The sequence below is a fragment of the Sciurus carolinensis genome, chromosome 11 (assembly GCF_902686445.1).
Source record: "Sciurus carolinensis chromosome 11, mSciCar1.2, whole genome shotgun sequence".
Classification (NCBI taxonomy): domain Eukaryota; kingdom Metazoa; phylum Chordata; class Mammalia; order Rodentia; family Sciuridae; genus Sciurus; species Sciurus carolinensis.
This window is the reverse complement of record NC_062223.1, coordinates 25,853,551-25,925,639: the sequence shown is the minus strand read 5'-3', so window position 1 is coordinate 25,925,639 and position 72,089 is coordinate 25,853,551. Positions and strand designations below refer to the sequence as shown.

General features: G+C 36.5%; 1 protein-coding gene and 4 pseudogenes across 1 annotated transcript; 4 read left to right on the top strand and 1 right to left on the bottom strand.

Annotated features, from left to right (window-relative positions):
• The first annotated feature begins 5,896 nt into the window (after positions 1–5,896).
• LOC124960710 (olfactory receptor 4A47-like) lies at positions 5,897–6,796 on the top strand (annotated as a pseudogene).
• Positions 6,797–22,359: 15,563 nt separating this feature from the next.
• On the top strand, positions 22,360–29,917 carry LOC124959279 (olfactory receptor 4A47-like; annotated as a pseudogene).
• A 1,539-nt stretch (positions 29,918–31,456) lies between these two features.
• Positions 31,457–32,337, bottom strand: LOC124958124 (leucine-rich repeat-containing protein 59-like; annotated as a pseudogene).
• Positions 32,338–38,997: 6,660 nt separating this feature from the next.
• On the top strand, positions 38,998–39,918 carry LOC124959278 (olfactory receptor 4A47-like). The gene has a single exon (XM_047517832.1). It carries the CDS (start codon positions 38,998–39,000, stop codon positions 39,916–39,918), a length of 921 nt encoding a protein of 306 aa, XP_047373788.1.
• A 17,940-nt stretch (positions 39,919–57,858) lies between these two features.
• On the top strand, positions 57,859–58,802 carry LOC124959277 (olfactory receptor 4A5-like; annotated as a pseudogene).
• The last annotated feature ends 13,287 nt before the right edge of the window (positions 58,803–72,089 follow it).

Sequence of the window (72,089 nt, the reverse complement as noted above, 5' to 3'; positions counted from 1 at the left end):
GAAAGTCATATGGTTGTAAACACACAAATTTTCATACTGGCTTGTTTATTTGGTATTAAATTTTGAGTTCCCTCTATATGTTTCCATGGCTTATCATTTCAATTTTTTTTAGTAAAAAAAATATTTTATTGTGTAATTGTCCATCATTTATTGTTCATCCACTATAGTGGTTAATTTAAATTGTCAACTGGATTAGATTAAGAGATGTCAATGATTAAGAGGTTTCTGGGTGTGTGAATGAAGGCCTGTCTAGGAATGACTGGAATGTGGCATAGTGAACTGAAGTGGAGACCCTTCCTAAGCATGGGCAGCATCACCCAATAGAATGATGGGTTGGAGGAATAAACATTGGAAGAACAGAGAAGCATATGCAGATGCAAGCTCAACTCTTCTTGAAAGGGTTCTTGATTGCTGCTTAGATCATCTGACCATATTGGACACTTGCTTCTTCACTCTTCCAAAGTGGACTCTGCCACTGTTTCTCCAGGTAGTTTCCAGAATCCTTGATGTTGGACTAGGGTAGCAGCTGTTGATCCCTCTTGTTCTGGGACTTCTGCCTCTTGGACTGCATAGCTACTGGTTCTTCAAGCTCTCCAGCCTACAGACAACCTTGGTGGACTATCTGGCTTCTGGTTGTGTAAGCCAATCTAATAAATCCCCATTTTATAATCATACATCCTGTTGGTTCTGTTCCTCTAGAGAACCTGACTAATACAGAGCATCATTGCTGACTGTGTGTTAAGAGCATGTTAGTACATGAGAAACATTTAAATTGGGCAATGATATTTTTCTCTTCGGAGATCTCCTCCTGCACTCTTTCAGCAATACCACAAGTCTGGATTACATAGCTTTGTGTCAAGTCTTCATGTTGGGTAGTGTTCATTGTCCAATTTTGTTCTTCAAAATTTGCCCTCCTGGGCATTGTGCTATCCCTCCTGTGTCTTTGCCTCAGAATGTAAACTTGGTAATTAGTTGTTAACATCTATCAAATCAGGTCATAAATATTTGGATTGTATAAAATATAGACCTGGGAAGACCTGATCTTGATAATGTTGAGTCTTCCTGTGCATTAGCAGGGGTAAGTTTTCATTTACTTCCTTTTTCATCAGAGCATTGTAGTTTCTTTCATGGAGGTCTTGTACATATTTTGTTAAAGCAATACTCAAGTATTTCATTTTGGGACATACTAGAGTAAGTGCTGCTATTTTTCTAACTTAAACTTTGGCTTGTGTATTGCTGGCATATAGGAAAGTCATTGATATTTGCACATTACTTTTTTGTATTTCAACTTCACACTGATAATTTATTGGTTCCAGAGTATTGTAGAAGTATTTGTGATTTTCTGCATAGATGATGACAACTGCAAAGAAGGATGGCTTTATATCATCTATTTCTTCTAAACTTTCTATTTCTTGTCTTACTATTGAGTACAATGTTGAAAAGTGTTGAGAGAGAACATCCTTCCCTTCTTCCTGATTGTTATGGTTTAGATATGAGGTGTCCTGCACAATCTCCTGTGTGAGATAGTGCAAGAATCTTTGGAGGTGAAATGATAAGCTCATGAGAGTCTTCATCTAATGAGTGAACAAATCCACTGATACTGATTAACTGGGCAAAAACTGTAGGTAGGTAGTTTGTGACAGGAAGAAATAGGTTTGGATACAGTAACACAAAAGCTGACTAAAAGTGATCTTATCAGTAAAGCTTCTAGACTCTCACTATGAAAGATGATGTCAGTTTTTGATTGCTTTGAAAATATTCTTTTTTTTAAACTTAGGAAATTTATTCATAGTTTACACAATGTCCTTATAATGAAGGGGTGTCAAATTTTATTAAATACTTTTTTCTGCAAATGTCGATATAATCCTGTGATTTTTCTTCCTTATCCTATGGTGTCATGAAATACATTAATTGATTTTTGAATGATGAATCAGGTTTCTACATCTGAGATAATCTCACTTGGCCATGGTGTATAAATCTTGATCCACTTTGGTGGATTTGTTTTGCTAATTGCTGAGTATTTTTACTTAACTAACAGCAAGTCCTGTTTACTCTCATTTCAAAAGAGTTGTAAATGTAGTTCAGATTCCTTAGTAAGATCTGTGATACCCTTGCATGGCTTGGTTCTTACTCATGTCTTCACCTTCCATTTTTCCATCATCTCCGTGTCTTATCCCCCTTCAGGTTCAATGACCCCCATCTTGAAATTGCCCAGCTGTGTCCCACAGTGGATCTTAACATATGTGACAGGAACAAATGACTTCTCATCCTTGGACTTCAGCTTAAATCTCACCTTTAAAAAGGCCTTATTTAATTGCCTTAATCAAAAAGATTCTTACTTTTATATTTTTCTGTCACAATAACCTGTTGTTGTCCAGAGATTACAGCTCTGTTCCTGAGGCTGGCTTTGAAGTTATGATCTTCCTACCTCAGCCTCTGGAGCCATTGAGGTTACAGGCTTACACTACTGCAGCTGGCACTACTATTTAGTTTTTTAGAAAAACATGGAATAAAGAGAATAAGTACATAAATAACTAGTTGCTACAGCTGCATAAACCTTTAAAAATATATTTGATCTTAAACTCATAAGGATAAAATTGAAGATTAAATAAACAGAAAATGAAATTGCTCTTACCTATTAAAGAAATAAGAGATAAACTCATCTTCATTGGAACAAATTAATAGTGCTGATATTTTATTCTTGATTATTTGTTTCATAACATTTATGAAAGAATTTTTCCTTGTTATATCTTGTGACTCTACTTATGAGTTTGATGGATTGGGTCTTGACACATAGATAATCCTTGAAATGTATATGGAGAGTCCCAGGGAGTGTAATTAAATATGAATTGGCTGGACACATTCCAGTTGCAGGGCTCCATGATTAACGTGTGTTCATGGTATAAAATCTTTAGTGATTTTTTTCCCTGTCAGGGAAAAGTTCTCCTCTGTTAGTAACAGTTACGATGTTTTTAAAAGGTGGTGTATTATTCTTAAAGAAGTATTTGAAAAGGCACAGGAGTATCTATCTATATTCCAAACACAAGTGTTTACCTTACCAGGACAAGAGGAGACAGGTTAAAAAGCTGAATGGCATCCATTAAAGTTACCAAAATAGACCTCAAAATTTCCTTTTTAAAAAATGCTAGGTGTGCTATTCCTTGTTGAAGTTATTTATTTGTATTTTTAGTTCATTGTTTTAACATGGGAAATTATAATTTTTCTCTTTTTACCATGAAATTTCTTTGAATACCACTACCATCACTAATTATTTTTTTCAGGATTCAGTAGACTCCAGAGAAAATGGACAAATATGGTTGTGTGATTTTAAATTTATTTTCCAAGAACAGCACAGCTTTTTTCTTCTGTGTGCACACTGGATGGTAGAGAGATTACTCACTATTTTTGAGTGAGATCAAAGTTCCTCCTTCAACTGCAGACAAGCTTCAAAGGTAGGATTTTATAGTCAGTAGCCAAGATCAATTTTGAAATTTTGTAACTGTTTTATAACACAGGATATTATGTCACTTGAGTATGTAAGAAAATATTGATAAATTTCCACAGGCAGAAAGTGACTGTTCAGATTGTATAAGAGAGTCATCACAAATATATTCCACAAATTAAAAATTTAAGTCAGGGACCATCTACATCCTCAACACTGTTGCTTCCATCTGGAGAAGTAGATGGTCAAGGTGAAAAATTGATTCCTCAATTAGCATGGAGAGTTCTCTTTTCTGATGACTTCAGCCTAGGTTAGACCCTGAGCCATACTGTGCTAGTGGACACACTGATGCCTGGAAGTTCACCTCCTGTGAACTGTGTAGCACAATATAGTGCTCTATGAACACTTTTGGTTTACTAAATGGAAGGATTGAACTACCACACACTTTGTACAATAGTCACCAATACTTGCACATCTGTGTTGTCTGTCTGGTCTCTGAAATTAGCATCTGCCAAAGAGTCAATACTAGATGTGGCAGGGGGGTCCTGCTGTCCACAGGGGTGTAAGGGGATGAAATGAGAATGATCACATTTGCAAGATGTTATAAATAGAGAGCCAAGAGGACAGAATAAGCATATACATAAGCAACATAAGAGAAATAAAGGAAGGTAGAACGCTGGTAGAATTTGACCTGAATGATAAGACAGGAGGAAGTACCCTTTATTTAGACAAAACCTGGGAAGGAAAAGATTTATTGTGAAAAATAAAATATTTACTTTTGTAAATACTAAAAGGATATCTACATGAAGATATCAGTGAAATAGTTGTAGATGCCAGGGTGAAAAGTAGGGGTGAGATGATGTTGAAGATATGTAATTCAGAGTGCTTGAGTTATTTATAGGTTAGGATAGCATGGAATGTTCAGACAAAGTCTCTAGAAAGAGGTTTCAGGTTTTTGGTAAACTGAGACTGTGGTATCTACTAGTTTGTCAAGTTATCACCTGAAACTATTATGGTTTGATTGTGCCCAACCCATATAATTTATTTTTTAAATCTTTTTTATTTTACAGAATGTATTTTGATTCATTGAACACAACTGGTGTACAACTTTTCATTTCTATGGCTGTACACAATGTAGATTCACAATATTCATGTAATCATACATATACATTGGGTAATACTGTCTGATTCATTCTACTATCTTTCTGTCCTCCACACCATGTAATTTATATGTTGAATTCCAACATGCAGTACCACAAGAAACAGTTTTGTTTGGAAATAGGGAGTTTGTGAAGGTCATCCAGGTACAAACTGTATTAGGATGGGTCCCAAACCCATATAACTTCTATCCTATTGAAATAGAAAATTTGAATGCAGGGAAAATGATACAAGAAGAGAAACTGGTCATTAGCAAGTCCAGGATGGAGCAGGTCCTTCCCTCACAGTTTTCTGAAGGATCCACCACCACCAAAACCTTAATTTTTGTTCTCTAGCAGCAGGGCCCTGAGACAACACATTTGTGTCAAAAAGGACTTTAGCTCTAGCAGACGAAGACAGTTTTGGTACCAGGAAGTGAGGTGCTGCTGCTGCAATAAATGTCTAACATAAGAAGCCAGCATTGTGATTGATTAATGGATATATGTTGGGAGAGTTTGATAATCATTAGAAAGATCCCAGATGACTTTGAAGAGATGGTGGGTAGAAACGTGAACATTGAGGGGTGATACTGGTGCAAGAAAAGAGGACAGCAGTGGAGATGGTCTCTGTCTTGGAGAATGGAGACATCACTGTGAGCACAATGTCCCTGGAAACAAGAATGCTAAGATGCTTGGAGGTGATATTTCCAGTGGACCTGAGGCCCAAAGAAAGTGGAGGAAGGGCATCATTTTCTAAAGACTCAGCACCACTATTGATACAGTGACTTGTGGTCTGTAGTCTTCCATTACTAATGGATTTATCCACTCTTCATATGAAAATTACCTTAAGTGAGTTTTATACGTTGAGAGTTTTACTTTAAGTTCAGTTTTATACTGTGTAACTTTATACATAGTACAACTTTACATGGATTTCCCTTTCATTCTCTCTTTTTATTTCATAACTTTAAACACATCTAAAGAGTAACTTTCTGAGAAACTTTCCAAATCTCAAGAGGTTTACAATGGGTTTAGGATACCGTGAATCAATAATATGGCTTCAAGAAATATATTTATCAACATGTGTATCAAGTTGGTCATTAAATTTTGGACAACATAGTTATGTATCAAATCACTTAAGGCAGTAAAACTTGCCTTATTTTACTTGGATCTAGAAATCTACTGAAGCTGTGTGCCAGCAGTAGAGGCTTCAAACATATATGGCAGATGAATAAAAGAGGTTGTAATGTTTCTAAGGAGTTTTCATTGTTTTACAAGTAAACTGCTTTACTCTCTGAAATTGGCATCAATAAGTGAATAGATGGAACATAGGGACAATGAAACTTACTTTGTCCTCTTGGGCCTCACACAAAATCCAAAGGAGCAGAAAGTACTTTTTGTCATGTTCTTGCTCTTCTACATTTTGACCATCCTGGGGAACCTGATAATTGTCACAACTGTAACCTTCAGTGAGACCCTGGGGTCTCCAATGTACTTCTTTCTTGCTAATTTATCATTTATAGACATTATTTATTCATCTGTCATTTCCCCCCATTTGATTTCAAACTTGTTCTTAGGAAAAGTTGTCATATCCTTCAAGTTTTGTATGTTTCAGCTCTTTGCAGAACACCTTTTAGCTGGAGCAGAGATTACTCTTCTGTTGGTGATGGCCTTTGACCGCTATGTGGTCATCTGCAAGCCCTTGCATTATTTGGTGATCATGAGGTCATGGGTCTGTGTTGTGCTGCTGGTAGTTTCCTGGGCTGGAGGTTTTGTGCACTCTGCATTTCAAATTGGCACTATTTATGGGCTCCCATTCTGTGGCCCCAATGTCATTGACCACTTTACTTGTGACATGTACCCCTTATTGCATCTTGTCTGTGGTGACACCTATATCATTGGCCTCTTAGTGATTGTCAATGGGGGGCTGATGTGAGTTATTTTGTTTCTTCTCTTACTCATGTCTTATGTGGTCATCTTTCTCTCTCTGAAAAACCTGAATCAGGAAGGGAGGTGGAAAGCTCTCTCCATCTGTGGCTCCCACATCACTGTGGTTGTTCTCTTCTTTGTTCCCTGTATTTTCATATATGCAAGACCAGCTAAGACTTTCCCCATTGACAAGTCATTGAGTGTGTTTTATATGGTCATAACCCCCATGCTGAACCCCTTCATCTACACTCTGAGAAACTCAGAGATGACAAATGCTATAAAGAATCTCTAGAAAATAAGTCTCATCAGGTAGGAAATCACTGAGTCTCCCACTATGAAGAGAACCATTTCACAGTGAAGCTGTCTCCTTAGGATGCACTGTTTATTTCAGACTTAAAACTGACACTAATTTGCTAAGGCATTTTTGTTAAGCACAATTAAAGAATAGATTACAGGTTTTGATATTAACATATTTCCCCAGTGTTTTGCTCATTCTGTATTGTCTTGTTTATCAAGGGATCTAGGAATTTTTATTGCATATATACTAGGAATTGAATAAAATTGTGCAATCTATTTAATAAAATTTTATATTGTTACAAAGATGTGCATTCAAATTTTTTACATTCATCTGCATTAACTATGTTGTCACTCCTCATTTTAATTTATACTTTTTTGTTTATTTTCAATTATAGTAAAGTGTTATATATGTCTTTTTTATTTGATTTTACTAGCAATACATGTGTAATTTTAGGACAGTAGTTTATTTTTAAATTAAATTTGGAAAGCATAACAAGTATGAATATTGCAATGGAACACTTGCAATAGGGTAAATCTGAAAAAAGATATATGATGAGTTTCTCACCAGCATCTCCCAGTACTAATCCTGGGTGCAGGTACTGTTTCCAAGGTTCTTCAAGTTAAGAAAGCTTATCACTTGTGTGACCTGGGTGGACTCAGAGGATATCATGCTAAATGATATAAGGCAGTCACAGAAGGCAAATACTGCATGATGTGATTCATATGTGAACACTAAAGTCTTCACAATCACAGAAGCAGAAAGAAGAAGGAAGGTTGCCATGTCTGGACAGTGGTTATACTGGAGAAGTTGGTCCAGGAGTACAAAGTTTCTTATAGAAGCGAACTAATTCTGGATTTGAAAGCATGGTAGCTATTGTTACATTTGCTGTATTGTATACTTGACTCCTAATAAGAGGGTAGATGTGAAGTGCCCCACCACAAGAATATTAAAGCAAACTCTAATCATGTGACCTGCTGGATATGCCAATTATAGTTGTCATTTCACAATGTACACATATATCAAAATATCATTGTCCACCCAAAACCTGTATGATTTTTATTTGTCAATCTGATATCAGTAACCAAAAAATTAAAGAAACTCAAGATGATACTTCTATTACTACTAAAATATGATTGCTTTTCTATGTGTTTTTCTAGATTTCACAGTTCTTTTTCCCTATGAGTTCTATATTAGTAGAGATTCACAGTTGAATTATCATGTTTCAACTTTATTACATTGTCCATTAATCTTTGTTTTTCTGTTCCCAACTTTATGATGATTATACTCATTTCGTGTTTCCCTTTCAAATTTAAGTGTAACTTCTTTATTCTTTCTTGGTTTTCCTGCTATATTCTCTGGTCATTTTCATAATTGTAAGCATTTCTTTCTTTTCAAATTCTAACACTTCTAATGGATTTCTCTTGGTGAACTGGATTGATGGCTACATCCAGGATAATGTGAAGTAATGGTGATGACAAATGATATGTGGCAAATTTTATTGAAATTATAAAATTAAAATGGTATGCTTTTTCTAAACTTATCATTTGTAATTATTTATGTGATTAAAATGTTTACCCTTATACATGCTAATATTATACATTACTACATAGGATTTTATTGTACTACTCTATTTTGGCATTTTTGGACTAAAGTTTGATAGGGTTACATTATGCTGTTTCCTTATATCAAAGGATTCTTGTGGTTCTTTTCAGAGTTTTCTGCATTGATTTTTATAATATGAGAGTATAGATAACCATATATGCATCATTATTTTGAAATGTTACAGAGAAACATTTTGATCATATTTCAAACATCCACCCCAATATTTCTCATCCCTGTCATCCTTAATGTTCCACTACAGCATTTAAGGCTAGCTCTGTTGACTCACTGCTCTATATATTTTTCTTAAAAAATTTTGGTATTTGTTTTTCTCTAGACTATGAGCTACTACTCAATCCTCAGCACCTTTAATAGTAATAACCACAGTAAATCATTGTTGAATTTGTGCTTTATAGAAATATTTTTACTATTAAGAATAATTTATTTTCTGAAACAACTTGAGTAGCACTGGGCTGATATTCTCTTTGAAGGTTTGTGAGTAACAATCACTCCCAGCATTTATAAAATGCTTATCCTTTTCAGGACTTGTTCTATACGTATTATGTGGGTTTCCGCTTGTTACATTCCAATGATTAAGTCCTCCAAGAACATCATGAGGTAGTCACTCTTACTGGAACCATTTTACAGTTGCACAAACAAGGGTTCATGGAGGTTAAAAACCTGTGAAAGGTTATGACCTGGAGAGTGTCCAGACCCAATCCAAGAAGTTCTGCCTGTACACAGGTATGGCAGGTTTGGTTACCTGGTAATGACAAGGCCTTCAGACCTATTTGCATATAATGAGTTAGAATATATCAATTCTGTCATTTTTAGTGATGTTTTAGTTCTATATTTATCATGTATAGTTGCTTGTTTAAAAATATCTTAAGTGTTAAATATTTTCAAACTCATATATGTTGAAAGATATTCTGGAGACACTTTCTCCAGACTTCCCATGTATTAAAATTATTCCACATTTGCTTGTTACTTTCTTGTCTCTTTTTTTTATCAGTACATATGAATGCATATATATATATATATATATAAATATATACCATTATATATGCATATATCACTACATGCATGTCAATATCATTTTTATTTTTCATTTCTCTTAGTCATTTATTTGTATAGATTTTTTGATAGTTTTTCTTAGAGACTGAGGAGTCAGTTGTAGACATGATTCCCCTTTAGTCTTAAAACCCTAAGCCTTTCCAAAACTTGAGACATTTATTGCATAAGCACAACAGAATGCAAAATCAAGGGGTTGATATTGAGACAATGTTATCACACAATCCACACAGCTTATTGCCACTTCACAAACTGTCCCAATAATATCCTCTATGTGGCAAAAGACAATAGAAGGTCACACAAATTCATTTTCCTGTCATGTGTAAAGCATGAATTCCTTTCATGTGAAACATTCCTGAGCCTTAATTTTTTTAGGATCCAAGTGTTACATTGTTTTTCAGTAACTGTCTCCAGAATTCATTAAAAGTCATCTTGAAACCAGCATTTCAAGAATGGACTTAGGCAATAGATGACCACATGTCCATATTATAAACTTTTATTGTGTGTGTGTGTGTGATAAGCTCATAATCCTCTACGTGGATCATGATAAAACCCCCACCTTGAAAAGTATTCTACTTATGAAGAGTCTGGATGACCATCCAGCCTGCACAAAAGTGCCCTAAAACTTCCCTTCTCACACTTCAGACACTTGCAGAGTACATGACAGTTTTCTGGTAGAAAGTCCTGTGTGCTCCTGTTTAGGATCATGTGCTGTTTCTTTAGGTTATGGTTCAGGTCATGCCTTTGTCAGGAGATTTACTATGTGCCTTGAATTCCTCTTAGATGTCATACCTATGGTCATAACTCTTGCCTGAATGGTTACTTGCATTTCACGAGGCTAGTGTGTCTTCTTTGTGCATGCCTATTCTTGAAAAACCAATTTGAGCCAACTTTGAGTTGACTCTGGAAGCGCTTCCTTAAAAAACTTATAGATAATTTGTTTTCCAGGAAATATCCTGGAACATTGGTGCACACCTGTAGTCCCAACTTTGCCTAAGACTGAGACAGGGGAATCACAAGTTCATAGCCTCCCTCAGCAACTTAGTGACATCCTATACAACTTAGCTAGACTAGGTTTAATCCCTGGTTAAAAAAATAAAAAGAAAAGAAAAGAAAAGAAAAATGGAATTTGCCACAGTATTTTATATCCCTGTCAAAGATAAGTTTCAAAAAGTTTCAATTATACATTTAGGTTTAGCACTGTTGACCAGTTTTTATATATTTTACTTAAAAGTTTTATTTACTATTTGTTTCTTTTTTTCTACAATATAAACTGCTTTTTATTTTCTGACACACCATAAGTAGCATTCCAGTAATATTTTCTTGGGAAGGTTTGTGAGTAACAATCACACTCAGCATTTATAAAATGCTTATCCTTTTCTGGACTTGTTCTATGCATGCTATGTGGGATTCCATGTGTTATATCAGAGTATTGATTCCTCCAATAACAACATGAAGTAGTACTCTTATTGGACCCATTTTACAGCAGTGCAAACAAGAGATTATTGAGGTTGAAAACCCTATGCAATGACCTTGAGAGAACATCCAGATCAAATCCACAAAGTCATGACTGTGCTCAGGTATGGTAGGATTTTTACCTAGGGATAATGACAAGGTCTTCAGCCCTGTTTGCATACACTGAGCAAAAAGTACCTGAGTATATTGTTTCTTGAGTCATTTACACTATATTTTTCATGTGTAGGTTATTGTTTAAAAACATTTTGATTGTGACATATTTCAAACTCAGCTCAAAGTTGCAAGGTATCCTGGAGAACCTTGCCCCAGTTTCCCCATGTATTCATATTTTTGTATGCTTGCTTTATACTCTCTTGTCTTTCTTTTTTGTGTGTATACACACAAATATATATACATCATTAAAGACATATGTAAATACCCTTATTTTTCATTCTGCAGTCCTCTGTCATTTATATGTATACATTAAATAGTTTTAATTTAAAGGCTTATGAGTAGATGGAGACATGGTGACTCTTTGGTGTTTAGACTTCTAAGCCTTTCTAAAACACAATAAACTCATTAAATAACCACAGCAAAGTGATCAAAGTCGAGAGGTTGACATTGATACAATATTATTACACCATTCACACAGCTTACTATCACTTCACCAACTGTCCCAATAACATTCTCTTTGTAGCAAAACAAAATAGGCACATATTGCATTTTCCCCTTCATACCTGAAGCATGGATTCCTTTCATGTGAAACCATTCCCGAGTCTTTCTATTTTTCTAGATCAAAATGACTTAAGTTGTTTTTCAGGGTGTGCCTCCAGAGTCTACTCATGGCTTCTTGATATCACCATTTGAAGAATAGACTTAGGCAACAGAAGACAGCTTGTCTATATTATGAACATTTTTTTGTCTGTGTGTGTGTGATAAGCTCAAAATCTCCCCAGGGTTCATCATAATACCCCCACATTGAAAAGTATGGAACCTATGAAGAGCCATGATGATCCTTTAGGCATGCACAAAAGAAACTAAGAGACTTGTGGAGTACATGACAGTTATTTGATGGAATGTCCTGTGTGCTCCTGTTTAGGTTTGCTTGCTGTTTTTTAGGTTGATGTTCAGGTTGTGCGTTTGGCAGGACTTTTTGCATGTAATCCTGAATTCCTCTTAGATACCACATCTGTGGTCATCAGTGTTGTCTGAACAGTGTAGGGGGACCATGCAGATTCAAATGATAGTAATATATCATTGTATAACTTGGTAATTCGATCACATATTAATAAAAAGAGAAATTGAATAAATCACTGTCTATTCTAATCATGATTTATGTATGATGTGTCAAAATGCATTCTACTCTCCTGTATAACTAAATAGAACAAATAAAAAAAGAAGAAAAAGAAAGAAATCAATTTCTTAAAAGAAGTTTCACATAAAGATGAGGAACATTCTGTTTTAAAATGACTTGGAGGAAGAATCATTGATTTTAGCATTTTGCTATTAAGGGTGGTACTGACTTTGTGTTTAAGATTTATTCCCTTCCTCAATGTTAAAAATTAATCACACATTTTCATAACCTATTTTTCAGAAAGTGCTGTAGCATCCACTAATTATGTTTAAGAACCTATTAAAATGAATTCATGATTTTTAGTTTTGACCTAATAATTTTTCCAATATTTATTTATACTGGTTCTTTTAATGTTAATTTTGACCATGATGGGAGAACAGAGAGATTTACACTCATGTCTATAACAAGCATACAAGCCAGCAACAAAGAAACAATGGTTTTGAACACATTTGACAATAGGAAACACTGAGAAAGGGGAGAGAAACAAGTTGATCTGTAGAAGAGTCCCTGCTTGTTTCCTTTGGAAATCTTCAGTGTTGTGCCCAAAATGGAAGATCCTGGGACATGCCTTGATTTGAGGAGAGGAAAAAGTGAGTTGAAGAGATCAAGGCCACTGAGGTTGAAGACTGAAGGGCAGAAGAAGGCAGAGGTAGAGCCTGAAAGTACATGTGTGTTTGTGAGAAAGAGAGGAAGCAAGAGCTGGAGCAAGATAAGGAGGGTTGTGGAGAATTACCTGGTTTTTCCTGATTTATTCAGCACAGAACATGCATTTGAAGAAACTACCTGCAGCAGCAAATGACCTAGCCAGAGAGAAGAGTGCCTGGCACTTCCTGGGCTGAGAACAGTGTCTACTTCACCAGCTTGACTGGAATCCTGACTGCACAGGAGGCAGGTCATGGGTTGAGTACGTAGATCTTTGTTCAGTAGTGGGATGTTATTAGATTTACAGTGGGCATTTCTCTAGCTTGGGAAAATGTAATCAGAAGAATATTTGAAAAATGATAAAGAGAGAAACATACAAAAATCTCAATACTTCCAAACAACTTAATTGTAATGCAGAACATTTCTCAAGAGTATTTATAAATGTAATATCTAATACAAAACATGGTAAATCAATAAATTCTGAGATCCAATGCAAAAATATAAGTCATGTGAAGAAGCACTAAATCGTGCCCTTTTGGAGAATAAATACATCAGTGGAATGCTACTCAGAACTGACACATGTTTTAGCAGTAGCATAAATGATATTCAAAGAAATTATAATTATATTCTGTATGCTCAAGGATTAGACATATAGAGGATGAAAGATAATCAAACCTGAGTTTGCTAAAGAGGCAAAAGTTACACTATTAGCAGTAAAAATAAACAGGGTATGGGATTAATAGCACTTTAGACATTGTAATAGATTACAAAAGATACACTAAAACTAATTGAAATAAAATATATCAAAATATAAAATAGGAACTCTCAGCAGTGAGTTGCTGAAAACTACAAGTGACTTAATATTATCATAATTTGAAATGTTGAAGGAAAACAGTGTCAGAGGATAGAAAAATACTTAAAGAAATAATGCAAGAAATATTTTTAATTTGATAGACTTCATAAATACTGACTCACAAAGCTTCATGAAGGCACGTATTAAGCATAAAAAAAATTATATGAAAGCAAATCCTAAACAAGTTACTCAGTCCATAACATAGAGAAAATCTTAAAAGTAGAGTAAGATAAATGTGCTATCAGTGGTTTTAATTACAAGATGTTCAAGAAAGTCAGACTTATGAAAAGTGATCCTAGATGAGAATGTCAGTTTGTACTACCAGATAAAGATCACCAAAGTGGTAACTGCATGAGAAAATATTTAAGATTTTTCATATTACTTAAATTTCTTTAAAATATGCCTGATTAAGACCCAGGAATAGCATCATGATATGGGGGTTTAAACACATGTAGTTTGACAATAATTCCATAATGGCTCAATGGGGACATAATGTTTACTATGTGAAGATTTTATAAAATATATCAAGTTTTCAAATATCACCTGATGTCAGATTGTAACTACCTGAAATCATAATTTATAAGCACTCCACATTAGAATTGTGTCAATAAGAGAACAAAGAAGATAAAAAAAAAATCCTATATAAAACATCAGAATGGAAAAAAGAATATGTAACATATGAAGCACATAGAAAAATAGCAAGAAGGTATGTTTAAAATGAACTTTACCAACAATTACATAAAATGTAAATGGTCTAAATACCATGATAAAATGCAAAGATTGCAGACCCCATAAGAATAACAAGACTCATTTATATTCTGCCTATGAAAAATACATCTTAAAATTAAAATAATGAATATATTTGAAATTTTGGTAGTTCATAATTTCCGGTGAAATTACTGATTTAATCTGGATTAAAATTTATTTTACTTGATTCTGGTTCAGTTATTTATTGTTTTTTTACAATTGATAAAAACTACTCACATTTTTGAAACTTTCTTTGGTCTCTTTGTATAAGTTCTAAATTTGAGATTTTTGCTTCTTTCACTACTGAGATTAGGATAGAGAGTGATTTATTCAATATCTCACTTTCATTAATTTGTGACCAAATTACAAAGTATAGATTGGTATCATTTGTATCTGGAATGTCCCCCAAGGGCCCACAGAAGTTGGTTCCATAGCTACTGGAAGATGGTTAACATGTGTGGAGGTGAGGCCTAGTGAGAGGTTTTAGGTCTTTGAAGGGGATGCTCTTGAAAAAGATTGTGGGACTCTGATCCCTTTCTCCCTTTTATTTTCATGTCCTATAAGTGTGGTGAACAATTTTTCAGCAACTTGCTCCCCACCACCATGTGTCACTTCACCTAAAACCCAAAACAAAGGGGCCAAATGGTGATGGACCAAAACATCTGAAATGGTGAGCTCAAATAAACCTATGGTGTTACTAAGTTGATTTAGCTCAGGTGTTTGTTTTATGAATGGTAAACAAATACACACAGATATGATAGCACTAAGGTTTTTCTAATGGAGGAAATCATTTTAATCTTCATTTTGTTCTCCTCCCTATTTTAGTTTAGACCAATTTTATGTTTTTTTTTTCCCTAACATTTGTGGTTTAAAAATTTCTTGATCTCTTCCTTACTTTTTAAATTATGTAAACATTGAAGACTAAATTTCCCTCTGAGTACTGGTAATAGTATCCCTTTGTTTCAGAGAGGGTTTTCCTGTGAAGATTTTTCTGCATTCTAGAATTTTGATTTCAATTTCCTCTTTCACAAAAGAGATTTTAAAGATAGGATTGTTGGTTTTAACAACTGAAACATAACAGTTGGCTTCTATTCACTTTCTCCTTAATTTCTAGATTTATTTCAAACTGAGAAGTCCAGCATGTTTAATATTCTTATTTAAGAAAATAAAAGTGTAGTATGTACATCTGTGTATCAGTCATTGTAGGAACAGTCTACACTGATTTCTGTATTAGCAAAACTTCAAATGTAATAATTCCTTTAATTTCACAAAAAAATGATGTTTTCATGTTGAAAATAAGTTTCTCAAAATTATAGAATCATAGGAAAGGTAGTTAACCATAATAAATTCTCTCAACCTCTTCACAGTCCTGTTTAAAATCCATAATAGTCTATGTTCAAAATGGTATGATTATTCCATCTTACTTCATATTTTTGTTTGACTGAATTCCAAACAAACTATGGGTCCCTGGGTCAGGTAGCTCATCTTCTGGTGTTTGGGTTCTTCCTGAACCTGATTAATTTAGGAATTTTATGTTTAAACAAAATGAACTCTATTTTTAAAGCAGTTTCAGAGTCAAAGAAGTTTGAACACAAAGTACCTAGACCTCCTATGTAACTTCTGTCCCCAGTAACTCAGCCTCCCCCACTGCCTTAGTCCATTTTCTGCTGCTGTAACAGTATAACTGAGGCTGATCAATTCATAAAGAACAGAGATTAATTTGTCCATATTCCTCAGAGTGCGAAGCCCAAGAGCACCACCCCAGCATCTGGAGATGGTCCATGTCATCCCATAGTGAAGTTGGAAGGGCAGGAGAGGGCGAGAATGAGACAGCAAGGGAGGGTCAAGCTCACCTTTATCAGGACCCCACTCCTGTGATAACCAACCCACTCCCCTGATAACAACATCAATCCAGTGGACTTATCTCCTCTTGAGGGTCCCACCTCTCAACACTGTTGCCTGGCTTTTAGCTCACGAAATTTTGGGAATTATTTAAACCATAGGAGACATTATTAACTTCCTACACCATTGTGGTACATTTTATAATTGCTTAATCACTAATGACATGATAGTATCATTCAAAGTTCCTTTTTTACATCAGGGTGCACTTGTGACTCTTGGTGTGGTCCTTTCTATGGACTTGGAAAAATGTATAAGACATGCATCTCTATTATGGTATCACAGAAGAGTTTCACTAAAGAAAATATCTTCTGTAATCCACCCACTCATGTCCCTCCCTCTAACCCCTAAGAACTAGTGATGATTTTACGTTCCCCATGATATTGCACACTCTGGAATGTCACATGATTGGGACCATACAACATGTAACCTTTTCAGACTGGCTCTTTCACTTGGTTAATACTGTGAAGTTTCCTCTACATCTTTTCATGGCTCAGTAGCTCATTTCTTTTTAAGAAATGAATTGTATTTCATTGTGTGGATGAACCACAGTGTATATATCTGAAATGCATCTTGGTTGATTCTTTGTTTTGGCAGTTATGAACAAAGATTGTAGAAACATTTGAATGCCTCCCTCTGTAAGGGCTACACTTTTGACTCATATGTATAAACTACAAGATGCCCACTTATTTGATTGTGTGGTGAGTTTGCTTAGATTCATAAGGAACTGTTGCAGATTCATAAAGAACAGTTTTTGAAAGTGGTTGACATCTTTGTCTACACTTTGATCTATTTGTCCACTCTTTTAATCAATTCTACAATGTCTTGATATCATAGATTATACTCTCTCAATGTTAAGGAATTGTTTATTGCCCATTTTAAATTTCCCCTCACTACTGGGTGAGTGACAAATTTTTTAAACACTTTAACTACAACCCTTAATATAACCCTGTGAATTTTCATCATTATCCTTTGCCTTAATTTATTGCAGTAATTGATATTTGAATTCTGAATCAACCTTATATATGTAGGATATATCTCAGTAGGTCATGGTGCATGATTGTTTTTATACATTGTCAGATTGAATTTGCTAAAAGTTTGTTGAGAATGTTCATTGAACCAAAAATTGGAAGTCCTCTTTACTCTCACTAAAAAAAAAAAAAAAAAAATCCTTAATAGTTTCAAATCCCTGAGTAAGATCTATAATGCCCTGAGGGTTTGCTCTAGTCATGTGCTAGACCTCAGCTTGTTCTATATGCTGTATTTAGTTCTTCCCATTATAATTTTGTGACTGTGTTACAAGACATAAGTCAGATGATGTCTATCTATGATCTGATTTTATGTTTCATTAACTCTTATATCTCCATTTATTAGCATAAATATGAAGAAGTAAACAGATGTTCTAAGAGTGTTTAAAACACTAATGAATAAATAGAAAAGCATCAAGTTACTATACCATAAATCTTTTAAAAATGTTTTCAGTCACATACAAATAGTGAGAGATAATTGAGTCTTAGATAAATGGAAAAAACAAAAAAATTTGGTCTGGGAGTATGGAAGTAAGTGATAAATACATCTTCAGTGGAACAAACTAAATGAACTGATATATTATTTTTGTCAATTATCATTTTGACTATTTTCTTATTTTTCTGAAACTCTTTTGTTGCATCTTCTCAATCATAATAATGTGACTGATCTATTGGCATATTTAGAGGTATAAACATGTGAGAATTCCCAGTGAAAGTGATTAAGGAAAAATCAGTCTTGGATACATTCCAGTTGTAGGACTCCCCTATTAATGTGATTTCTTGGTATAAAGCCTTCAATGATCTACATCTTTGTTAGGGATGTCCATAAGGCTTGATATAATTGTCTGAACAGGTACTTTCAGTAGGTTTAAAGCATTGTCTACATGAAGAAGGATAATGCTGTCTCCTGATCTCTCCCACAAGTATTAGAATATACTAACAGCAGCAGACACTCTGTACAGAACTGAATGGTAGTATTTCATAAAGTTAATGGAAGAGAATTTACAGAGAATACATTACTTGTTAAAAAGTTAGGTGCTATCTTCCGACATGAACATGTGATTTGTTTGCCTTTTTGAGAAATTATTCTATTATGGAAATTTTTCATTTTTCTATTTTCAACATGGAATTAATTTGAAATTCATCTACAATGCTAGTAATGATTTTCTGCAAACGTTAGAAGACTCTAGAGACATTGTACAGAAATAGATACATTGTTGTAAATATATTCAGAGGAAAAATACCAATTTATTTCTTCTGCATGTATTCTCAGTTGAAAAGGGACTTCCTGATCCTTACTATTGATTTAGAAAGTTCTCATTCAAACTGTAGACAAATTCCCAAAGTAAGACATTAACAATTGATAGCAAAAGCTAGAATCTCAGTTAAGTGAATTTTTCATTGCATATAATATTGTAGCCCTTGAATTTGCAATAATTCAAATGTTAGGCAAAACTTCTGTGGGAAGATAATGGCTGGTCTATTTATATATGATAGTTATCATGAATACATTCAAAAATTAAAATAATAAATTCTGCAACCATTTTTTATCCCCAAGATTTGTGCTTCATCTGAAACAGTAGAGGTGACAAAGTGATTGCTGAGTCATCACTGAGATTCCATCCACTAGATACTTAATCTTGGTGCAGACTGAACTTTAATGAGTTTGTGGACACTCTGTGATGCCTGGAAGTTTTCCTTATTAGGCTGATGTGATAGAAGGTAGGCGCTGTGTACACACAAATAGGTTGAATAAATAAAGATTGAACATAGAACACAACTTCTACAATATTCAACTTTATTTTAGAGGTTGTGGTCCTCATTTCTGGTCTCAGAAGTTAGTGTCTACTAAAGAACAGATGGAAATAGAGTGATGGGAAATAATTTTGGATGTATAGGATTCTTGGTTAACATCCATTTTCTTTCAGAGCTTGAAATATATTGTTCCAGGCCCTTCTTGCTTTTCGAGTCTGGGCTGAGAAATCTGCTGATATCCATATTGGTTTCCCCTTTTATATGTAATCTGATGCTTTTCTCTTACAGTCTTTAAAATTCTATCTTTATTTTGTATGTGAGGCATTTTCATTACAATGTGTCTTGGTGTGGATCTGTTGTAATTTTGTGCACCTGATGTTCTTTAAACCTCTTGTATTTGATTTTCCATTTCATTTTTCAGGTTTGGGAAATTTTCTGATATTATTTTTTTGAACAGGTTGTTCATGCCTTTGGTTTGTATCTCTGTGCCTTCCTCAATCCCAGTAATTCTTAAACTTGGTCTTTTCATAATATCCCATAATTCTTGGAGGTTCCATTCATGACTTCTCAGTTTGTTCAACTTTATTTTCAAGATTAAATATTTTGTCTTCATTGTCTGAGATTCTGTCTTCCATGAGATTCTGTTGGTGATGCTTTCTATTGAGTTTTTAATTTGGCTTATCATTTCTTTCATTTAAAGTATTTCTGATTGCTTCTTTTTCAGAATCTCTCTTTATTGAAGAGTTCTGTTGCTTCCTGCATTTGCTCTTTTAAGTGTTTACTGGAATCATCATGCATTGCCTGCATTTGCTCTCTTATGTCATCTTTTGCTTCACAGATCATTTTCATTATGCAGATTCTAAACTCATTTTCTGTTATTTCTACTGCCATGCTGTCATTGGATTCTATCACAATAGCATCTTGGTTTGTTAGGGACGTTTTCTTCCCCTGTTTTTTCATATTTTTTCTATATATTCCCCTCTCTCAGTGAGGATCAGAGATACTGAAATTCCCTCCCCTTGCAGTCTTTTTATGATACTGCAATTTTCCACTACCTCTCCTTTGAAGGGGAGATCAATACAAGTCACACCCAATACAGAGAAAATGCAGCCCTGAACCAGATAGCCCCTATAAAGACTTTAACATTATTGTAATGAACAGGATGAGTTAGATTACTATTTACAGTATTTCTAGTTGTGAACAAGAGAATGGGGAAGGGTGTAGGGTGTAAGTGAGGAAATAGAGGTACCTGTCAAAGGGCCTCCAGTCTCCTGTAGGTGTCTCCAGAAGGGAGACGCTCTTCCAAAGATGAAGGTCACACCCTCAGGAATGATTCAATATGCCTGTACCAGCCTCCAAAGAACATGGGGAGCCCCAGTAAGGGTGTGATGAGTCAGCACTGAGGCAGGCACAGTGTTCCTCAGCAGTAAGGGGGCAGGCTCATTACTGGCCTCCGTCCTTGTTGTGGGGACTGGCTGGGAGGCTCAGCACCCGGTTCACCATGGGGTGGAGGGACTGGTTCAGCGAAGGCATTGGTCCATGTGGGGGTGTAGTGGGGAGGAGGGGGAGGCTCAACAAGGGCATCCGAACCTCAGTGTGTGGGGGCAGGCTCAGTGATCTCTTCTAAACTCAGTAGAAGGGCAGGTGGGCTCCACAGATACCCTTTTAAATTCAAGAAAAGACATTGGTGAAGACAGAAATTTTCATTGTTCTTTCAGCATTCACAGTTAGGAAAAGGAGGATTGTCCAAGGAAAGATCCTAAAAGAAGGGTTAAGCAACATGGGAGGATATTTGAAAGTGTGATAGCTATTGGTCATACATGGAATCACATGAAAAAACTACTGTTTTATTTTGTTCTTTTCCTCCCACATCTTCCTCAAATTTATGTTGAGTTTCAAAGCTCCACTATCACATAATGTGAATTTTTTGTAGAAGTCAACAAATTAAAATAATCTCATTAGATTGGTCCTTGTTCCAATAAGACTGATGTCCTGTTAGAAAGGAGATTTGGATGTAAGGAGAGTGACATGTGACACAAAACTGGTATCTGTACGCCAAGGAGAAAGACCTGAGACTCTGTTTTTCTTCAATGTCTTCTAAAGAAATCAATACAGCACAGATGGTGATTCTGAATCTCTAGTGTACCAAACTCTCAAGCAACGGATTTCTGACTTTAAGCAGTTTGGGATACTTTATTACAACAATGCCCCCAAATAATATAAAATTTGCTAATGGAAAGTGAGGTGTAGCTACAAAAACTACCTAAAACTGTGGATGTAGCTCTGGGATTGGGTAATGGTTAGATGGTTGGAGGAGAGTCATGATTCATGATAGAAAAAGCCTATATTGTCTCAAAGAGACTGTGGGTGCAACTATGAACATCAGAAGGTGGTTCTGCTGAAGGTTGTGAAAGAGAAAAAGAACTGTTCAGAAGGCCTCTCACATGCTGGAGGACATGCACATCATCAGAGCAGAATACATGTAGAAATATGAATGGTAAGGTGTTTCTGCTTGAGGTGTCCAGGGAATAAGAGAGATGAGTGAAAATTGGTGGAAAAGCTGCCATTGTTATTGATTTACAGTCACAGAATCAGTAATGAGTATACTGACTTTTGGTCTAGAGTTTTACATGTTATTTTAGTCACTATTAATATGAAAATGACCTTAAGTGAATCTTTGGTATTACACCTTTTTGACACCATGTGTTTATCATGAAACATGTTTTCCATTGAAATGTAAGAAAATGCGTGAAATTCATTTTCTCATGAAATTCAATTTTCATTGCTTGTTACTTCATATTTCCTTTGATCACATAATTATGGGTTCCTGTGAGAGGTCTACCCATAACCCAGTTGATTTATAAATCCCAGCACTGTGACTCCTCGATAGCATAATACAAATAAGACACTTATTATGAGCATGATCAGGTTGTCATTTAAATCCTGATTCCATCACTACACTTAGGGTAGGAAATTCTGTCTTATGTCATGATTACTGACACATCCAGTAGAAAGCTAGACCCAAGTGATGCTTCTTATACATATTTCAGAGGATGAATGAATTAAGATTGGGATTATAATACTCCTAAGGATTTTTCATGGTTTTGTCGGTGAACTGCTTTACTATGTGAAATCAACAACAATAAAAGATTAGATGGATTGGAGGAACAATGTAAATTACTTTGTCCTGTTGGGTCTCACACAGAATCCAAAGGAGCAGAAATTTCTTTTTTTAATTTTCTTGCTCTTCTACATCTTGACCCTGGTGGGAAATCTGCTCATCCTTATGACTACAACCTTCAGTAAGTTCCTGGGCTCACCAATGTACTTCTTTCTTGCTAGCTTATAATTTATGGATGCCATTTATTCTACAGTCATTTCTCCCCAAATAATGTCCAACTTGTTCTTAAAGGAAAATATATCCTTTGAGTTTTGTATGACTCAGCTATTTACAGGACACTTTTTTTGGTGTGTCAGAGGTCTTTCTTCTGTTGGTGATGACCTTTGACCGCTATGTGGCCATCAGCAAGCCCTTGCATTATTTGTTCATCATGAGGCCGTGGGTGTGTGTTTTGCTGCTGGTAGTTTCCTGAGTTGGAGGATTTTTGCGCTCAGTAATTCAATTTGGAACTATTTGTGATCCCCCATTCTGTGATCCCAAAATCATTGATCATTTCATATGTGACATACCCCTTTTTGAAACTTGTCTGTGTTGACACCTATGTCATTGGCCTCTTGGTGATGGCCAATGGGGGACTCATCTGCACAACTGTGTTTCTGCTCTTACTCATGTCTTATGCTGTCATCTTTCACTCTCTGAGGAACCTGAGTCAGGAAGGGAGGCGGAAAGCTCTCTCCACCTGTGGCTCCCAGATCTGTGTGGCCATCTTCTTCTTTGTTCCCTGTATTTTCATGTTTGCAAGACCAGCTAAGACTTTCCCCATTGACAAGTCATTGAGATTGTTTTACACTGTCATAACCCCCATGCTGAACCCCTTCATCTACACTCTGAGAAACTCAGAGATGACAAACACTATGAAGAAACTCTGGGAAGCAAAATTCACATCAGGTAGAGTTCCATCCAGCGGAACCGGCGCGGAGAAAGGAGACACCACTAATCTTTAGTTTGGCGAGGTTTATTGCGTCCTCCCTGTTTCTCTGTCTCCTTTGTTCTCCCTCTATCTCCCTTCTTCTTCTCTCTCCCTCTCTCCTCCCCCAGGCTCCTAGCTTATCAGCCAATTATAGCAAAGCTTTCTCTCATGCAGGAGAGCATGCAGAGGAATGCCAGCATTACACTATATAAATCATGAGCTGTCCACGCGCAGCATGATATTAGATAGCCAATCCTTGAGCCTGGTGCTAACATGTCATAAGTCTCCAAGGAACTAATAACAGCAGCAGCCTTTTTGGGTACTTCCTTACTTTGGTAGCCAGTGCCCTTTGGCTCACTGCCAGGCACCATCTTGTCCAAGACGACCCTCAACAAGGTAGGAAATGAGTGAGTTTCCCACTATGGGGAGAGTTGTTTTACCATAACAGTGTCTTCTTAGGAACTATAACATCTGTGAAACTGATGCTAATTTTCCTTCCTTCCAAAGTATTTCTGTTAAATACAATTAAAGTATCAAATATGTGATTGTACTTCTAATAGTTTCTCTATTTTAATGTGAACTCTATAATGTCTTGTCTATCACTACTAGAAAGTTCTCATGCACATGTAGTAGAGTGTTTATCTAAATGGGTACTAAATTAATGAATAAAATTTTAGAATCATTGCACTGATGTTATTTAAGTTTTGCATTTATTCTTATTCCTCCCTTTGCTGTTCTTCAGCTTATTTTTATGTTGATCCTCGTTATTATGTTTAAAGAGCTTAATGCTACATAAATACCTTCAGTTGATTTCCATTCCATATGTAAATTTTAGTACAGAAATTGTACTCAGTAATGTGAAAATTGAATACTTAACAGTAGTAACATTAAAAGTAGAACCCACACAACATGGTAAATTGCCGGGGTCCAGCCCTAGCAGGGGTGGTAGTGGTCACAGGTGATGGAGTAGGTGTCAGTGCGGTGGAGAACAAAGCAACACAAACTCAAGGAATGGATGCTAAGCTCTAAATTTTATTTTTTCCAGCCAACTTTTTATACATTAAGAGTTTGGCAGTTACACATGATTTTTCAGAACAGGAAAATGTCACAAGGAGAAAAACAAAAATATTTTGTATAATTATTACTAGACTAGACAATGAAGTATTCTAATTATCTAGTAATTGTTTACTTGTGATAACCTATAACTAAACAATAAGACATATTAATATTTAACTGATCATAAAGGTTAAAGAAAGTTCAGCAGGGTTAAATAAATGTCAGTCGTGTTACTACTGCTGTAGTTAATAAATGCTATACATTTTAAGCTAACAAATATATGATATCATCTTATACTGTGTGAACTTAACATTGAGGAACACTTTATTTCTTCTGTCCCTGTTATTCCTTCCTGATGGAGTTGGAATTATTTGGCTATGTGATTTAGGTCATCTGAGAGTAGTCAACAGGGGATTGGCAGCTAGAATCTGTTTTTGTATTTTCTCATTGCAATCTTGGTTACTCAGAGTTTCATAGCAAACGAGTAAATCTGAAATCACTGTTCCATTAGAAGTCTGATTTTTATGTTCTAATCCTGGTTCTGTTAAGACCCCTATTTTCAGGGAAAACACATAAAATATTAATAGTGAACCTACATATATTAAGCAAGCAAAGAAGGAAAGTCCACAACCCAAATTCCCATTGAGATGAGACTTTGCAAACATCTTTATTACTCAGCAAATCCTTCTCAAGCACTGAGGGGAATTGCAGGTGGCATAACAGTAAATTGTAAAAGTCTACCTCTCCCTCATCAGAATCTCTCATTGCTGGTCTGAGATGCACGTAGAAAACTGTTTTTCTGTTTCTTCAAATAAGGAGTCTTATCATTTGTGACCACCTGGGTGAAACCATTTGACATTATGTAAAGTGATAAAGACTGGACACAGAAAGACAAGTACTGCATGGTATGATTTATTTATAGAATCCAAAATAGCGACAGTTCTGGGGCAGAGAGCACAGGCTAGAAAGTGAGGGGACAGTGATGTTCAAAAAGTGCAATATTCATTACACTGCAAAATGTCTCCTCTAATCTATGTTATTTCTTCCCTGTTATTAACTATAGCTATCATGCATGATAGCTATATGCAATACTATATTATATGCTTGACATTCGATAAGAGGGTAGATAAGTGTTCTCATCACAAACATATATCACATAACTATAATGTACTAATGAAGACATTAAAAAATATTAAAGGAGGTAATTCAGATGATGGAAAATGATACCATGTGGAAATACAAGTTTGTGTAGAGAAAAGAGATTACCAGAAATAACGAATACATGAAAAAACATATGAGTTTCCTCTTTAAATATCTTTAACATATAATTATTAAAATAATAGTAATGAAACCATATTATGAACTTTTAACACAGTCTCCACAACTAAAATAAATAATTATATTTAATAAGCAAACAAATAAAATAAAAAGGAACATAGACATAAATAATCCAAAGAACATTTAAAAATGGAAAAGAATAAACAACATAAAGAACTCATAAGAAATGATATGTTTAAAATGAGGGGAGATCAAAGATGGCGAACTGGAGGGAGGCTGTGTTCCTTGTTGCTCCGTAACTCTGGTTTCAAGAAGAGGATATCTGTTTCTTGGTGAGGCAGTTTTTGCTGCTCATCGATGCCCTGCTGTTTACTCCATTTGTCTACTGTGATCACCTGCAGTCTGCCATCATATTGACGAGTTTCTTGAGTGCAGATTGCTCACTGTCAGGCACCAATCATCTACCATTTGCCTACCTCTTGCCTGTCCATCGCCTGCCTTACACCTATCCATCACACACTGCACGAGGTTCACCTCCTGATCATCCAACAACAGTAAGCTAACTGATTGCTGACCACCAGTGGAGGGCCAGCTGCCTGCTGTTGCCTGGAAGTTCACTGTCACAGTACCTGCAGGTTTGATTACACCTGCCTGCTGCCATTTTGAGAGAACAGTCAGGCCCCGTAGGACCCCTGGCCAGAATGACTGGGTCCCGTCTCCAGGATCCCTCAACCCGACCAATAACTCCGTGACTCCAGGGTCCTCAAATCAACTGACTGCTCCCTGCCACCAGGACCCCCAGACCAACTGACTGTGCCCTATCACTGGGATCCCAGACTGACTGATTGCACCCAGCCTCCAGGATCCCACAACCACACCAAACACACCCGACCTCCAGAACCCCTGCCTGACCAACCGCATGCCCCCTCCAGGACCTCCAGCCAACCACAGCATTCCCCAAGCTGCAGCTCCCCATTTGTCAACACATTTGGAAGCCAGAGCAGCCATCTTGGATAATTCTAGAAACCAGAGCTTCGATCTTTAGATGGGTCAAATCCCATCCTGAGATGTCTGCTGGAGACTTGAAGCTCATTGTCAGTTACCTCTCATGCATCAGGCTACTGAAGACTGGAAGGTTTGAATACTATATGACTGATATACTGTAGATTTTCTTTTTTCTCCTTATGGAACAATTTTAAGTTTTTATTTCTTTAATTTTTTTGCTCTCTTTTCCTTTTGTTTACCTGTTCCCTCAGAGTCTCTTTCTCCCTTTTTGCATGCTAACATCCAATTTCTTTTGATTACACTCTCACCCTTTCTATTATCTAGAACTTCTGTATATTCTTTTCTCATCCCATTAACAGCTACATCCTACATCCCTCTGTATCCTCTCTGTCCTACATTAGAAACTGCAGACCTTATTGCAAACCTGTATGTTTTACTGAAGATAATATTTGAACTCATTCTGTTTATTATGAAAATTTTGTTATTGTCCTCATAGGGGCTCTTTGGTCTAGGATTGCATAGTGTCTGAATTGGGCACTGATAATATTGATCTCTCCTTAAAGAGAAGGTTTTGGAAACTTATAGGGCCACTATAAGCCAATAGGGGGAAATCTGCAAGACCCCAGATCTACACTGCTAGAGGGGAAGATACATGAACAACATGAAAAAACAAGGGAAGAAAATGATCCAAACAAATCTAGATTCTACATTAATAGAATCCAATGACAGTATGTTAGAAGAAATGTCAGAAAAGGACTTCAGATTATACATGATTAAGATGATTTGTGAAGCAAAGGATGAGATAAGAGAGCAAATGCAGGCAATGAATGATAATACCAATAAGCTGAAAGAGCAACTGCAGGAAGCAAAAGATCATTTCAACAAAGAGATAGAGATTCTCAAAAAAAAAAAAAAATGGAAATCCTTGAAATGAAGGAAACAATAAACCAAATGAAAAACTCAATGGAAAGCATCACCAAAAGGCTAGACACTTGGAAGACAGAACCTCAGACAATGAAGACAAAATATTTAATCTTGAAAATAAAGTTGCCCAAACAGAGAAGATGATAAGAAATCATGAACAGATCTCCAAGAACTATGGGACATCATGAAAAAGACCAAATTTGAAACTAACCATATCAATAGTTTCATCAATGTAAATGGTCTAAATATTGCCTTAAAATGCAGAGATCACAGACACTGAAAGAAAACTAAGACTCACTTATATACTGCCTCCACAAAAAATTTAAAATTTTGTTACAGATTCCTAGGGAATCATTCATTTAATCCAGATTGTGATTTATTTTACTTAATCTTGATTCTAATGCTTTTTGGAGTTGGAAAACTTCTAAATGTGTTTTAAAACTTTCTTTGTATTTTTTGTGCTATTTATACTTTTGAAATATGTGCCTCCTTCATTAATATTTGTGATTAGAATACAGATTGATTACTCATTACTCATATTGTTCTAATTTTACGTACAACCAGCTAGACCTTAGATATTTGAATATAGAGTTTTTCCCACATGCTCATTTGTTAAAAACTTAGTCCTTAGCAGGTTGCTAATGGAAGGTGGTTGAAACATTTAGAGGTGTATCCTAGTGGGAGTTTTTATGTCATGAGGAGGCAGGTTCTAGAAGAGGATTGTGGAAACTGATCTCTTACTTTTTCTCCTTTCATATCCTTTAGATGAAAACAGTTTGCTCCAACACATGGTCCCCACCATGATATGCTGCTTCACCACAGGTCCAAAGAATAGAGACCACTTAGTCATGGCCTGAAACCTCAAAACTGTGAACCAAAATAAAATTTTTCTCTTATTAAGTTGGTGTAACTCAGGTATTTGTTACAGTAATGGAAAACAGACTAACAAACATATAATAGCTGCTATTTTTTCTAACAGAGAAACCTCTTTTATTTTAATTATTTGCTTCTAATTACTTTTGCTTTGGATAACTTTGCTGTTTTCTAACTTTTTCTAGTTGAAATAATATTTAATCTTTTATTTATTTATTTATTTATTTTTTACAGACTGCATTTTGATTCATTTTACACTAATGGGATGCTTCATTTCATTTCTATTGTGCAGGATGTAGATTCATACCATTTATGTAACCATACATGTACATAGGGTAATGATTGTCTGTCTCATTCCAGATTTTTCATACCCCCACACCCTCTCACTTCCCCCTATGTCATATAAGGTTACCCCATAAATACAAACTCTACAGATGTTAAGTTTTCCTCAGAGTACTGAGCTCATAACCCATTGTCTGCAAATAGTATTTTCATTTGAATCATGTTCATATTTTGGGTTTTAATTTTTACTATTCTTTTACCGAAGAACTTTTAAAAATAGGACTTTGAGTCACAGTAATTAGAAAGCCATGATTGGTTTCTTCCAGTCTTCTCATTCATTTCTAGATTTATTGAAAAGCAGTCAGGCATGGTTAATTCTCTTGTTTTCAAATCAAAGTAAAAATCATATTGTATACTACTATGTATCTGATAGAAGTTGAGTGAGTAGTGTAAACATTATTTTGTATTATCAAAACTTCTTAATTTATATATTATCCCCTTATTGCACAGAAAAAAATGAGGCTTCTGTATGTTTAAAATAACTTTCTTGAATTACAAAATTATAAAGAAGAAGGCTAACCCTAGTCACCTCTCTGCGAGTTATGTGTAATCTTGCTGAAAATTCACAATAGGCTACTTTGAAAATGTTTCAACCATTGCATCTAACCTTGTGTCTCCATCTGTTTGGACCACAGCTCTATCAGGAAGGCTCTGAGTCAGGTAGTTTGCTTTTGTAAAATAAGAAAATGTATTTTTTAAAGCAATTTTAGGTTCATTGCAATATTAGCAGAAATGACATAGACTTTTATGAAATCTCTTCTCCCCACAATTTCCCACTTGGTTCATTTTCTGATGCTCCAACAGAATAAGTGAGACTGCTGAATTCATACAGAATGGTGAATAATTTTGTCATGGTTCTGGAATCTTGGAAGCTCAAGAACATGGCACTGACATCTGCAGAGAGTCTGGGGACTGTGCCATCCCTTGGTAAAGGGGGAAGTGTAGAAGAAGGCAAGGATGAGGCAGCAAGGGAGGGCTGAACTGACCTTTATCAGCATCCCACCTATGATAACCAACCCACACCAGGACCACAACATTAATCCAGTGGATTAATCCTCTTTTTTTTTTTTTTATTCCTCAGATATGGATTTAATAATTGTGGAAATCCAAAAGAATCAGCATCAAATCTCCAAGTCAGAATGAACTCTAGTCAGCAGGTTGGCTCAGCCACTGAGCTGCCTCAACCAGCCAAAGGAACTTTGATGTCTAGGCTAACTTCTGTATTTTCATAATCTCATCATTATATATCATGTGTTTAGTTTCTATAAAGCATTTAGACTGAAGGCTCTGCAGCTTGGGGGAAGACTAAGGAATGCCTAGTGATTCTGAGTAAGCTGTGGACCTGTAGGGCACCTCTATCCATGGGATAGGAGAGAAAAACATCCTTTCTTCCAGTATCAGAACAGTCATGAGTGACAGAGCTACCCAGAAGGGTCACCAAGGCTATAATGCTGGACCCTGCCCTATGTCTCAACTATGACAAGTTCTTGCTCCCCATGGAGAGAGGCAGGAACTTGCAATTGGGTGTTTTCAGAGAACGAGCACCGAGACATGGTCCCTCTGATGCTTTCATCTAGCTGTTGTGAAAAGAGGAGACAGAGACAAGAAAATGCTCAATCTTTAGCAACCAAGAGAATGGAGAATGGACAGTGCTGACCTTGCTTGTGCTAGACTTTAGTTTTATGCACCATTTTTCAGCTCCATGTTGCTACCTATTTCCCTTCATTACCTAGATTCCATTCATTCCTTCCCTTCTGTCATAGTTCTAGAATCCAACAGTTCTGAACTTCAGTGTGAGTGTCCAGGTTGCCTCTGAGGTATTTAGTCACACCTAGTGCTAATGGAGCTGCCACAGACAATGCTGTTTTGCAGATATCCACCTCCTCATTTCCTGGCAATCAGGGAGTTATTGCTCTGAACCTGAGGCAAGGAGCTATGTCTGTGCCATTTTGGCTGAGACATAATTCTGATGTGAGTTCTGTTCTCTCTGAACATTAGAAAGAAGGTCAAATATTGTTAAGGAAGGAAAGAATACCAGAGTGGGAGTCTGGTTCTTCCTTAGACTATTTGGGTGACTGTTAGGTGACTTATGGAAGGTCTCACTTACTCTGCCTACAGGTGATATATTTGACTGGTGGTTTGAGTTCCTTTCACAGAGATTTTGTATGGTTCATAAAATGATTGAATGTCTTGGTGGTCTTTTAGTAAATAGGTAACTCCCTCCCCAATTTCAACTGGAGTTCCTGAGTGTGGTGGTCCCCTCATTTCCAGTAGCACACTGTCTCCTGATCTGTCTGGGCTACCCAGGGAGCAATGGAAGTAAGGGTTTGTGACACACAAAAGTATTAATGAAGTGACAGCCAACCATTTAGTAGACAGGAGACTTGACTTTACACAACTTAGTATAATAACTAGAAAAGGCTGTATTCTCCCTCCCTACGACTAGGCTGACTCCTATAGGCATGCAGGTGACTATCCCTTCCCACCTTCCCTTTCTTCTTATTCCACCAGGGAACCCTGACTAAGGAACAAGAAGTCCTAGAAAGCGGAGGTCTCAAATACCAACTGGAAGCCATTTGAAGATGACAGGTACGTCTGATCCTGAAGCCTGCATTCAGCAGAACCCAATTCTACAGGAATCTGGACTCCAAGGCCCGGAGGCAGAAGGTACAGAAGACAAGCTCACTGCTGAGAGTTTGTGTGCAGGACCCATGGAGGATCTTGTGGCAGCACAGATCCTGCACAGCATTGTCGTGAATGGTGTTCACACTGGGGTGGAGGGGTTGCTGCAGCACTGCGGTCTCTCCACAGGCAAATAGCCCATTGACCACACACAGCAGTAAGAGCTGCAGCAGCAGCTTCAGCACAGCCCAGGACTGAGTGTGTTTCCACCGGTGACTTGCTGGGATGGGAGCCAAACTTGGATTTGGGAGCCTGATGTTCTTCCTTCTTGGGCTCCTTCTCCTGCTCCCACATGGAAGCTTTGAGGGCATTGTACTCCTTTCCCTGATTTTCTTTCTGTGGAGCCTTTCTTGCTTCCTCAGTTTGGGTTCCTGAGCTTCCTTAGCTCTCTGTTTAGCCTCCCACCTCTTCTCTGCCTCTGGTTGCCCTTCCAGGTACCTATGCCTGTCTCTCTCCTGATCTGCCTGCGCAGCCTTCGTGTGCTGTGACACCTTGTTTGCACACTGCTCACACTGCCTCTCATCCAACAGTAATTGGCCACTGTGAGCAGGACAGGGTTCAAGAGGTTATCCTTCAAGTCCAGCCACTTCAGGTTCTTGAGCTGAGCAACTCTGACAGGCAGTGTGACCAGCCTCTTGTTGAGCACCAGATGACCAAAGTCAGTCAGCAGCTGCAGCTTGTTCTCACTGTAGTCCAGCTTCAGCAGGTGTGTGAGGCCACTACTCATTTTATGGTAGAACAGATTCAGTACAGTGGCCTTTGAAAATGCAGCCAGCTGTTGACCAGGACCTCATTCAGGTTGCTGAGCTCAGGTCCAGCTTCTTGCCATCCAGCTTGTTGCAAAGTTTCCTGTCCTTGCTACAGGCATTGTCCTTGGTCATGGTGACGCTGACTGAACTGACCCCGGCTATGGGGGATTGTCCAGCAGGTGAGAGAGACTGAAAGCATGACACTCAGCAGATGTGCATCCAACTGACCACCTCCTGAGCCCTCTACCACAATTGTCTCAGGGAGACCACTGGGAGTCTCCAGCCAGAGGCACTCCCAGATCCAGGCCCGTTCTTACCAGTGCAGCCAATGAATCCCATTTATTTATTTATTTACTTACTTTATTTATTCTATTAATTATACATGACAGCAGAATACATTTTGACTCATTGTACACAAATGGAGCACAACTTTTCATTTCTCTGATAGTACATAATGTAGAGATACACCATTTGTTCAATCATACATGTACATAGAGTAATAATGTCCATCTCATTCCAACATTTTCCCATTCCCATACCTTCTCCCCTTTCCCCTTTCCCCTCTGCCCAATCTAAAATTCCTCCATTCTTCTCTCCTGCCTGCCTCATCTTGCCCCAATATGGATCAGCATCCACATATCAGAGAAAACATTTGGCCTTAATTCTGGTGGGGTTTGGTTTATCTCGCTTACATGGTATTCTCCAACTCCATCCATTTACCTGCAAAGGTCATAATTCGATTCTTTTTTAAGGTGGAGTAATGTTCCATTGTGTAACCCACTCTTGAGGGTCTCACCTCTCAACACTGCTGCATTGTTTCTACCACATGATATTTAGGGAACACATTTAAGCTGCAGCTCACACTATCAACTTCCCACACCACATTATTTCCTTTTTTAAATTATTAATCAGTAATGACATCATTCAGAGTTCCTACTTTACATATGGTTCCCTTTTGGCATTTGGAATTGCACTTTCTATAGTTTTGGAAGGAAATGTAATGATGTGTTCATCCTCATAGTATCATACAGAAAGAGATGAACTGAATAAAAAATTCTGTCTGCTTCACAACTACTGAACTGTTTACTTTTTCCACAATTTTTGACTTTTCTGGAAAGTCATATGATTGCAACCACACAACTTTTCACACTGGCTGTTCCATTGGTAATATATGTTTGAGTTTCCCCTATGTGTTTCCTTGGATCAGGTTCTCAATTTTTTTTTCTTTTTTTTTTTTTTTTTTGTAACCAATAATATTTTATTGTGTAATGGTCCATCGTTTATTGTTCATCCACTATAGTGGTTAATTTGAATTGTCAACTGGATTGGATTAAGATATGCCAATGATTAAGAGGCCTCTGGTATGTCAATGAGGTGTGTCATGGAATGACTGGAATGTGGGATAGTGAACTGAAGTGGAGACTCTCCCTAGCATGGGCAGCATCACCCAATAGAATGATGGCTCGGATGGAATAAAAATTGGAAGAACAAGAAAGCAGATGCAGATGCAAGCTCAACTCTCCTTGAAAGGGTTCTTGATTGCTCCTTAGATCATCTGACAATATTGGACACTTGCTTCTTCATTTTTCCAAAGTGGACTCTGCCAGTGTTTCTCCAGGTAGTTTCCAGAATCCTCGATGTTGGACTAGGGTAGCACTGTTCATCCTTTTTGTTCTGGGGCTTCTGCCTCTTGAACTTCATAGCTACTGGATCTTCAAAATCTCTAGCCTACAGATGGCCTTTGTGGACTATCTGGCTTCTGGTTGTGTAAGCCAATCTAATAAATCTCCTTTTTATAATCATACATCCTTTTGGTTCTGTTCCTCTAGAGAACCCTGACTACTACAGAGACTAATTGCTGACTGTGTGTTAAGAGTATGTTAGTACATGAGAAACTTTTAAATTGGGCAATGGTATTTTTCTCTTCGGAGATCTCCTCCTGTACTCTTTCACCAATACCACAAGTCTGGATTACATAGCTTTGTGTCAAGTCTTCATGTTGGGTAGTGTTCATTGTCCAATTTTGTTCTTCAAAATTTGCCCTCCTGGGCATGGTGCTATCCCTCCTGTGTCTTTGCCTCAGAATGTAAACTTGGTAATTAGTTGTTAATATCTATCAAATCAAGTCATAAGTATTTGGATTGTAGAAGATATAGATCTGGGAAGAACTGATCTTGACAATGTTGAGTCTTCCTATGCATGAGCAGGGGTAAGTTTTCATTTACTTCCTTTTTCATCAGAGCATTGTAGTTTCTCTCATGGAGGTCTTGTACATATTTTGTTAAAGCAATACTCAAGTATTTCATTTTGGGACATACTAGAGTAAGTGCTGCTATTTTTCTAACTTAAACTTTGGCTTGTGTATTGCTGGCATATAGGAAAGTCATTGATATTTGCACATTACTTTTTTGTATTTCAACTTCACACTGATAATTTATTGGTTCCAGAGTATTGTAGAAGTATTTGTGATTTTCTGCATAGATGATGACAACTGCAAAGAAGGATGGCTTTATATCTTCTATTTCTTCTAAACTTTCTATTTCTTGTCTTACTATTGAGTACAATGTTGAAATGTGGTGAGAGGGAACATCCTTCCCTTCTTCCTGATTGTTATGGTTTAGATATGAGGTGTCCTGCACAATCTCCTGTGTGAGATAGTGCAAGAATCTTTGGAGGTGAAATGATAAGCTCATGAGAGTCTTCATCTAATGAGTGGACAAATCCATTGATGCTGGTTAAATGGGCAATAACTGTAGGTAGGTAGTTTGTGACAGGAAGAAATAGGTTTGGATACAGTAACACAAAAGCTGACTAAAAGTGATCTTATCAGTAAAGCTTCTAGACTCTTACTATTAAAGATGATGTCAGTTTTTGATTGCTTTGAAAATACTCTTTTTTTTTTAACCTTAGGAACTTTTATTCATAGTTTACACAATGTCCTTACAATGAAGAGGGTTTGAATTTTATTAAATATTTTTTCTGCAAATGTTGATATAATCCTGTGATTTTTTTCTTCCTCATGCTATGGTGTGATGAAGGAAAGTAATTAATTTTTGAAAAATGAACCATGTTTCTACATCTGAGATAATCTCACTTGACCATGGTGTATAAATCTTGATCCACTTTGGTAGACTTGGTTTGCTAATTGTTGAGCATTTTGACTTAACTAACAGCAAGTCCTGTTTACTCTCATTTCAAAAAAGTTGTAAATGTAGTTCAGATTCCTTAGTAAGATCTGTGATACCCCTGCAGGGCTTGGTTCTGGCTCATGTCTTCACCTTCCATTGTTCCATCATCTCCCTGACTTATCCCCCTTCAAGTTCAATGACCCCCATCTTGAAATTGCCCAGCTGTGTCCCATGGTGGATCTTCCCCTATGTGACAGTGTACCCACAGGAACAAATGACTTCTCCTCCTTGGACATTAACTAAAATCTCACCTTTAAAAAGGCCTCATTTAATTGCCTTATTCAAAATGTGTCTTACTCTTATCTTTTTCTTTCACAATAACCTGTTGTTGTCCAATCAGAGATTACAACTCTGTTCCTGAGGCTGACTTTGAAGTCATGATCCTCTTATCTCAGCCTCTTGAGCTGTTGAGATTACAGGCTTACACCACTGCAGCCAGCACTACTATTTAGTTTTTAGATAAACATGAAATAAAGAGAATGAATACATCAATAACTAGTTGCTACAGCTGCATAAACCTTTAAAAATATATTTGATCTCAAACTCATAAGGATAAAATTGAAGATTAAATAAACAGATAATGAGATTGCTCTGACTCAAAAAGGAGTAAGTGATAAACTCATCTTCATTGGAACAAATTAATGGGACTGATATTTTATTCTTGATTATTTGTCCCATAATATTTATGAAAGAACTTTTCCTTGTTACACACTTGTGACTCTACTTATGAGTTTGATGGATTGGGTCTTGACATGTAGATGTTCCTTTAAAAGTATATGGAGAGTCCCAGGGAGTGTAATTAAGCACAAATTGGCTTGGACACAGTCCAGTTGCAGTACTCCATGATTAATGTGTGTTCATGGTATAAAATCTTTAGTGTTCTTTGTCCCTGTTAGGGAAAAGTTCTCCTCTGTTAGTGATAGTTATGATGTTTTTAAAAGATGGTGTATTATTCTTAAAGAAGAATTTGAAAAGGCACAGGAGTACTCTATCTATATTCCAAGCAGAAGTGGTTACCCTACCAGGACAAGAGGAGACAGGTTAAAAAACTGAATGGTACTTATTAAAGTTATGAAAAAAGAACCTAGAAAACTTTCCTTTTTTAAAAAATGCTAAATGTGCTATTCCTTGTTGAAATTATTTGTTTGCATTTTAGTTGATTTTTTTAATATGGAAATGTTAATTTTTCTCATTTTGCCAAGAATTTCCTTTGAATACCACTACAATCACTTATTATTTTTTCCAATATTTAGTAGACTCCAGAGAAAATGGAAAAAAAGCTTGTGTGATTTTAAATATATTCTCCAAGAATAGCACAGCTATTTCTGAGTGAGATCAAATTTCCTCCTTCAACTGCAGACAAGCTTCCAAAGGTAGGATTTTATAGTCAGTAGCAGAAATCAGATTTTGAAGTTGTGTAACTGTTTTATAACACAGGACATTATATCACTTGAGAATGTAAGAAAATGTTGATAAACTTCAGCAGCAGAAAGCAGCTGTTCAGAAGGCATAGGAGAGACATCACAAATATATTCAAAATATTGAAAATTTAAGTCAGGGACCATCTACATCCTCAACACTGTTCCTTCCATCCAGACAAGTAGATGGTTCAAGGTGAAAAGCTGATTCCTCAGTCAGTGTGGAGATTCCATCTCCTCTGATGACCTGAACCTAGGTCAGACCCTGAGCCTTACTGTGCTAGTGGACACACAGGAAGCTCACCTTCTGTGAACTGCTGACACAATATAGTGCTCTATGAATACTTTTAGTTTTCTAAACTGAAGGATTGAACTACCACACACCTTTGTACAATAATCACCAATACTTACAAATTTGTGATGTGTGTTTCTGGTCTCTGAAATTAGCATCTGCCAAAGACTCAATATTAGATGTGGCAGGGGGCTCCTGCTGTTCACAGGGGTGTAAGGGGATGAAATGAGAATGATCATGCTTGCAAGATATTATAAATAGAAAGACAAGGGGACTGAACAAATGTATACATAAACAACATAAGAGAAATAAAGGAAGGGAGAACACTGTCAGAATTTGACTTGAAGTATAAGACAGAAGGAAGTAACTTTTAGTTAGACAAAACCTAGGAAGGAAGAGATTAATTGTGAAAAAATAAAATATTTACTCTTCTAAATACTAAAAGGATATCTACTTGAAGATGTCAATGAAATAGTTTTAGATACTGGGTTAAAATGTAGGGGTGTGATAATGTTGAAGATATGAAATTCAGAGTGCTTTAGGAATTTATAGGTTAGGATAGTGTGGAATATTCAACCAAAGTCTCTAGAAGGAGGTTTCAGGTTTGTGGCAAGCTGAGACTGTGGTAACTACTAGTTTGTCAAGTTATCACATGAAACCATTATGGTTTGATTGTGTCCACCCCATATAATTAATATGTTGAGGTCCTACCTGCAGTACTACAGGAAACAGCTTTATTTGGAAATAGAGATTTTGTGAAGGTCATCCAGTTATAAAATTATATTAGGATGTGTCCCAATTCCTTATCACTTCTATTCTATTGAAATAGAAAATTTGAATGCAGGGATACAAGTATACAAACTGATCATCAGCAAGTCAAGGATGGAACTAGTCCTTCCCTCACAGTTTTCTGAGGGATCCACCACCGCCAAAACCTTCATTTTGATTGTCTAGCAGCAGGACTCTGAGAAGACACATATGTGTCTAAATGGAGTGTAGGTCTAGAGGAAAAATTCAAGTTTAGGTACCACGAAGTGAGGTGGTGCTGCTGCAATAAATTTCTAATATATGAAAACAGCTTTGTGATTGATTAATGGATACATTTCAGGAGAGTTTGACAATCATAGAAAGAGCCCAGAAGGCTTTGAAGAGATGGTGGGTAGAAAAGTGAACATTGAGAGGTGATACTGGTGCAAGGAAAGAGGAGAGCAGTGGAGATGACTTCTGTCTTAGAGAATGGAGACATCACTGTGAGCACAATGTTCCCAGAAACATGAATGCTAAGATGCTTGTAGGTGACATTTCCAGTGGACCTGAGGCCCAAAGAAAGTGGAGGAAGGGCATCATTTTCTAAAGACTCAGCACCACTATTGATACAGTGACTTGTGGTCTGTAGTCTTCCATTAATAAATGATTGTATTCACTCTTCATATGAAAATTATCTTAAGTGAGTCTTCAGTTTTATTCTGTGTCACTTTATACATAGTAAAACTTTACATGGATTTCCCTTTCATCCTCTCTTGTTATTTCATATCTTTATATTCATCTAAAGAGTAACTTTCTCTGAGAAACTTCCCAAATCTCAAAGAGGTTTAGAATGGGTTTAGAATGCCATGAATCAATAACATGGTTTCAAGAAATATATTTATCAACTTGTGTCTCATGTTGGTCATTAAATTTTGGACAACATAGTCATATTTCAAATCAGTTAGTGCAGGAAAATTTGTCTTATCTTTCTAGGATCCAGATATCTACTGAAGCTAGTGTGCCAGCCATAGATGCTTCAAACATATATGGCAGATGAATAAAAGAGGTTGTAATGTTTCTCAGGAGTTTTCATTGTTTTACAGGTAAACTGCTTTTCTCTCAGAAATTGGCATCAATAAGTGAATAGATGGAACATAGGAACAATGAAACTTACTTTGTCCTCTTGGGCCTCACACAAAATCCAAAGGAGCAGAAAGTACTTTTTGTTATGTTCTTGCTCTTCTACATTTTGACCATGCTGGGGAACCTGCTCATTGTCATAACTGTATCCTTTAGTAAGACTCTGGGTTCTCCAATGTACTTCTTTCTTGCTAATTTATCATTTATTGACATTATTTATTCATCTATCATTTCCCCCCATTTGATTTCAAACTTGTTCTTAGGAAAAGTTGTCATATCCTTCAAGTTTTGTATGTTTCAGCTCTTTGCAGAACACCTTTTAGGTGGGGCAGAGATTACTCTTCTGTTGGTGATGGCCTTTGACCGCTATGTGGCCATCTGTAAGCCCTTGCATTATTTGGTTATCATGAGGCCATGGGTGTGTGTTATGCTGCTGGTAGTTTCCTGGTCTGGAGGTTTTGTGCACTCTGCATTTCAAATTGGCATTATTTATGGGCTCCCATTCTGTGGACCCAATATCATTGACCACTTTACTTGTGACATGTACCCCTTATTGCATCTTGTCTGTGGTGACACCTATATCATCGGCCTCTTAGTGATTGTCAATGGGGGGCTGATGAGTGTTATTTTGTTTCTTCTTTTACTCATGTCTTATGTGGTTATCTTTCTCTCTCTGAAAAACTTGAGTCAGGAAGGGAGGCGGAAAGCTCTCTCCACCTGTGGCTCCCACATCACTGTGGTTGTCCTCTTCTTTGTTCCCTGTATTTTCATATATGCAAGACCAGCTAAGACTTTCCCCATTGACAAGTCATTGAGTGTGTTTTATATGGTCATAACCCCCATGCTGAACCCCTTCATCTACACTCTGAGAAACTCAGAGATGACAAATGCTATGAAGAAACTCTGGAAAATAAGCCACATCAGGTAGGAAATCACTGAGTCTCCCACTATGAAGAGAACCATTTCACTGTGAAGCTGTCTCCTTAGGATGTGCTGTTTATTTCAGACTTAAAACTAAAGTTAATTTGCTAAGGCATTTTTGTTAAGCAGAATTAAAGAATAGATTATAGGTTTTGATATTAACATATTTCCCCAGTGTATTGCTCATTCTTTATTGTCTTATTTATCAAGGGACCTAGGAAATTTTGGGGCACATATACTAGGAAGTCCATAAAATTATGCAATCTATTTATGAATAAAATTTTTATATAATTACAAGGATGTGTATTTAATTTTTTTACATTCATTTCTAGTAACTATGTTGTCTTTTTTTGTTCATTTTTCTACTATAGTAAAATTCTGTATGTCTTTTTTATTTGATTTTACTAGCATTACATTTAGAATTTTCAATCAATAGTTTTAATTTTAAATTAAATTTGGAAGGCATAACAATTATGAATATTACAATGGAACCCTTGTAATAGGGTAAATCTGAAAAAAGGTATATGATGAGTTCCTCACCAGCATCTCCCAGTACTGATCCTGGGTGCAGGCACTGTCTTTCCATGGTTCTCCAAATTAAGAAAGCTTATCATTTGTGTGACCTGGGTGGACTCAGAGGGCATCATACTAAATGACATAAACTGAACACAGAAGACAAATACTGCATGATGTCATGCATATGTGAACACCAAAATCTTCACACTCATAGAAGCAGAAAGAAGAATGATGGTTGTCATGACTGCAGAGTGGGAAAACTGGAGATGTTGGTCCAGGAGTACCAAGTTTCATATAGAAGCTAACTAATTCTGAATTTGAAAGCATGGTAGCTATTGTTACATTTGCTATAGTGTATACTGGACTCCTAAGAAGAGAGTAGATGTGAAGTGCCCTACCACAAAAAGATTAAAGAAAACTCTAATCATGTGACCTGATGGATATGCTAATTATAGTTATTTCATGATGTACACATATATCAAAATATCATTGTCCACCCAAAACCTGTATGATTTTTATTTACCAGTCTGATATCAGTGACCAAAAAATTAAAGAAACTCAAGATGATACTTTCTATTACTACTAAAATATGATTGCTACTCTGTGGGTTTTTTTAGTTTTTGCAGTTCTTTTTGCCTACAAGTTCTCTTTTAGTAGAGATTCACAATTAAATTATTGTATTTCAACTTTATTAGATTGTTCATTTCTCTGTTTTTATGTCACTGTGTTTATGAAGATTATACTCATTTGATGTATCCTTTTCAAATTTAGATGTTACTTGTTTATTCTTTCTTAGATTTCCTGGTATATTCTCTGGTAGTTTTCATAATCATTAGCATTTCTTTCTTTTCAAGTTCTAACACCTGTAATAGATTTCTTTTGGTGAACTAGATTGATGGCTGTATCCAGGATAATGTGAAGGTAATGGTGATGACAGCTGAGATATGTCACAGTTTTACTGAAATTATAAAATTAAAATGGTATGCTTTTTCTAAACATGCCTTTTGCAGTTATTTAGGTGATTAAATATTTTTACCCTTGTACATGCTAATGTGATCAATTGCTACATGGATTGTATTGTATTAAACTGTTTTTGCATTTGTGGACTAAATTTTGGTAGGATTATATTATTGTTTTTCCTTATATCAAAGGATTCTTATGGTTCTTTTCAGAGTTTTTTGCATTGATTTTTATAATATGAGTATATAGATATCCATATATGCATCATTATTTTGAAATGTTACAGAGAAATATTTTGATCATATTTCAAACATCCACCCCAATATATCTCATCCCTGTCACCCTTAATGTTCCACTACAGCATTTAAGGTTAGTTCTGTTGACTCACTTCGCTATATATTTTTCTTAAAATTTTTGGTATTTGTTTTTCTCTCGACTATGAGCTACTACTCAATCCTCAGCACCTGTAATAGTAATAGACACAGTAAATCATTGTTGAATTTGTACTTTATAGAAATATTTTTACCATTAAGAATAATTTATTTTCTGAGACAACTTGAGTAGCACTGGGCTGATATTCTCTTTGAAGGTTTGTGAGTAACAATCACACCCAGCATTTATAAAATGTTTATCCTTTTCAGGACTTGTTCTACACATGTTATGTGGGTTTCCTCTTGTTACATTCCAATGATTAAGTCCTCCAGGGACATCATGAGGTAGGCACTCTTACTAGAGCCATTTTACAGTTACACAAACAAGGGCTCATGGACATTGAAAATCCTGTGAAAGGTTATGACCTGGAGAGTGTCCAGACCCAATTCAAGAAGTCCTGCTTGTGCACAGGTATGGCAGGTTTGGTTACCTGGTAATTACAAGGCCTTCAGACCTATTTGCATATAAGGAGTAAGCATCTGTCAATTGTGTCATTTTTAGTAGTGCTTTAGTTCTATATTTATCATGTATAGTTGCTTGTTTAAAAATATCTTAAGTTTAAATATTTTCAAACTCATATGTGTTGAAAGATATTCTGGAGACACTTTCTCCAGACTTCCCATGTATTAAAATTATTCCACATTTGCCTGTTACTTTCTTGTCTCTTTTTCTTTTATCAGTACATATGAATGCATATATATATATATACATATATATATATATATATCATTATATATGCATATATGTCACTACACACATGTCAGTATCATTTTTATTTTTCATTTGTCTTAGTCATTTATTTGTATATACCTATTTATAATTTTTTAAAGACTGAGGAATCAGTTGTAGACTTGATTCCCTTTTAGTCTTAAAACTCTAAGCCTTTCCAAAACTCAAGGTACCTATTGAGCACAGTGCAAAATCAAAGAGTTGTCACTGAGATAGTGCTATTATACAATCCACTCAGCCTATTGCCACTACACCAATAATAACCTCTTTGTGGCATAAGAGAATACAAGGTCACTCGTTACATTTTCCTGTCATGTGTAAAGCATGGATTCCTTTCATGTGAAACATTCCTGAGCCTTCATTTTTTGCTGGATCCAAGTGTCCTTAAGTTGTTTTTCAGTCCATTCAAGGTAACCTTGAAACCAGCATTTCAAGAATGAACTTAAGCAACAGAAGACCACCTGCCCATATTATAAACATTTGTGTGTGTGTGTGTGTGTGTGTGTCTGTGTGTGTGAGTTCATAAGCTCACAATCCTCCACATGACTCATGATAAAATCCCCACCTTGAAAAGTATTCTACTTATGAAGAGGCAGAATGACCATCCAGGCCTGTACAAAAGAGCCCTAAAACACCCTTCTCGCTCTTCAGAGACTTGCAGAGTACATGACAGTTGTCTGGTGGAAAGTCCTGTGTGCTTCTGTTTAGGCTTGTGTGCTGTTTCTTTGGTTTGCAGTTCAGGTCATGTCTTTGTCAGGAGGTTTGGCATGTGATCCTGAATTCCTCTTAGATGTCATACCTATGGCCATGACTGTTGTCTGAAAGGTTTCTTGCAATGCCACATTTCACGAGGCTAGTGTATTTTCTTTTGTGCATGCCTATTCTTAAAAAAACAATTTGAGCCAACTTTTATTTGACTCTGGAAGCACTTCCTTAAAACAACTTATAGATAATTTGTTTTCCATGAGATAGCCAGGTACAGTGTTGCATACCTGTAATCACCATTGCTCAGGAGGCTGAGGCAGGGGGATCACAAATCCAAAGTCAGCCTCAGCAACTTAGTGAGGCCCTCAGCAAGGTAGCAAGACCCAGTCTCAATTAAAAAATATAAGAAAGGACTGAGTATGTGTGGTTTAGTGGGTAAGCACCCCTGAGTTCAATCTTTGGTCCAAAAAGAAAGGTAATTTGATTTTTAGGAAATTATGTCAGGTTTGTCCATTTCGTTACCTGGTTCAGTTGATTCTCCATTTGTTACCAAGAATCTCTTCTTGCTTTTGGATATTACACTGCAGAAGAGAGAATAGTGAATTTATGTAACTCTGTTTATTCTAAAAGTCTGAACAAAGAATTTTTCAGGAATAAGAGAAGCCCACATATTTGAGAAGCCCACATTTTTAACATTCTATCTAGTTTCTACTGGTGTTTTCCCACAAAGGTTTTGAGGGTCTCCTCCAACAGGAACAGTAGCAGGAGCAACTTCTGGGTAGTGTGTGTTGTGGGTACTGAAATCTGCAGAGGGAGATGCTGGTGACATTGGGAGAAGCTGGAGGCTGGAAGACACACATGATGAGGTCCTGTTCCCTCAGCTCACCTGGTGCAGGATGCACACTCTTCTTACCACCTATTCTCAGGTATTAGGAGCATCCTAAATGACTAGAATTCCATTTGTGTCCCATGTACTTTTGTTTTGACATGATTCACATAAAGGGGAGGAATATTCTCTTTTAACATGACTTGGATAAAGAATCAGTGGTTTTAGAGTTTTGCTATTAAGCATGGTACTGACTGGGCTTAAGAGTCATTCCTTCACTTTATATGAAGAAATATATATATAAGCATCTTTCAGAAAGTGATATAGTATTAACTAACTATGCTTAAGAACCTATTAAAATTAACTTATTATTTTTATTTTGGATCTATTCATGAGTATAAATAAAATTTCCAATATTCAATTATACTTGTCCTTGGAATGTTAATTTTGACCATCATGCAGAAACAGAGATGACAAGCTATGACAAGCTAATAAACCAGAGACAAAGAAACAATGGTTTTTGAACACATTTGACAATAAAAAATAATTAACGAGAAACATTGAGAGATGGTAGAAAAGTGGATCTGTTGTAGTATCCCTGCTTCTATTTACAACTGTAAAGACATATGCATCCAATACCTGACCACCTAACTATGCAAAAGAAATATTGGATCTGAAGGGAGAGACAAACTCTAGTATAAGGATAGATAAGGACTTACATTGCCCACTTTCATTAAGGGACATATCATGTAGACAGAATACCAACCAAGAAACCTGAGACTTAAACTCCACTGTAAACCAAATGGACATAACAGATATTTGCAGAACATTTCATACAACAAATGCAGAATATGTGTTATTTTCATTAGCACACAGAATATTTTCCAGGACAGATCACATGTTAGGCCATAAAATAAACCTCAAAGGATTTTTGAAATATCAAATTATAACATATATATGTTAGGAGATCCAAGATGATGGACTAGAGGGAGGCTGCGTTCCTTGTCGTTCCATAACTCTGGTTTCAAGAAGAGGATATCTGTGTCTTGGTGAGGCAGTTTTTGCTGCTTATCAATGCCCTGCTGTTTACCCCATTTGTCTACTGTGATCACCTGCAGTCTGCCAGCATATCCACGCCTTTTTTGAGTGCAGTTGCTCACTGTCAGGTGACTATCATCTGCCATTTGCTTACCTCTCACCTGTCCATCACCTGCCTTACACCTATCCATCACCCAACGCATGAGGTTCACCTCCCGATCATCCGACAAGTGTCAGCAAACTGATCACTGACCGCCAGTGGAGAACCATCTGCCTGTTGTTGCCTGGAAGTTCACTGTTACAGTACCTGCAGGTTTGATTACATGTGCCTGCCACCATTTTGAGACAACAGCCAGGCCCCATAGGACCCCTGGCCAGAATGACTGGGCCCTGTCTCCAGGATCCCTCAGCCCCGACCAATCACTCCGTGACTCCGGGGCCCTAACATCGACTGATGCACACTGCCACCAGGACCCCAAGACCAACTGACTGTGCCCTATCACTGGGACCCCAGACTGACTGATTGCACCCGGCCTCCAGGATCCCACAACCACACCAAACACACCCATCCTCCAGGACTCCTGCCTGACCAACCACACCCCGCCTAAAGGACCTCCAGCTGACCACATCCACACCCTGAGTTGCAGCTCCCCATTTGTCAACACATTTGGAAGCCAGAGTGGTCATCTTGGATAATTCTGGAAGCTGTAGCTCCGATCTTTAGGTGGGGCAAATCCCATCCTGAGATGCCTGCTGGAGACTTGAAGCTCATTGTCAATTACCTCTCATGCATCAGGCTACTGAAGACTAGGAGGTTTCATTACTATATGACTGTTATACTGTAGATTTTCTTTTTTCTCCTTATTGAAAAATATTGTTTTTATTTCTTTATTTTTCTTGCTCTCTTTTCCTTTTGTTTACCTGTTCCCTTAGAGTCTCTTTCTTCCTTTTTGCATGCTAACACCCAATTTCTTTTGATTACACTCTCACCCTTTCTATTATCTAGAACTTCTGTATATTCTTTTCTTATCCCATTAACAGCTACATCCTACATCCCTCTGCATTCTCTCTTTCCTACATTAGAAACTGCAGACCTTATTGCAAATCTGTTTGTTTTACTGAAGATAAAATTTGAACTCATTCTGTTTATTATGAAAATTTTGTTATTGTCCTCATAGGGGCTATTTGGTCTAGGATTGCATAGTGTCTGAATTGGACAATGCTAATATTGATCTCCCCTTAAAGAAGAGGTTTTGGAAATGTATAGGGCCACCACAAGCCTATAGGGGGAAATCTGCAATACCCCAGATCTGCACTGCTAGAGGGGAAGATACATGAACAACATGAAAAAACAAGAGAAGAAAATGATTCAAACAAATCTAGATTCTATATTAATAGAATCCAATGACAGTATGTTAGAAGAAATGTCAGAAAAGGACTTCAGATTATACATGATTAAGATGATTTGTGAAGCAAAGGATGAGATAAGAGAGCAAATGCAGGCAATGAATGATAATACCAATAAGCAGTTGAAAGAGCACCTGAAGGAAGCAAAAGATAATTTCAACAAAGAGATAGAGATTCTCAAAAAAAAAAAAAAATGGAAATCCTTGAAATGAAGGAAACAATAAACCAAATGAAAAATTCAATGGAAAGCATTACCAAAAGGCTAGACCACTTGGAAGACAGAACCTCAGACAATGAAGACAAAATATTTAATCTTGAAAATAAAGTTGCCCAAACAGAGAAGATGATAAGAAACCATGAACAGATCTCCAAGAACTATGGGACACCATGAAAAGACCAAATTTAAGAACTATTGGAATTGAGGAAGGCACAGAGATACAAACCAAAGGAATGAACAACCTATTCAATGAAATAATAGCAGAAAATTTCCCAAACCTGAGAAATGAAATGGAAAATCAAATACAAGAGACTTACAGAACACCAAATGCACAAAATCACAACAGATCCACAACAAGGCATGTTATAATGAAAATGCCTAACAATGAAAATAAAGATAGGATATTGAAGGCCGTAAGAGAAAAGCATCAGATTACATATAGGGGGAAACCAATACAGATAGCAGCAGACTTCTCAATCCAGACTCTAAAAACTAGAAGGGCCTGGAACAACATATTTCAAGCTCTGAAAGAACATGTTTTCCAACCAAGAATCCTATACCCAGCAAAACTAACCTTCAGATTTGAAGATGAAATAAAATCCTTCCATGATAAACAAAGTTAAAAGAATTTACAAATAGAAAGCCTGCGCTACAGAATGTTCTCAACAAAATATTCCAAGAGGAGGAAATGAAAAACAACAATAGAGGTCAGCAAATGGAGGAACTACTTAGAGAAAAACCACTCAAAGGAGGAACGGAGTCAACTTAAAAACCAAAAATAAGCCCAAAGACTGGGAATACAACTCATATCTCAATAATAACCCGGAACGTTAATGGCCTACACTCATCAATCAAAAGACATAAACTGGCAGAGTGGATTAAAAAAAGACCAACAATATGCTGCCTGCAAGAGACTCATCTCATAGAAAAAGACATCCACAGACTAAAGGTGAAAGGACAGGAAAAAACCTACCATGCACATGGACTCAGTTAAAAAGCACAGGTTTCTATCCTTATATTAGATAAAGTGGACTTCAAGCTAAAGTCAGTCAGAAGGGATAAAGAAGGACATTTCACACTACTTAAGGGAACCATAAATCAGGAAGACATAATGATAGTAAATATTTATGCCCCAAACAATTGTGCATCCCTATACATCAAACAAATCCTTCTCAATTTCACAAATCAAATAGACCACAACACAATAATTCTGGGTGACTTTAAGGCACCGCTGTCACCACTAGATAGATCTTCCAAACAAAAACCAAGCAAAGAAACCATAGAACTCAATAACACAATCAATAACCTAGACTTAATAGACATATATAGAATATTCCATCCATCAACAAGTGGATTCACGTTCTTTTCAGCAGCAAATGGAAACTTCTCGAAAATAGAAGATACGTTATGTCACAAAGCAGCCCTTAGGAAATGCAAAAAAATAGAGATACTGCCTTGTGTTCTATCAGATCATAATGAATTGAGAGTAGAAATCAATGACAAAATAAAAAACAGAAATTACTCCAACACTTGGAGACTAAATAATATGCTATTGAATGAAATATGGATAACAGAAACATCAGAGAGGAGATAAAAAAAATTATTAGAGGTCAATGAGAATGACGATACAACATATCAAAATCTCTGGGACACTATGAAAGCGGTACTAAGAGGAAAATTCATTGCATGGAGCGCATTCCAGAAAAGAATGAAAAGTCAACAACTAAATGACCTAACATTATAGCTTAAAGCCCTAGAAAAAGAAGAACAGAATAGCAGCAAAAGTAGTAGAAGACAGGAAATAATTAAAATCAGAGCTGAAATCAATGAAATTGAAACAAAAGAAACAATTCAAAAAATTGACAAAACAGAAAGTTGGTTCTTTGAAAAAGTAAACAAAATAGACAAACCCTTAGCCACACTAACAAAGAGAAGGAGAGAGAAAACTCAAATTACTAAAATTTGTGATGAAAAAGGAAATATCATGACAGACACCACTGAGATACATAACATAATGAGAAGCTACTTTGAAAATCTGTATTCCAACAAAATAGAAAGTACCAAAGACATTGACAAATTTCTAGAGACATGCGCCTCCCAAACTGAACCAGGAGGACATACACAATTTAAACAGATCAATATCAAGCAATGAAATAGAAGAAGCCATTAAAAACCTACCATCCAAGGAAAGCCCAGGACCAGATGGATTCTCAGCCAAGTTCTACAAGACATTCAAAGAAGAACTCATTCCAATACTTTTCAAAGTATTCCAGGAAATAGAAACTACCAAACTCATTCTATGAAGCTAATATCACCTTCATACCCAAACCAGGAAAATACACATCAAGGAAAGAAAGTTTTAGATGAATATCCTTGATGAATATAGATGCAAAGATCCTTAACAAAATATTGGCAAACTGTATCCAAAAACATATTAAGAAAATCATGCACCACAATCAAGTGGGGTTCATCCCTGGAATGCAAGGATGGTTTATCATCTGTAAATCAATAAACATAATCCATCATGTCAATAGACTTAAGGATATGATTCATATGGTTATTTCAATTGATGCAGAAAAAGCGTTCAACAAAATACAACACCCTTTCATGCTCAAAACACTACAGAGATACAGTCACATCAATGTTCATTGCTGCTCAACTCACCATAGCCAGATTGTGGAACCAACCTAGATGCCCTTCAGTTGATGAATGGATAAAGAAACTGTGGCATATATATACAATGGAATATTACTCCGCAATGAAGAATGATAAAATTATGGCATTGGCAGGCAAAGGGATGAAATTGGAGAATATCATGCTAAGTGAGATAAGCCAATCTCAAAAAACTAAAGGACAAATGATCTGCTGATAAGCGGATGAGGACATATAATGGGGGGTGGGAGGGGTTAGCATTAGGTTTAGGGTTAGGTTTAGGGTTAGGGATAAGGAGTGTGGTAAGAATGAAGGAAAGAAGGACTGTATAGAGGGGAAAGAGGGGTGGGAGGGGTGGGGGGGAAGGGAAAAAAATAATGAATCAAACATCATTGCCCTATGTAAACGTATGATTACACAAATGGTATGCCTTGACTCCATGCACAAATAGAGAAACAACATGTATCCCATTTGTATACAATAATAATAAAAAAAAAAACTAGAAAAAATAGGGATAGTAGGAACATACCTGAACATTGTAAAGGCTATTTATGCTAAGCCCATGGCTAACATCATTCTTAATGGAGAAAAACTGAAACCATTCCCTTTAACAATGGGAACAAGAGAGGGATGTCCTCTTTCACCACTTCTATTCAATATTGTCCTCGAAACTCTAGCCAGAGCAATAAGACAGACTAAAGAAATTAAAGGGATACAAATAGGAAAAGAGGAACTTAAACTGTCACTATTTGCTGATGACATGATTCTATATTTAGAGGATCCAAAAAACTCCTCCAGAAAACTTCTAGAACTCATCAATGAATTCAGCAAAATAGCAGGCTATGAAATCGATAAATCTAATAAATCTAAAGCATAAATCTAAAGCATTTTTATATGCAAGCGATGAAACATCTGAAAGGTAAATGAGGAAAACAACTCCACTTGCAATTGCCTCAAAAAAAAAAAAAAAAAAAAACTTGGGAATCAATCTAACCAAAGAGGTAAAAGATTTGTACAGTGAAAACTACAAAACATTGAAGAAAGAAATTGAGGAAGACCTTAGAAGATGGAAAGATCTCTCATGTTCTTAGATAGGCAGAATTAATATTGTCAAAATGGCCATACTACCAAAAGTGCTATACAGATTCAATGCAATTCCAATTAAAATCCCAATGATGTACCTTACAGAAATAGAGCAAGCAATCATGAAATTCATATGGAAGAATAAGAAAACCAGAATAGTTAAAGCAATCCTTAGCAGGAAGAATGAAACAGGGGGTATCGCAATACCAGAACTTCACTATACTGCAAAGCAATAGTAACAAAAACAGCATGGTATTGGCACCAAAATAGACAGGTAGATCAATGGTACAGAATAGAGGACACGGACACAAACCCAAATAAATACAATTTTCTCATACTAGTCAAAGGTGCCAAAAATATACAATGGAGAAAAGATAGCCTCTTCAACAAATGGTGCTGGGAAAACTGGAAATCCATATGCAACAGAATGAAACTAAATCCATATCTCTCACCCTGCACAAAAAAATCACCTCACAATGGATCAAGGACATTGAAATCAGACCAGAGATCCTGCATCTTACAGAAGAAAAAGTAGGTCCAAATCTTCAACTCATTGGCTTAGGATCAGACTTCCTTAACAGGACTCCCATAGCACAAGAAATAAAAGCAAGAATAAATAACGGGGACAGATTCAAACTAAAACCCTTTCTCTCAGCAAAGGAAACTATCAGTAATGTGAAGAGAGAGCCTACAGAGTGGGAGAATATCTTTTCCACTCATACTTCAGATAGAACACTAATTTCCAGAATCTATAAAGAACTCAAAAAACTCTACAGCAAGATACAAATAACCCAATCAGCAAATGGGCTAAGGATATAAACAGACACTTCACAAAAGAAGATCTACAAGCAATCAACAAACATATGAAAAAATGTTCACCATTTTTAGTAATAAGAGAAATGCAAATCAAAACTACACTAAGATTCCATCTCACCCCAATTAGAATGGCAATTACAAGCAAGAATACAAACAACAATAGGTGTTGGAGAGGATGTGGGGAAAAAGGTACACTCATACATTGCTGGTGGGGATGCAAATTAGTGCAGCCACTCTGGAAAGCAGTGTGGAGATTCCTTAGAAACCTTGGAATGGAACCACCATTTGACCCAGCTATCCCACTCCTTGGTCTATACCTAAAGGACTTAAAATCAGCATACTACAGAGATACAGTCACATCAATGTTCATAGCTGCTCAATTCACAATAGCCAGATTGTGGAACCAACCTAGATGCCCTTCATTTGATGAATGGATAAAGCATCTGTGGTATATATGTACAATGGAATATTACTCAGCTATAAAGAATAATAAAATTATGGCATTTGCAGGCAAATGGGTGAAATTGGAGAATATCATGCTAAGTGAGATAAGCCAATCTCAAAAAGCCAAAAGACGAATGACCTCACTGATAAACGGATGATGACACATAATGGGGGTTGGGAGGATGGCAAGAACGAAGGAAGGAGGGACTGTATAGAGGGAAAAGAGGGGTGGGAGGGGTCTGGGGGAATGAAAAAACAGAATAAATCAAACATCATTACCCTATGTAAATATATGATTATGCAAATGGTATACTGTTACTCCATGTACAAACAGAAACAACATGTATCCCATTTGTTTACAATAAAAATAAATCTAAAAAGTTATGTCATGTGTTTTCTCTAACTATAAGAAAATTTGAAGTCAATAACAAAGGAAATTATGGAAGTTGTGCAAATACATGGAAATTAATCAACCATGTTCTGGTTGCATGAAACACAAATGCTCTGAAACAACAAATGGATTAATGAAGATAGAAAAAGGGAAGTAAAAACCTTTTTAAAACCCTCAAACTGACATAGAACATTCATAAACCTATAGGATGAGAAAAAAGCATTACTAAGAAGAAAGTTGAGAGCTGGGAAGGCAGATTAGCGTGAGAGCTCTTGCCTGGCATGTGTTAGATCCTCAGCCCTGAATACAAAGGCAGAATGAGTAAAGTTGACACCAGTAAAAACTGAATGATTTCAAAAATAAAAATCACAGCATGAAAAACATAATAAATGCTTTTAAAAGTTCTACCAAAGTTATCTTTAAAAGTTAAAATAATTAACAAAATTTTAGCTAGCCACATTAAAAACAAGAAGACCCAAATAAACAATATCAGAGATCATAAAGAAGGTATTGCAACTGACACCACAGAAATATGGAAGATCATTAGTGATTTTTATAAGAAAAAATACACACCAACAAAATGCCAACAAATAGAAGACACATAAATTCCTATGCACATACAATACTAAGATTGAAATGTGAAGAAACAGATCTAAGTAAAACAATATTGGGTAACAAAACTCAATCAATAATAAAAGTCACCCAAGAAAGAAAATAAAATTCTGGGACTGGATGGCTTGATTGAATTCTACCAAACATTTTGAGGGGGGAAGGTACTGGGGACTGAACCCAGGGGTGCTTAACCACTGGACTACACCCACAGCCTTTTATATATTTTTTCTAATTTTGAGACAGGGTCTCAAAAGATGCTGAGACTGGCCTTGAACTTGTAGTCCTCCTCCCTCAGCCTCCTGAGTGAGTGGGATTCTAAGTATGTACCATTGCACCTGGCTCTACCAATCTTTTAAGGAAGAACTAATGCCCCTTGCTCTCTGTTTCAAAAACACTTTAAAAATTATTTATTTATTTTTTAATTTTTTACAGACTGTATTTTGATTCATTGTACACAAATGGGGTACATTATTTGTTTCTGTGGTTTTGCACAATGTAGATTCATACCATTCGTGTAATCATACATGTACATAGGGTAATGATGTCTGTCTCATTCCACCATGGTCGTACCCTCGCCCCTCCTCCCTCTCTTTTCTCTCTACATAATCTAAAGTTCCTCTGTTCTTCTCTCACTCCACACACCACCACCCCATTATATATCATTTTCCACTTATCAGGGAAAACATTTGACCTTTGGTATTTTGGGGATTGGCTTATTTCTGTGTTATATATACACCATGGAATACTATTCAGTCATAAAGAAGAATAACATTATGTTCCAAAATCTTTTGAGAGAATTATTCAGACTCATTCTATGAGATTGGCATTACCCTGAAATTTGGATTTTTTCTTTTCAAATTAGATGTTTTCTTCATAACACTAGGCAGTTAGCTACTCTTTCTTGGCAAGACCCAAGTCCTCTTCCTCTAGGGATTGTTCAAGGGAAGCAACCTGCTCAGGAGAGATTACTTCATTTGAATTCATTCCAAATATACTAGCAAGCTAGTCTATTAGAAATAGAGATGATATAAAAAAGTCATAGATGATATCTGCACATTTAAGGGGAAGGATTATTTTTCTGTTAGAATGATCCAAGAGATTTCTGAAAATTCACATTCTCCTCAAGCTAGAATATATCTTCTGTTAGTATCTAGTCCTTTGTGTTCCATTTTCTTGTTATAGTCAGGGCTGCTTAGAGAAGTTTCCAGAAGGTCTCAGTTTTCTGGGATGAGATTGTGCAGATATAGGGACCTGTTTGAATTAGGAAGGAAGGAGCCTTAGGAAGAAGCTTTTGATCTTCAGCAATGAACTGAAGAGTTCTGGGTCTCCCTATGAGAAAACTCCATCATCAGCTTTATAATGAGGTCACATCTCAGTCTTTGCTCTGGTAGGTAAAGTGCTTATTAAATCAGCAATGAATTTTCATAAACACTCAAACTCAAGTACTTTTGTTTTCTTCACAATAATTGTCTAAAACAGACAAAAATATCATGTAACTAATTTTAGAGTTGTTTGACTTTTTGTTTAATTGTGCCATCAAATAATGGGTTCAGCCAAGTTAATTTTGATGAATGAGATCAATTTTTGTGCTTTATGATTTTACATAAGAGTGAGATTCATTGTGACATATTTGTGAATGCACATGACATAATTTGATCAATTTCATTTCATTTCATCCTTTTCCTCCCCTCTGCCCTCCTGCATCTTCCTCAGTTGTACTAGTCTCCCTTTTATTTTCATGAGGTCCCTTTTCTTAAAAATAGTTTTTTTTTTCTGGCTTCTACAATTGAGAGAGAACATATGACTCTTGACTTGAATTTGGCTTATTTTACTCAACCTGATGCTCTCCAGGTCCATTAGTTTTCTTGGAATTGCAATTAGGTCAGTTTTTTAGATAGTTTTGCAAGCATAGCATATTATTTTCTATGAAGACATTTTCCCAGCAGGTGAGAATATTCAACCACATTTGTGCTGACATTTTAAAATGTTTTTATATTCAAGGTATTCACTTGGATACATTTACACTTCTCTGAGAGATCGAGATAATGGAGATCTCTGAAAATACTTTTGCTATAGCCACTTGATACTCTTCATGAATCTACTGATTAGTCATGTATTATCATGTTCTCTAGAAGGAATCATGGGTACATGAGGCATTGCAGGCACCCTCAGTGAATGAAGCATTGAGTTTTGAAGCAAGGACAAGATCCAAGACGTAAGTTCTCGGAACAACTGAAAATGAAGACTCATTGAAAAGTCCTGTGATCTATTGAAATACAGCAAATATCTTAAAGGTCATGTATTCTCAAAGGAGGTATCTGAATTGGGAAAATTAACTTGGCAATACAGAAATTAATTAAAATGTACCAAGTATATTTGATTTAATGTTACAGTCTGATTAATATTTATTTTTCATTTTGCCAAATGACAAGTGATACATGTTACATGTACAAGAAATAATTAAATGTGTTTATTACTTTATGAGATAGTATATTTTACATATGTAAATAAAATCTATAATTATTTCTAGAACATTTGGATAAGTGAATTTAAAATTGTACATCATACCAAGCATGTGAGAATGTAAGGGAATGAATGTCTGTTCTTTCCTGGAAGCACACAGGGTCTTTACTGTGTCAGTATTGAAATTATCCCAGTAAATGTGGCAGGAATATGTGCATAAAGAAACCCTTGCTCAGGGAAGTATCTCATCTACAGTCACTAGGATTTTTAAAATTATGATAGTAAAGAACTATATATGATGATTTTAAATTATAAGAGTATCATTTTTAAGAGCCTTTTTCTTTAAAAATATATCAAATTATTTTTATGGTATAATGTTAATTCCATGGTTTATAGTCATATTATTTTTTCACTGTTTATAGTATCAAATCTTTGACAACTTAAACTATACATTCATGTAATTTATATTGTATAGTTTTATACATTTACATAGTGTATATAGTATAGTTTGGGCACTCTGCTTTTGCTGTATGATCTATAGAATATTCATCCTGGTGAAATTCTACATTGACAATCAATGACAGTAAATACACTAATATTGTAGGAAGTAAGGTGTGAAACAAAGAGAATTGGGCATAGACTACCTTTTACCCTTGTGTTTTTAAGAGCTGTACCTTTATCAGTCTGTAACGTTAACATCCACAGAACTCCAGAATCAGAAAGAAGCAGTAATGTGAGCAAGACGTGTAGAAGTTTCATCACAGCTGGACTCTAGAGAAAGCTCATCTTGCACATGTTCTCCCCGCTACCAAATCCATGTGAACAGCATTGTCTCACTTTCTTTCTGTCTAAATATGTTCCTGCACAGGTAAATATTGCTAGTCCTTATATATAATGAAATAGATAATTCTTAGACATGCACTTTTATCTTATACCCCCAAATGTGTTCATAAGTTACAGGAATACTGTTCTTTAAATCCTGGACTCCATCAATAATTCTTATTGATTGATACAGATTCTAATTTGTTTTGATGAAATTTTGAAGAATATTAATAATAGCTCCCATTCATTTAGATTTTACCAGGTGCTTAATAGCACTCATTCTGAGTACTTACATGTCAGAAAAACACCCGTAGGAGGTAGATTTGTGGGTATCACTATGCTAAAAATGATTAAACAGAGGCAAAGGGAGGTGTATTCTGTTGCCCATGCTCTCATGCATAGCAAGTGGATGAAACTGGGATTGCTCCAGAATCTACATTATTCATCTGGGTGCTCTATTTTCCATTCATGAATGTCTTGGGTCCTATGTTGATGACCACTGAATGAGAAATTTAGAGTCATTATTTAGTCACTGTAGTTATTACATCTATTTACCACTAGCTAGCACTTTTAAACAATAATAACCTTGGGTATTTTATTTGATTATACAAACCCTAAAGTTGAAAAAGTAAAAAGAATAGGGAAATTTAGGTCAAAACATTTATAAGGTTGTAGTTGAACAGGAAAGAATTCTTATTTCATGGAGTTCATTCCCTTCATTTTCCAATGTGAAAATGGAGACATATTTGTAATTGCATTTAGAAAATGATAAAAACTCATGCCTTCTCATGTGAGGTATGGACTTTCCCTCGGGTATGCTGCCTCTTGGAATCTCCATGATGCAGTGTGCACTCTCTGTACTCAGAAACATTAGAGAAAGCCTTGCCCCACTTTCTCTTACCTTTCAGTTTCCCTTTCTTCCTTCCTTACCCCAGCTCACCCCAAGAGTTCTGAAAACAATGTCCTAGCAGCTGACACAGTAGGTGGTGATGGTTACACTGAAGGGTTAGTTCAGTTAAATTAAAAATGTTTGTTGAAAATCAGGATAGTGTATGTGAACGTGTTAAGAATTTTTCAGAGGCAAGGATAAAATTGAGAGAATTATAGCTCCTGAAAATATTGACATTCAGGACCCCATGAAGTAACTGGTACAGGGGGAAATGTACTCTATCATTTTTGTGGTTATTTGATAAAGTTCAGGTCCATTTTGAAAATATAATGAGAGGTGTATGAAGACTGAATGTCACTAAGACATGCACAGTGGATGTCGAGTAGTGCACTCTCAGAGTATTGAGCTAGATTCTCTAGAAGAGGTGATTTTTGGTGCTACAGAGATTATCTTGTAAAGTTATTCCCTGTGAATACAACCAACTCAAAGGACTAACTCTACAAGACTTCGTATAGTTAGGGATTTATTCCACCATATTATCAAATAGGAATCTTAAAAGCAGATACTCTTTTCCTATTTATTATTTGCTAACTTCTGTGCAAGAAGAAAGATGACTGAAAGAAATATTAAATGTATGAATGACAGTGGGACCTTTGTCTACCCTTCTTCACAGAGACCCACTGAGATCTTAAGATGGAGTCTCTTACTTGTAAGTCCATCAGAATCATCCAAAAGGAAATACAATTATCAAGGGAAGGCCTACTGGGCTCCTTAAAAGAAGACCTCAACAGGTCTTCACTGAATGTTCACAGTGTGTTCACCACTGCAGAAGACAGAAAGATGAAGGTGTGCTCCATGACAAAGGGGATTCACATTCTGTTCAGTTCTATGGCAGGTGCTGTTCTCTGAGCTCTCACCTCTGAAACAAGCCTCATGGGAGAGTGAATGGGACAGAAGAACAATGTCACAGAATTCGTCCTCCTGGGCCTCACCCAGGATCCTGATGGACAAAAAGCATTATTTATCTTGTTTTTACTCATCTACATTGTGACGATGGTGGGCAACCTGCTCATTGTGGTGACTGTCATTGCCAGCCCCTCCTTGGGCTCCCCCATGTACATCTTCCTTGCCTATCTGTCACTCATGGATGCTCTTTATTCCAGTACCATCTCGCCTAAGCTGATTATAGACTTTCTCTATGATAAAAAGACAATTTCCTTCCCAGCATGCATGGGCCAGCTCTTCATAGAACACCTGTTTGGGGGTGCTGAGGTCTTCCTCCTGGTGGTGATGGCCTGTGACCGCTATGTGGCCATCTGTAAGCCACTGCACTACTTGAGCATCATGAATAGGCAGGTTTGCATCCTCGTGTTGGTGGTGGCCTGGACAGGTGGTTTTGCACACTCTGTGGTTCAGCTTGCCTTTGTGTACAATCTCCCCTTCTGTGGTCCTAATATCATCGACCACTTCATCTGTGACATGTACCCATTACTAGAACTTGCGTGCACTGACACCTACTTTATAGGCCTCACTGTGGTTGCCAATGGTGGAGCAATCTGTATGGTCATTTTATCCTTCTCCTGATCTCCTATGGATTCATCCTAAGCTCCCTTAAATCCTACAGCCTGGAAGGGAGGCCCAAAGCCCTGTCTACCTGCAGCTCCCACATCACGGTGGTTGTCCTCTTTTTTGTTCCATGTATTTTCATGTATGCTAGACCTGTTTCAAACTTTCCCATTGATAAATCAATGACTGTAGTTTATACTGTCATTACTCCCATGTTAAATCCTTTAATATATTCTTTAAGAAATACAGAGATGCAAAATGCTATGAAAAAACTGTGGTTTAAAAAGTTAATTACAGATAGAATAAGAATGCCCCCTGCTTAATGTGATACTAATTCTAAAGTAACAGGCAATAAATTCTATTAAAGGGTGATATAGTCAACTCTCAATGGACGCTGTACATATATTTCTCTTTATTTTTACCAAACCAGAGTATATTATTCTTTTTACATTAGAGTCAAACTAATAGAGAATATCTGGAACCTGAAAAAAAAAAAAAAAAACACAAGTTTTATCCTATTACAAGTGCAGGTAAATCTAAAGTTTGTTCTTTATTCCATCATTCAATCAATCATTTGTTCTATCATATTATTATATCATCTTAGAATGCTATATTATAGTTTTACATAGCTCCAATAATATATACAATTTATTTGTAGCACATACACACTTACCTCAAATATCATTGATATCATTGAAACTACTTGCGTGTACATTCCTGTTATCATTCCTCTCTCCCTAGAAGTAAATCAAGTGCTAAACATTTTGTTAATCATTTTTTTATTATTTTAAATGTTTTATTCTTTTTAGTTATGTCACAACACCAAGAAACACCTTGACTTAATCAATCAAACAAGCATGGAACCCAACCTACTCCATTTAAATCTCCAGGAAACCCCACCTCTGCTCCCTACTGCCAGTTCTCTCCCTCCACTGTATTGATTCCTCTTGAATCCCTTTACAGCTATTAAAATGTTTAGCTTTAAATGTGCATTTTATTAAAATATAAAATTTATATTTTCTTATAATTTATATTTATTAAAATTGTTGTATATAGAACACAGTTTTCTCAACTTTCTTTTCATGTACCATGTTAACTTTCTAAGATTTGATCCTGTTGCTACTTGTTGCTTTATTCTGATCATTTCCCTGCTGAGTTATGCCCTGTGAGCATGTGGTGAGTTATGCAGCCCATTTGGTTCTCTAATACCTGGACTTCCCTTTTCTTTCACACATACTCTTTCTATGGACATCCTCAAAGAAATTACATTGTGTTAAGTAGGATACTTACACATTCACTTGTATAGATGATTGCATATCATGACTCACTTTGCCATTCCTTGGATTTTTTTATTCTTTATTTTAATTATTTTTGTTATGCTAATTAACAAGTAATGTACACTATCCTTTTATTTGATTTAAGTTTATTGCATATGATGTTTTCATTTTAATAGTTTTACTTTTGAAAATATAAAAGGAAAGTACAATAGATAACAATCAACATTAAAAATATTAAAATCAGAACTTATAGGAAATGATAAAACTGCAGGATAAGCCTCCCCATCCCTCACTAACCTTCCAGTGCTACTCCCAGATACAGAAACTAAACTGAGTTTCTAAGGTTCTTCAAGGATTTGTTCTTAACAAATATGAACATATTCATATAGAGACCTGAGTGATATTTTTCCTGTGTATGAAAGTTTGCACTGGATGTGGTATCACAGACTGTAATCCCAGTGATTTGGGAGACTGAGGCAGGATCACAAGTTCAAAGCCAGCCCCAGCTACTTAGCAAGGTCTTAAACAATTAATTGTGGCATTATCTCAAAATAAAAAATAAAAAGTGTTGGGGGTGTGGCTCAGCAGTTTAACCTCTCTGGGTTCAATTTCATGTACCAAAAGAAAAAAAAAAAAAAACAAAAACAAAGTTTGCATTTACTTCTCAACCTCTTGAAGATCTAGTTCACAGATCTACTTTTCTACTTTATATTCAATTTTCCCTTTACTGAGTTATATTCCTTTATGAAGGAACGACATGTTCAGTGTTCTTAAGGTTGTTCCCAAATATTTTCTATCACAAAATATTATACAACAAAAGCTTTTTTTAATGTATCAAGTGAGTTCCTAGGAGTTGGACTGTTGCTGATGGCATACATATTTAAAATGTTGATCTTCAAAATTATTACCAAAATGCCACCGGAGATACACTACTGCCTAGAGTCTAGGAGAATACATGTTTGTCCATATTCTCAAAAAACTGTGCTTCAAAGACAGTTATATGACAATTTAATTAAAGAATTATTTAAATTGTGTATTTTAATTTAAATTAGCTAAATTTAATCCAATTTGAACATAGTTTTACATGTTTAAAATAATTCATATTTTTTCTATGAATTGCCTATTAATGACTATTATCTATTTTCTGGGATTGCCACTCATTTGTGACTATTTTTTATGATTTAATTGTATATGTGTAAAATTATGCTTTTTATAATTACACATATAATTATTATTTTCCATGTTGTGATTCATTTCTGATGATTTATGCCACATAATATTTGACTGTGTAGCAATACACAGTATTGTATACTTGTATGGTCTTTGATCAATATTTTCTTTGGTCCTTATATCTTGTTAGGAAGGGTTTTCCTTATTTTATATTTACCAAAATATTCTTTCACATTTTTTTGGAATATCTTTTTAGTATTTTTATGATTTATATTTTATATTTAAGTGTTGGATCCATTTGGAGTTTATTTTGATATTAGAAGCTTACTAAGGTGTTGAATTTCAGTTATTTTTTTCTAGATGGAAATTTTTATAGTTGTATAATTATTTCTCTCAGTGTTTTGAAATCCAAGTTTTATTGTATTCTAAAACTTGCTTGTGTTTGAATCAGATTGTTTGCCATTCTCATATATCTATATCTATATCTCTCTATATAGAGAGATATATCTATAGAGATATCTATATCTCTCTATATCTCTATATATAGAGAGATATATACTGGCAATATACTTTTCCCAATTAGAATTATTTGGGTTGTTTCCACATGTATGAAATTATGAGTTAAATTGTTCTAATATAATACTATGTATACTGATGGATAGGTTGTGTCTTAAATATAAGTTTTTATTCATTTGGATAAATAAGAGTAGAAGAGCCGGTTTTATGGAAAGTGTATGTTTGACTTCATAAGAAATTGCTAAACCATATTCTAAAGTCAAGCCTTTCAATTCCCAGCTATCATCAAATGACATTGAGTTTCTCTCCATCCTTGTCAGAAGATACATTGTTGAACTTTTTAAGTGTAGCCATTCTCATTGGTGTGTATTGATATCTTGTGGTTTTAATTTTTATTTTTTGAATGACTAATAATATTAAACAACTTTTATGTGCTTGATTGTTATTTATATATCTTCTTTGGTTATTTGTCTAATTCTTTTGCTCATTTTGAGTTATTTACTACTACCAAAAGTTGAGTTTATTTTTTATTCTGCAAACAATTCCTTCGATAAGTTTTATGATTTGCACAGTTTGTCCCTATGTGTGACTCATCATTTCACACTCTCTCAAAAACTGTGTGAACAGTGGAATCCATCATTTTTTATGGAGTACAATACATACTCTTCTGTTGATCATGGTTTTATTGTCATATTTAGGAAATTTTGCCTGACTCAACATGACAAAATTTTTCTCTGATGATCCTCTGTAGATATGTTATAGTTTTAGAATGATTAAGTCTCTAAACCATTTTGGGTTCAGTATTGTTTATGTTGTGAAGTACTAATCAAAGTCCATCTTTGCAAATTAATATTCAATTATTTCCTCACTACTTATTGGAATACTGCTGTTCTAAATTGAGTTGCCTCTGCACATTTGTCTAACTCACTGGAAGTGTGTGTCTATTTCTGGACTATCTGTTCTGTTTCATTAACCTATGTGTGTCCCATCTCCAACACTTCATGGTGTGTATGGAAATTCAGCAGTGCGAGTCCCGCAACCATGTCCCTGTTCAAAATGATTTTGGCTATTCTAGTTCTTTTGTTTTGCCATGCAATTTTTTGAAATAGCTTGTCCATTCTTACAAAAAAGAATTATTGAGTTGTTATTTAGAATTTCTTTGAAGTATGGATTCAAATAGAGGAGATTTGAAATCTTGGCACATCTTCCAATTCATAGCTGTGGCTTTGTTTCCCCACATATTTTCAGTTCCTTGGATTTCTTTCATAAGTATTTTTGTAGTTTGAACATATTATTGCTCATGGTAATACAGCATATATGGTTCTCAACTTTTCTTGTTAGGTTTTTGAATATTGATTCAACATTATTTAATATTGACCTGTTTAGGCTTTCTATTTCATCTGGATTCAGTCTTGGTAGATATTATGGTATCCTTTTTTTTTTTCTTTTTGTTATCTAATTTCTTAGTATAAAATGGTCCAGAATAACCTCTTAGAGTTCTTGTCATTTCGGTGGCTTCTATTATAAAGTGTCTTCCTCCTATTTCAATTATTTAAATTTGAATTTTCTCACCATTTTTTCTTAATTAGTCTAGCTAAGGGATTTGTCAATTCTGTTAGTCCTTATGAAAACCAACTTTTTGTTTTATTGATTTTTTTCTGTTTTTTTTTTTTTTTTTTTTGTGTGTGTGTGTGTGTATGTGTTCCCTGTTTATCACTGTTTGAGTCTTTATTATTTCCTTTCTTCTGCTAACTTTGGGATGATTTCTTCTTTTTCCAATTCATTTAGTGTAAAGTTTGGTTATCATTTAAGGTCTGTTTTCTTCTTTTGAGGGGGGGGTGGGTATTGGGGATTGAATTCAAGGTACTCAAACACTGAGACATATCCCCATCTCTATTTTGTATTTTATTTAGAGACAGAGTCTCACAGAGTTGCTTAGCACCACGCTTTTGCTGAGGCTGGCCTTGAACTTGTGATCCTCCTGCCACAGTCTCCAGAGCTGCTGGTATTTCAGGAGTACACCACTGTGCCTGGCTCTTCTTTTTCTAAATGTAGAATTTATTGCAATAAATTTCCCTCTAGGTGCTGCTTTTCAATTTTCCACATATCTGGTAAGGATGAATACCAAAAGAAAAAAATTGAGGAACTCATACAAGATAAGTAGCAAGATAAAGGGGGCGGGGAGGAAAAAGGAAAAAGAAAAAATGAGGAAAGTATCTCAATAAATATTTTCAAAAGAAGATACTGGAAAGTGAAATTAACAAAATTATGCTATGTGCATGCACAAATATATCATGTGAACCATGTTTGTGTGTAATTTTGGTGCACGAATGAAAAATGCAAGAGACTATTGGAGTAGAGATAGAGGTAAGGAGAGGGAGAAAGGAAGGGAATGGAGAAGTAATGGGGACTGAAATGGAGCTAATTATGTTATGAGCATGTATGGGTAAAACAATTAAAAAGAATGTATACAAATGGCCAACAGACCTGTCAAGCAGAAGTCTGCATCACTAATCATCAGGGCACACAAATCAAAACTACAAAGACATATCACCTCTTATCTGTTCAAATATCTATTATCAAAAAGACAAAAAGATAACATACACTGTGAAGATGTGAAGAAAAGAACCCCTTGTATAGGAGAGACAGTGTAATGAGCCTGACATCATTTTCCTACGTACATAGACTTATACCCCACAGGGAATCTCAACATCGTGTACATCCACAAGATTATGATTTTAATTAGAATAAGTCATACCATGTTTCTATAAATATGTCAAAGTAGATTCTATTTCCATGTGTAACTAAAAAGAACAAATAAAAATTAAAAAGAGAAATCCTTGCACACTGTTGTTAGTAATCTAAATTGGTATAACCATTATGAAAAACAGAGGGGAGTTTCCTCAGAAAAAGAAACTATTTTTGTGTTCTAACCACAAAAATAAGTGAAAGAAAATATTATTAACTGAGGCAATGGATTTGTTAATTGCTTAATTGTGGTGATCCTTTCACAATGCAATCAGATATCAAAACATCCTGCTGTATGTTTGAAGTATATGTGATTTCTATTTGTCAATTATACATCAATAAAGTTAAAAACTTTAAAAAACAGAAAATGATACTAAATATGACTACTATTTATTGTAGTTTAAAATTTTGGGGGTTCTTTTTACCTATAAATGTATTCCAGTAGAATTAATTAACTTCTCATTAATCTTGGTATCTTAATTATATAGCATGGTGGTTTCAGTATTCACATAAAAACACAGTTGGGCTGAGCATGATGGTGCATGCCTATAATCCCAGAGGCTCTGGAGGCTGAGGCAGGAGTATTCCAAGTTCAAAGCCAGGCTCAGCAACTTAGTGAGGCCATAAGCAACTTAGTGAGATCTTGTCTCAAAATTCAAAAAAATAAATAAATAAAAATAAAAGGGGTTGGGGATATGGTTCAGTGATTATGCATCCCTGGGTTCAATCTCTGGTACAAAAAATTTGATTATTGTCAATCTCCAATTCCCCTGATATCCCTTCCTCCCCCCACCCCATCCTCTACTTGCAGTTACATTATTGTGTTTCCAATTCACTTAGATAAGACCAAGTCTTTCCCTCTAGAGAGTGATTGTTCAAGGGAAGAAACCTGTTTGGGAGAGATTATTTCATTTGAATTTGTTCCAAATACACTAACAAACTAATCTATTAAAAGTAGTTATGATGCTCAAGGTCATAGACTGTGTCTGTACATATAAGTGGAAGTATTGTTTCCTTTTAGAATGACCTGAGAGGTTTTTGAAGCCCAAATTCTACCAAGCTGAAGAATGTTTTTAGCTTATGTCTAGTCCTTAAGACAAAACATTGTCTTGTTATATCCATCATTGCTTATCTCAATTTCCTGGGAAGAGATTGAACAGGTATAGAGAGACATGATTTTAATTAAGAAAGAAGGTGCTGTTTGAATCACTGAAAGATTGAAGACTTCTGCCTCTACCTGGGAGAAGCCTCCAGCATCAGCTTTTTCATGAGGATCAGTCCCAGCTTTTGATTTGTTAGCTGCAGAACTTAACAGACACACAAACCACCATGAATCCTCAAAGTAAAGCTCTTTTTATTTGCTTCACCATCATTGACTGAAAAATTCACTAAACTAATTTAAATGTTGTTAAACATCTTTTGTTTATTTGTGCCACACATAATGTGTTTGGCCAAGATAATTTACACTAATTAGATAAGTGTTTTAGAAAATTTGCAGATACAGCATGAACTTTCTTCTATGAAGATGTTTTCCCAGGAGGTGAGAATATTCAAATGTTTTTATCCAAGAAAAACTGACATTATTTTTAAATGTATTGACTTAGGTGTCGGGGTTTCCAGGACCCCCAGCCTTGGGCATGGTCAAGATGGCGCCTGACGCTGAGCCAAAAGCGGCCAACTATACAGTAAACAACCAGCGAATTCCAATGATTGGCTAGTTAACGATGTGACTAGAGCATGCCCCCCTTGTGTACCTATCCTATGCTTGCAGCTGTCCGCGTTTACCTCGTGTACTCTCCCCTGATTGGTTGAAGTGTATATAAGCCTGGTGGGTGGGAGAGTAGGCAGGCAGAAGCGGAAGAAGCGGCGGAGGCGAAGGCTGAAGCTGAGCTGGAAGCTGGGAGTGCGCGGAAGCTGGGAGTAAGAAGAAACCGAGAGAAGAGAAGCTGGAAGTGTGCGGAAGCTGGGAGTAAGAAGAAGCTGAGAGAAGAGAAGCTGGGAGTGCGCGGAAGCTGGGAGTAAGAGAAGTGTAGGAGAGGGACTGTGCATAATAAACTTCCAAAGCTTCAGATGTTTGTCATGTCTCTCTCTGCGGGCAGAGGGAGCGCGATAACTGGTGCCGAAACCCGGGACATGAAGGGAAGATGAAGGCCTTATAAAAGAAAACAAAGTAAGATGTTTGAAAAATTTTTTGTATACAAGTTAAACTGGTTATAAAAAAGTTAAAGGGTATCAGGATACGCTATCGGCGGTCCTGGGGACACGCGGAGTGTGGTCCGGTTGAAAGGTATCGGGACGCGCCATCAGCGGTCCTGACGTGTAGAACGCGGGTCAAAAGGTATCGGGATACGCCATCAGCAGTCCTGACGCGTGGAACGCGGGTTAAAAGGTATCGGGATGCGCCGTCGGCGGTCCTGACGCGTGGAACGTGGTCTAATTAAAGTGAAAGTAGAAACACGTTTGAAGCGGTCCAATTAGGGTGTAGGTAGTACGTGAAAAGCCGCTATAAAAATTCTAATGCACACTTGATAGTTTTCCTTTCAGTAATCTCGTTGCTCCTGGCAGCTAGGCCACTGTTTGTTATTGTAACTGCCATAACTAAAGCTTTTAAATTAGTAACAATGGGGTCTGAAACGTCTAAATTCAGAATGCAGCAACCCCTCAGGGAGTTATTAAAAAACCATGGGACGCCATTAAAGGAAAAAACAGCTAAAGTATTTCTTGATACTGTGGAAAGGATTTCCCCTTGGTTTTTGGATGAGGGCCTTTTGAATACCCTACAGTGGGAACAGCTGGGGAAAGACCTTCGTATAGCGGATACGCAAAATCCTTTGCCAGTAGGCACTATGGCTATTTGGTCTCTTATTAAATCCTGTCTGCAAGATAAAAACAAAAAACCTTCACTCACCGAGCCTTTAGCTGAGGGAAGACAGGTTTTGGAAGAAATAAAAGAGGAACGCTCATATCTTTCTCAAAATTCAGAAAAAGGAACTAACTCAGATGAGGAACTATCGGAAGGGGAATTATCAGGGGAGGAACTGGAAAAAAGAGTACAAAGATTAAGACTAGATAAAAAGCCCCCTCTAGTGCCCGTGTTGCCTAGTGAACCTCCCATAAATAGGGAACCCCCTCATGAAGCGTCCGGTTTCGGGTTACGCTCAGAATGGAGTCATCTTGGATCTGTAGCGTATCCTGTTTTTGAGGATGCTCAAAATCAAAGATTCCACCAACCCTTAGACTTTAAAATAGTGAAACAGTTAAAAGAAGCAGTTAGTACATATGGTCCTCAGTCAGCTTTTACTATAGCCTTAGTAGATACCTTGACATCATTAAACTTAGTGCCCCAGGACTGGACTAATCTTGCTAGGGCCACTCTGTCTGGGGGACAGTACCTTATGTGGAAAACATCATGGCAAGAAATATCTACGGATACTGCCCGCCGAAATGCAGCAGCGGGGAATCCCCAAATTGATAGGGACATGCTTATGGGCGTAGGACCTTATGAAACCCTTCAGGCACAGCTTAATTATCATCCAGCAGTCTATGCGCAAATTGCCGTGGCTGCAACCAAGGCCTGGAAAACATTACAAGGAGCAGGAGATTTGCAGGGCCAGTTGTCAAAGGTAACTCAAGGGAATAGTGAGCCCTATGTGGATTTTGTCGATAGGCTAATTCAAACAGCATCACGCATCTTCGGAGATGCAGAGCAAGCCATGCCCCTAGTAAAACAGTTGGCTTATGAACAAGCTAAAAGGTGGTGTAGGGAGGCCATAAGACCATGGAGAAACAAAGACTTGTCCGCCTACTTAAAAGTGTGTAGAGATGTAAATGATACTTCGGCGCAGAGCAGTGCCTTTGTAGCAGCCATAGACAGACAAACAACCTTGTTGTCTGCTGCACTTGCACAAGCCCAGGGGAGGTTCCCTTCAAGAACTAATAAAGAGCCTTTAGGATCATGTTTTGTGTGCGGACAGAAGGGACATCTAAAAGCCACTTGTCCAAACAAAAGGCCACCCTTTGCCCGGGGTGGGAACATCTGTACAAAGAATAACCTGGGAACAGGACCTGGGCTATGTCCAAGATGCAGAAGAGGAAGTCACTGGAATAGTGCCTGTCAGCCTATTAGACATAGGGAGGATAATTTCCTAGGGTTGAATCCTAAACTTCAAAAAAACGGGAGACAGGGCCCTCCCCGGGGCCCGCAACAAATATACGGGGTAATTCAACAAGTTCCCCGACGGTGGTATCCTCCCACAGAGAAGGGGATCGCAGAGCCACCTCAGGAAGTGCCAGATTGGACATCTGTGCCACCTCCAGACTCATACTAACCCCAGATATGGGGGTGCAGATGATTGATACTGATTGGCATGCAAAAATCCCACAGAACAGTGTAGGACTATTACTAGGTAGAGGTTCCTCAACACTAAAAGGACTTATAGTACACCCAGGGGTTATTGATCCTGATTTCACTGGACAAATAAAAGCCTTGGTCTCTTTACCAAAAGGAATTACGGTCATCTCTCCAGGGGATCGCATTGCACAAATGCTTATATTGCCCAGTCAACATTTTTTGTGGCCCAGTAAAAATACAAATAAAAGACAAGGAGGTTTTGGATCAACAGGAACCACTTTAATAAACCTTACTATGGATATGGGACAGAGGCCCCTCCTAAAATTAAAAGTGGGAAATATGGAATTTACAGGTTTATTAGATACGGGAGCAGACAAAAGTATTATTAGTGCAATGGTCTGGCCAAAGCACTGGCCATTGATCACAGCAGCTCACAGAGCTTGAGAGGCTTAGGAGTAGCAGAAAGCCCCAATCAAAGTGCTTCCTCATTATCGTGGAAAGATACAGAGGGACACACAGGAATATTTCAGCCATATGTCTGTAATGTTCCTATTAGCCTATGGGGACGAGATGTCCTGCAGCAAATGGATATGAAACTCACCACTGATCAGACTTACCAAGGGACTCCTGTAAGAAATATGTTACAAAATATGAACTATGATGATAAAAAAGGATTAGGAAAACATAGTCAAGGATCTACCCAACAACTGCCTTTACTTCCACCAAAAAATGATTCTCATGGACTGGGTTTTTCCTAGGGGCCACTGATAAACCATCAATCCCTATAATATGGAAAGATGATAAGCCTCGCTGGATTCCACAGTGGCCCCTAACAAAAGAGAAGCTAGAGGCAGCTCATAAGTTAGTACAAAAGCAGGTACAAGCAGGTCATTTACAACATTCTACCTCTCCTTGGAATACTCCAATATTCTTAACAAAAAAAAAATCAGGAAAATGGAGGTTATTACATGATTTAAGAGCCATAAACGAACAAATGTACCCTATGGGACCCATCCAATGTGGACTCCCTCTTGTCACTGAACTACCAAAAAATTGGCCTACTATTATTCTGGATTTAAAAGATTGCTTTTTCTCTATACCCTTACACAAAAATGATTGTTGGAGATTTGCTTTTACTTTGCCCTCTCTTAATCACACTCAGCCTGACCAGAGATTCGAATGGACCGTGTTGCCTCAAGGTATGGCTAACAGTCCTACTATATGTCAAATATACGTAGATAAAGCATTAACAACTACTAGACAAAAGTTTAAGAGATTGTTGATTTATCATTATATGGATGACATACTTATTTGCCATCCAGAAAAAGAAGTTTTGTTAGAAGCATTACAATTTATAACTCAAGCATTAGAAAAAAGAGGACTAACGATAGCCCCTGAAAAATTACAATTAGAGGAGATCCAAGAATATCTGGGTACAAGGCTCACTGCTACTACAGTCAGACCAACAAGGTTGACCATCAGGACAGATCAATTGAATACCTTGAACGATTTTCAGAAACTCTTAGGTGACATTAACTGGATCAGATCCTATTTAAAATTATCCACAGGGGAATTAAAACCTTTATTCGATATATTAAAAGGTAATCCTGACTTGAATTCCCCTAGGAAACTTACTCCCGAAGCACGGATATCCTTACAGCTAGTAGAGAATAGACTTCAGCAGTGTTACGTTGATCGTTGTGATCCTACTCAACCATTAAGTTTAATCATAATCTCAGAGAAGCATACCCCTTTTGGCATAGTTTGGCAAGGAGGACCTCTGCAAAGTATAAATCTCCCTAGCTCTCCGGCTAAAACATTGCAATCATATCCCCAAGCTATTGCTCAGGTAATATTCAAGGGAATAGAATCTTGCATTACTGTTTTTGGAATCCATCCGTCTATTATTATAACTCCTTATTCCACTCAGCAAATTAAATGGCTAATTAATAATGATGATGATTGGTCAGTATTGTATTGTTCCACTTCAGCTCAGTTCGATAACCATTATCCCCAACATCCCTGGATTCAATTCTGTAAAAATACTCCCATAGTTTTTCCAAAAGTGACTAGTGTCCAGCCTCTTAAAGACTGTGTAACCATTTTTACTGATGGCTCCAAAAATGGAGTAGGTGCAGTACTTATCAGTAAACAACTTCATACCATAATAGTTCCACCCAACTCCGCACAGGTTACTGAACTTGCAGCTGTAATATTAGCCTTTAAATTAGCAGATAATCAGCCATTCAATATTCTATCTGATAGCTTATATATCGTTAACACTTTACAGGTTCTTGAAATGGTACCTCATATTTCTTCCATGTCCACGGTAGCTTCTTATTTTACTACGCTACAAAACCGTATCCTACAGCGTAAACATCTATTCTATGTAGGACATATTAGAGCTCATTCTAATTTACCAGGACCTTTGGCCAATGCTAATGACTTGGTAGATATGGCCACCAAATCGATCTTTGTTTTTTCCATAGAGGAACAAGCAAAACTCTTTCATGAAAAATTCCATGTAAATTCCACTACTTTGAGCAGAAAATTTCCTATATCTAAATGTATGGCTCGACAAATAGTAAAAAATTGTCAACATTGTGCTCCTTTAATCCCAGTACAATCCTTTGGAGTTAACCCCAGGGGACTGCTGCCTGGTCATATTTGGCAGATGGATGTAACCCATATTTCTGAATTTGGTACTGTTAAGTATGTACATGTGTCAGTAGACACTGCTTCAGGGGTCATTATGGCTTCCGCTCATTCTGGAGAAAAGGTAAAAGATGTCATTCAACACTGCCTACAAGCATTTGCTGGCTGGGGCATACCTAAAGTTATTAAAACAGATAATGGTCCTGCTTATACTTCCAAAAGCTTCTGGTTGTTTTTACAAACATTTAACATCCAATCAGTCACTGGCATCCCCTATAATCCTCAGGGACAGGGCATTGTGGAAAGAGCACATCTTACTTTAAAAAATTGTCTAAATAAACAAAAAGGGGGAATAGGAGCCTCCTACAAGTCTCCTAAAGATAAACTTAATTTAGTTCTTTTCATTCTAAATTTCTTAACTCTGGATAGGGATGGCCATTCTGCAGCTGATCGACATTATAATCCCCATAATACTCCTCAAGTATGGGCAAAATGGAAAGATATCCTGACAGGTTGTTGGAAAGGACCGGATCCAGTCCTTCGTTGGGTCCGAGGGTCTGTTTGTATTTTCCCACAGGATCAACAGACTCCAGTCTGGATTCCAGAAAGGCTAATCAGAGTTTTACAGCATGCAAGTGATGCTGCTCCTCCTCGCAATGGCGAGTCTGAGCCTTCCTCCAATAACAAAAACTCAGACGGAAAGGCAAACCCGGAACCTATGGGCCATTGTTAGCCTGGCCATATTTTTCACTTCTAACTAATACATTTTTTATCCTTCCTTTTCTTGCTTTTCACCTATTCCTCTACAAGCCTGTCAATTCTACTGATGATTTTTCAGGTCGTGCTGTTTTTGGTGACAAAGATATCTCTAGCCTTTCTTTGCCTTAACAGAA

Coding starts and splice junctions, on each gene's coding strand:
- LOC124959278 (XM_047517832.1), top strand. CDS start 38,998: ATGGAACATAGGAACAATGAAACTTACTTTGTCCTCTTGGGCCTCACA.